Source organism: Apus apus, chromosome 25 (assembly GCF_020740795.1).
Source record: "Apus apus isolate bApuApu2 chromosome 25, bApuApu2.pri.cur, whole genome shotgun sequence".
Classification (NCBI taxonomy): Eukaryota; Metazoa; Chordata; class Aves; order Apodiformes; family Apodidae; genus Apus; species Apus apus.
Window position 1 is genome coordinate 5,087,528 of NC_067306.1, and position 64,488 is coordinate 5,152,015.

The window sequence follows — 64,488 nt, forward strand, 5'->3', positions numbered from 1 at the left end:
CGTGTCTCATCATCCAGACCGTTAAGGAAGATATTTTCTCTGCAGGAAACTCATGGAAGGGAAGGAGGAAAATGTCTGAGGTATGGGGGGTCAAGAAGAGGGTCCAGGGCTGCTGTGCTCCAGAAAAAGCCAGAAACATCTGAGTGTTATGAGTCTGAGCAGCCAGTGAATCCTGCAATATTCCCAACACAATTGGAGGATATTGGGTTGGGAACTGTTGAGTTGTGCTGGCAGGAGATGCAAGACAGTCCTGCCACAGTTGTCTGCTTCCAGTGTTCCCATCCCTGCCTTCTACTTGGGGACCTGTTCTTGTCCTGCAACCACATTCTGATCAGAGCAAAGTCACCCAGAGTGCTTAGGAACTGGAAACATTCCCAATACAAAATGCACTGTGAGAGTTTCTCCCCACATTTAGTTCCTTTGTCCAGCTCTGGAGTGATCTGCACAGGAAACACCTGTTGGAGCAGGTCCAGAGGTGGCCACAGAGATGATGGGAGGGCTGGAGCAGCTCTGCTCTGGAGCCAGGCTGGGAGAGTTGGGGTGTTGAGCCTGGAGAAGAGAAGGCTCCAGGGAGACTTAGAGCACCTTCCAGTACTTCAAGGGGCCTACAACAAATCTCAGGACAACTTTTCACCAAGGCTTGTACTGACGGGACAAGGAGCAACATTTGTAAACTCAAAAAGAGGAGACTGAGGCTGGATATGAGGAAGAAGAGTTTTACGCTGAGGGTGGTGAAACCCTGGCCCAGGTTGCCTGGTAGTTGTCCCTGGAACCACTCCAGGTCAGGTTGGATGGGGCTCTGAGCAACCTGGTCTGGTTGAAGAGGTCCCTGCTCACTGTAGGGGGTTGGGTGACCTGTACAGGTCCCTTCCAACCCGAACCATCCTGGGATTCTATTCTATGATTCTTCCCCCCAACTCCTCTGCCCTGGTCCCAGTCCAACCACTACCCACAGTGACCAGAAAAGGCCCAGACCCCTCCACTGCTCCCCAGCACCCTGGTCTCTCCTCTTGACGCTCCCTTCTCCCATATTCAGGGAGGCCAGGAGGACACACTGCATGGTTGGTGGCCTCCATCCTCACTACGAGTCAGGAGATGCTTCCACAGGTTCTTCCTCAGCCCCAGCTCTGCCATCCTGGTGCCTGCAGAGATGTGAATCCTGGACACCGGAACCTTTGAGGGAATAACACCCAGGAGTTCCACTGCTGAGCAGGTCCTGGCCTCACCCAGCTCCTCGGCCACCCCACCTGGGGTCCCACCGGCCTGAGGACAAGCACTAGATGGAGCCACTTCACTGGGAACCAGGGGCTGCTCCTGCCACCAGCCTCCCCAGCCCCGGGACACGGGGCAGCCGGGGACAGGCCCGGGTCAAGGGCACAGGGATGGGACGTGAACGAAGGGAAAGGGTTGGAGAGGATCAGATATGAGTTTGCAGAGCTCAGAAGTACAAATGAAGGGAGAGAGAGGAGAGGAGAGGAGAGGAGAGGAGAGGAGAGGAGAGGAGAGGAGAGGAGAGGAGAGGAGAGGAGAGGAGAGGAGAGGAGAGGAGAGGAGAGGAGAGGAGAGGACCATTTCAGTTGGAAGGGACTTACAATGATCATCTGTTCCAACTCTCTGACCACTTCAGGGCTGACCAAAATTTAAAGCACCTTATGAAGGGCATTGTCTGAATGTCTCTGCTCACTGCCAGGCTTGGGGCATCAACCACCTCCTCAGGAAGCCTCTTGCAGTGTTTGCCCACCCTCTGGGTAAAGAAATGCTTCCCAATGTCCAGTCTGAACCTCACCTGGTGCAGCTTTCAGCCACTGCCACATGTGCTGTCCCTGGAGCCCAGGGAGAAGAGCTCAGCACTCCCCTGTCCACATCCCTTCCTGGGGAAGCTGTAGAGGGCCATGAAGTCACCCCTCAGCCCCTGTTCTCCAAACAAGACAGACCCAACGCTCCTCACAGGACCTGACTTCCAGACTCTCACCAGCTTTTTTGCCCTCCTCTGGGCACATTGGAGGACCTTCACGTCCTTCTTAAATAATAAAATTGTGAAATCCTTCTGGTTGGAAAAGAACTTCAAGATCATGCAGTCCAACCCTTCCCCCAGCCCTGCCCAGGCCACCCCTGCCCCATGTCCCTCAGCACCATCTCCAGGGCTTGGAAACCCCTCCAGGGATGGGGACTCCCCCCCTGCCGTGGGCAGCCTGGGCCAGGCCCTGACAACCCTCTCAGTGAAGAATGGTGGAGCCCAGCACTGCTGACAGTTGCTGTGTGTAGGATGGGGACTTCTGGGTCAGTGTGATATAGGATGGGGAAACTGGGATCCAGAAGGTGGGATGAGGGACCACAGGCAGCCTGGGAACTGGTGTCAGCAGGTTGGGGAATCTGGAGCAGGAATGGGATCCCACATCCATAGTGCTCCCACAGCTCAGGAAAAGACTTGATCTCTGGCAGTTCCCGTGGGGGAACAGAAGTTGGACTGAGAAAAGGAAGATGCACGTCAGGGCCGTGGGTCAACTGGGGCACATGGAGACTGGGAACACAGCACGGAGCTGGAACAGGGCAGGTGATTAACTGTTGGTGCAACTCATTAGGGCAGGCTCAGTCCCTGACCAGCTGAAACAGAGTCACATCCTTTTCTAGAAAATGGTTTTCTTCAAACATGAGTTGATTCAGGGCTGTCCTGCATCGCCCAGGTGTCTTCTTCTGAGTCAGTCCTTCTGGGTTGAAATACTGGGTTCAGGTCTGGTCCTTGGTGTCATGGCAGAACGTGATGGTCCTGCAGGTGTGATGTCCTCTAGAGCTGACCTGGACAAACACAGTGCACAGGTCCTTGCTCCATCCCTGGGTGTAGGAGGCCTCTTCTGCTCTCACTTTGTCCCAATGTGTCTGCAGGCACATGAGATCCTCACCAAGGGACCACAGAGGCTTCCATGAGGTTTTCCCTCATGGTGTTCCTCCAGAGCTGCTGGAGCTGGTCCTGGTGCCATGGTGGTGACTCCTGGTCACTGCCACTCAGGCCTGGGTCAGACCCTGGATCAGATACCAGTCTCTGTCATGCTCTTTTCTGACTTTTGGCACCTGGCACCACACAGATGCTGTCTGCACACTGGTCATCATGTGGGACCATGTCCAACCAGGTGGGACTCCATGGATCTGGAAACAGTAGGAAACAGTAGGATCTTGGCTGGAAAGATGGGAGTGTCATGGAATCACAGAATGCCAGGTTGGAAGGGACATCAAGGATCACCTGGTCCAACCTCTCTAGGTACTACTATAATTTACCTGAGGTGGCTCAGCACCCTGTCAAGCTGAGACTTCAAACTGTCCAACGTGGGGGAATCCACCACTTGCCTTAGGAGATTATTCTAATGTCTGACTGTCCTCATGGAGAAAATTTTCCTCTGGAGTCCAATGGGAATCTCCCCAGAGCAACTTGTGCCCATCACCCCTTGTCTTCTCCATGGGACCCCTTATCAATAGGGAGTCTCCACCTTCCTGGTGGCCACCCTTTATGAACTGGAACACGGTGCTAAGGTCTCCCCTGAGCCTTCTCTTCTCCAGGATGAACACACCGAGTTCAAGACACTCTACCTGATGTTTCAGGAATGCAGGTCTTTGCTGCTCTGCCCCTGCCCGAGGTGTTTCCAGTGAACAGCTCCTCTGTGAGTGTGAAGACCCAAAGTGCCGCTCCTCAGGGAACTGCAGCTCCCCCTCCAGCAGCGGCTGGTGGTGCCAGGAGGCTGCACCTTGCCAAGTGTTTACAGGAATCCTTGGCGGGTGCCCAGGGTTTCAACAAAGACATCTGCTAATCCTCAGAAATGAGTTTTCAGGAAAGAGAAGCTGGAAAGTCTCAGCCTGGCTCTGCCAGTCTCAGACTTGCCTGTCCTGGCTGGAGGAGCCTACCTGAGCCTCCCGAGGCTGGGATTTGTCTCAGACAACAGTTCCCAGCAGGTTTCTCCACTTGGATTAGTTATTCTGCAGCATTTGTGGCCTCTGGCCTGGTTTCTGCAGCCTCCTCGCTCTGCAGGGATCAAATGAAGACCCTGGTGAGATGCCACGTGGGACCTGAGTTGGGCTCCACTAGTTCACGGAGCTGCTCTCCCACCCTCTGTGCTTCCCTCCCCTTCATCATGAGGCTGCAGGGAAACAGGACAGGGAATGGAGGTGCTGGAAAGGATCTGGGTGCAGAAGAAAGCCTCATCCGTAGGGCTTGGTGTCACTATCTGCCCCACATGGCCACAGGAGCCAGGTCTGTGTGGGGTCCAGCAAGCTGAGATGTCCTTGCCTTGACACACTGAACCAGGCAGGTGCACCCACCCTGCTCCTGTTCCAACCACCTCTTTTGGAAAAACACATCCATACTTTCATGCCTCTGAGAGAAATTCAGCTGATTTCCCAGGAAACAGGCTCAAAACCTAAAGACAGATCAGAAGTGTTGAGCAGTTTCCTTCTCCAAAGGCTGCAGCCTGTCATCCTGCATGGCCCTCAGAGGTCCCATCTCCTGGGGCAGGGATCCTGCTTGGACACAACCTCCCCTGAGAGCAGATAAAGCCTTTCCTCTGGAATCCCAGCTGGTTCCTGTGCAGCTCCTCACCTGGAGAGAGGATCCTTTCAATTTCTGGGCTGGGAACTCACCTGCTTGGTGGCTTCAACATGGTATCACTGGTTTTGGAAGAGTCCTGAGCTCCACTTGGGTTTCCTTGTGTTTCAGGCACACGTGGACTCTGGGAAGGGGCAGGTAATGTGACCATGACCATCACCATGACCAGCCTGGCCTCCCAGCCTGGCAGAAAACATGCAAATGCCAATTTTCAGCATGAATCATTCCTGCAGGGATGAAACCAGCCAGAGTGGCTGGTGCCTCTGGTGATGCTGGAGAACAGCTCCGTGAGGGTCACAGGGACCTTTTGGTCTCCTCCTCTGTGCTTGTCTCCCAAAGTGGGAGCTCCCATGGGAGCTGATAGAGACAACATTGAGTTCAGAAAGTCCAGAAGCTGCAGATGGCTGGAAACCAGGAGGGTTTGCTGGGAAGGGACCTGTCCTGGAGCTCCTTCCCCTGTTCCCTGGGAGCTGCTCAGGGTTTCCCCCTGACATGGCAGTACCAGACGTGTCACGTAGCACGGCCTGAGCCAACCCAGCCTTCAGCTCCACAGGCACAGCTGGAGAGTCCTCACTCCCACACCAGTAGGTGACAAGGTGCTTTGCCAGATGGATCTTTGATCCACCTCATCAGTGCAACCGTGTCCTGGGCTGCCACCAGCAACACAACCAGCAGGTCAAGGAAAGGGATTGTCCCCTCTACTCCACTCAGGTGAGACCCCACCTGGAGAACTGGGTCCAGTGTCTGGAGACACCAACATGAGAAGGACATGGAGCTCCTGGAGAGAGGCCAGAGGAGGCCACTGAGATGATCCAAGGGCTGGAGCAGCTCTGCTCTGGGGCAGGCTGGGAGAGTTGGGGTGTTCAGCCTGGAGAAGAGAAGGCTCCAGGGAGACCTTAGAGCACCTTCCAGGGCCTGAAGGGGCTCCAGGAAAGCTGGGGAGGGGCTTGGGACAAGGGCAGGGAGGGATGGGATGAGGGGGATGGATTGAAACTGGAAGAGGGAGATTGAGGTGAGACATGAGGAGGAAATTCTCCCCTGTGAGGCTGGTGAGACCCTGGCCCAGGCTGCCCAGAGAAGCTGTGGCTGCCCCATCCCTGGCAGTGTTGAAGGGCAGGTTGGATGGGGCTTGGAGCAGCCTGGGCTGGTGGGAGGTGTCCCTGCCCATGCAGGGGGTGGGACTGGATGAGCTTTAAGGTCCCTCCAACACAAACCAGTCTGGAGTTCTATGATTTTGTTTTTAATGGCCAAGAACATGAACTGGAGCTCAACCTCTTCCCCCATCTGCCCACAGCTCCCCAGGGGTATCACGCAGCTCTGGTCTCAGCTGCTCAAGGTGTGAAATGGCAGCAGAGGGCAGGGTGGCCTGACCAGCCATCTGCCATTGTTCAGCCCCTCTGTGGCCCAGCCTGGAGTCAGTGGAACATCCAGAAATTCAACATCCAGGCCACAAACCAAACCCTGAGCAGTTGAATTAGCTCTGCCTGCTCCGCCAGAGCTGACTTTGCAGCACCACCCTGCCCAACACTTCCTTACATTTACCCTGAAAGGTAAATCCTCTCAAGAAAAACTCAAGGCAACCTTGGAACAGGTTCTCATGCCATGTGTGTGCAGGCTGGGACAGAGCCCACGGGATTCCAGTGTCCAGCTCCTGGACCTGCTCCTGGTCTGAGCTCATCCTACCACATTCACTGTGCCTGGTGGGTTCTGTAGCCACCTGGTGTTGGGTTTGCACTCTGACCTGGAGAAACACAGAGCAGTTAAGAGCCACACGGTTCCCAAGGCCAAGGAGCAGAGGGACCAGGCCTAAAAATGGCAAAAGTGACCTTTGGATTTTTGAAAACAGCCTGTGCAGCCTTTTGGTGAGACAGGAAGAGAAACGCTGCTGTCTGCTGGGGTGGGGAGAAGGTGTGTGGGTCCAGGTGCTGCCACCCCTGACACTGGAACAGGCTGCCCAGGGAGGTGGTGGAGTCACCACCCCTGGAAATGTTGAAAAGAAATACAGATGTGGTGCTGAGGGACATGACTGAAACATTGAATGGGTAGATTAGGTTATGGTTGGTGGATGTAGGTTATGGTTGGACTTGATGATCTTCAAGGTCCCTTCCAACCAGGATGATTCTGTGAAAGAGATCCACCCCATCCTAGCATGTGCCAGGGGGAAAATGAGTGTCCTGTGGGTAGGAGGGGATGAAAGATGCTTTATATTCTCCTTTGTTCTGGTTTTCTCAAGAAGGACACTGCTTGCTGTTTTTCCAAGATGTGACTTTTTGAACTTGTGCATGTACGTTCAAACAGAAGAACCTGTTTCCTCACTGGGTAGAAGCCACTGTCTGTCTAATAGGAGAGTTGCTGCTCTTATCTAGAATAATTCTTTGATCACTGCAGACATGTCTAAGCCTGTGTATCTGGAGAACAGATCTAGGCTCCCGTCTAAACTTGGCAAGGGAACAGCTTTTCCCAGTCATGTCTGTTGCAAGAGCATCTTGGGATCCTGTGGATGAACTGGGCTCCTCTCACATCCGCTGGTACATGAGCCAGACTCAAGAGTTTGTCTCTGAGTCAAATCATTCTGTGTAACATGAGCCAAGGCAGGGAGGGCGTAGAATGATCAGTTCATCTTTTCTGCAAGTCCACGTTGTGGTGAGATCTGTTTAATTTCATGCAGGGGTTTCTGCAGCTCAGACAGACCTTTAGGTTTCAGGACTTCCCCGATGGCGAGATGTTCAAGTGGACCCAGCGAGCCTTTCCCACTCTTCCTGCTAGCCTGGATTTGCCTCCTTTCTCCTCCTGGCTGTTGGCACTTTTCATTCTTGTATTTGCTACAATAAATCCTAGAATCCCAAACTGGTTTGGGCTGGAAGAGACCTTAAAGATCATCCAGTTCCAACCCCCTGCATGGGCAGGGACACCTCCCACCAGCCCAGGTTGCCCCATCCAACCTGCCCTTCAACACTGCCAGGGATGGGGCAGCCACAGCTTCCCTGGGCAACCTGGGCCAGGCTCTCACCACCCTCACACTCAAGAATTTCCTCCTCATGTCTCACCTCAATCTCCCTCTTCCAGTTTTCATCCATCCTCCTCATCCCATCCCTCCCTGCCCTTGTCCCAAGCCCCTCCCCAGCCTTTCTGGAGCCCCTTCAGGCCCTGGAAGGTCCTATAAGGTCTCCCTGGAGCCTTCTCTTCTCCAGGCTGAACACCCCAACTCTCAGTTTGTGCCCATTGCCCCTTGTCCTGTCCCTGGGCACCACTGGGAAGAGTCTGGCCTCATCCTCCTGCCACCCCCTGGAGATATTGATCAGCACTGAGCAGATCCCCCCTCAGCCTCCTCCTCTCCAGGCTCAACAGCCCCAGCTCTCCCAGCCTTTCCTCACAGGCAGATGCTCCAGCCCCCTCAGCATCTCAGTGCCCTGGGCTGGACTCTCTCCAGCAGCTCCTTGTCCTTCTGGAACTGGGCAGCCCAGAACTGGGCCCAGTTCTCCAGCTGGGGCCTCCCCAGGGCAGAGCAGAGGGGCAGGAGAACCTCCCTGACCTGCTGGCCATGCTCTTCTTGATGCCCCCAGGATGGCATTGGCCTTCTTGGCCACCAGGGCACATTGTTGGCTCATGGTTGCCCTGTTGGCCATCAAGACCCCCAGTTCTTTTTCCTCAGAGCTGCTTTCCAGGAGGTCAACCCCCAACCTGCACTGGTGCATGGGGTTTGGGGTTCTCCAGATGGAGTGCTCTCCACCTGGGGAAGCTCCTGGTGGGGCTGGGAGGAGGTGTGAACCTGGAGCTGTGCTGACCTTCCTGGCGGGCATGGGGAGGGCGGCGCTGCAGATCCGGGGTGAGATGCAGCACAGCAGGGCAGCAGCTGCTGGGTTTTAACTCAGCCCATCTGAATGCCTGTAAGAGGAGAGAGCTTCTGGACAGCTCAGGATTTCTGAAGGTTCAAGTGGAGGACAGAGGCCTGAATGAAAGGGGACATTCCAGAAGGGAGGCTGCACAACAGCAGCACAACAGCTGAGCCTCCCCAGGGCTGCCTGTCGCGACGCTCCCGGGATTTCCTCTCTGCTCTCCCACCAGCCACTGGATCCCTTCCTCTCGCAGGAACCACAGCAACACTTCCCACCATTAGTAGGCGTGATGGCTCAGAACATCTCAGCCTTGCAGGAAGCTGAAGCAAGTCTTCCCAACATGGTCAGAGACTGATCAGAGGCAGGTGGGATCCTGACTGCCTTGCAGACACGGACCTGAGGATGTTTTGTAACCAGATTCCTAATTATGGTGCTCAGCAGGGAGAGCAGGATGGAAATGCCTGAAGCAGAAGTTTGGGGTCAGGCCCAAGCTATTTGTCCATCTGAGGGTTTGTTCCAAAGCCTACATCCCTAGTCTTGGGAGCAGAAGTGCTTCCTGGCCCCTGGACCCAGAATGAGCCCTTCTTCACCATGGCAAGACCTGGGGTGATGGCTGTGTTCAGCCTGCCAGGTAGAGAACCACCATGAGGAAGGGCCAGAGTGGTTTGGGTTGGAGGGACTTCAAAGATCATCTAGATCCAACCCCCTGCCATGACCAGGGACACCTCTCACCAGCTCAGGTTGCTCCAAGCCCCATCCACCCTGCCCTTCAACACTGCCAGGGATGGGGCAGCCACAGCTACCCTGGGCAACCTGGGCCAGGCTCTCACCACCCTCACAGCAAAGAATTTCCTCCTCATGTCTCACCTCAATCTCCCTCTTCCAGTTTTCATCCATTCCCCTCATCCCATCCCTCCTTGCCCTTGTCCCAAGTCCCTCCCCAGCTTTCCTGGAGCCCTTTCAGGCACTGGAAGGTGCTCTTAGGTCTCCCTGGAGCCTTCTCCTCTCCAGGCTAAACACCTCAACTCTCTCACCCAATTAAGCCCATCAATTTTGTCCTCATCCTATGGACTCCAACAACTGCTAACTAGATTATTTCTTGCAAATGAACACTCTCAAACCCAGCCTGCCCTGTGCCAACATCCATTCTGCCATGGAAAGAACAAACCAGCAGAAGTACTGGAATAAAACCAAGGCCTTCAGATGTGAGGAGCACCGCAAGGTGCTGCAGGGAAAGGTCAGCCTTAGTTGAGAGGTAAAGCCAAGTCCTTTTTCCCAGGCATCATCCTTGCAACAAACCTCCTGTTATTTTGCAATGACCTGCACCCCCCAGCTCAGAAACTCAGCAAGTCCATGTGGCTTCTGTACTGCCTGCAACTTCTGAGCTTGGGAGCCTGTAGCATTAATTGCCAGGGATCTAATCGTCATGATAACATTTATCAGCATGGTGTCACACTGTGAAACCCCAGTGGGACGTGAGAAGCCTGGCTGGCTAAGAACAAAGTCCTCTTTCTACACACAGCAAAACCTGAGCAGGACCATCCACCCTAGCTCCTCCTCCTGCTCACACTTTGAGCTCCTTTTGGCTTCGTCTCTGTTCACTTCTCTCCTCCTGATCTCTTCACAGCAGTGAAAACAGAGTCCCTCTGGAAGCCAGTCTGAAAATCCAGCCCTGTTTTTCCCCCCCAAAAGAAGTGGATATGAAGACCTAAGTACTAATGAATGAAAGTTGTATCTGGGATGTATTTTTTGACCCTTTGATGAAGCTGCTGCTCCTTTTGGGTTAAGGAGCTACTGGTCAAGACAAGGAGTATTTAATCCAAGTAGTGCTGTCAACCTCTCAGCTTCCTAAAATTCATTAGATTGGTCTCTCTAAAACTATATATAATCTCTTTTTACAAAGCAACATTTGAATATTTCATTTACTGCTTGGCTCTCAGAGCTGGGGGTTAAAGAAAAAACACCACCCCGTGAGTATTGTCCTATTCCAGCCAAGATTTTGTGCTTCTTTTCTATTATATTCTTAAATATCTGAAAGGCTTCCATGGGTGACATCTCTGCTTCTGACGCAATGTCATTCTCAGGAAAGTGATTTTTATGGAGCTGACTTTGGAAGCCCTTTGATCCCCTTACCTAAAAGAAGTCATCACTACAAGAGAAATCCTGTCATTTACATGAAAATAACCCTCAAATTTCCTTGACCTGGGCAGCCAAGAAGCTGCTTTTAATAATCTTGCCTTTATCTTTCCAGTTCTCATTTCCTCTTTTTTATAAACATGAGCTGGTGCCTCTTGCAGAAGCATCTGGTGAAGATTCAGCTCCACAAGTGTTGGTTGGTGAAGTGCTGAACCCCTCAGACAATCTCCACAGCAGAGAGGCAAAAATCAATGTTTACTTGATCCTCCTGACCATAAATGAGCAAACGAGAACGAGCTCCAGCCCTGCTCCCCCAGCTCTGCTCAAAAGCTCCTTCTGGACAGGACACACAGCTGCTAAAGCACTGACATGTGTTTCCTGATGATAGACCAGAGCCAAAAGCAGAACTCGTTCAGAAAGACAAGCAATTTGATCATATTTTGGCACAGAGAAGAGGAAGCTCAACAGAAGCATGTTCCCTGCAGGGGCCAAACTCCGATTAATTGCAACTGCTCTCTAATCGAAAGAGCTGCTGAAAAACTTTGCAAGTCATTGAGGCTGCTCCTTGTTTTTCCCTGACACAAGCCATGGACCTGCCACTCAGCTGAAAGGAATGACCTCAGCACTGTGGAACCGAGATCAGAATCAGAGCCGCTCCAGAAAGGCCTCAGTTCGTCTGGTTTCCCATCTCCCACCCCGGGGAGATAACAAACCCAGCTGATTTCTAGAGTTAGGATTAATTTCTGGGGACCTCTTCTGCATAGCCTTTTAGCAGTGGAGAAACAGCACAATACCAGTAGGGACTTTGAAAACCCAGGGCTCCCTTTCCCCCAGAGGCACCAGCTGCTTTGCTAACCCTGCTCCAGTTCCAGCCTGGCTATGATACCCGACTTGCTTGGAGTTGTGTTCTGCGAGAGGATGAGATAAGATAACCCATTAGTGTTTAAATCTACCAATCTCAGTGTTTTCATCTCTCAATAAGCACGGGATCTTGCCAACCTACTCTCACTGAAATATATGCATATGTAGAGACAGGGTATTTATCTCTTCATATAGGATATTTGTAAAACATCAGCACCTGAGCACCTCAGTGCACCCCCAAAGGGTGGTGCCTGCTGTTTAAATTTCTAGTATATGCACACACAACATGTAAAGAATGAGAGAAAAGCCACATCATCTGTTTTACACAGGACCGAAACTAAGGAGCTACAGAATTTGTCAAGGATCATCAATCAGTAGCAGAACTGGAAATAAAAGCAAACTACCTTAAGTACTTCTTTTGGTTTGGGCAGGAAAGTGCTCCGAGATCTGCTGATAAGGGTGTGTATAAAGCACTGTCATTCCTAAGGCAACATCTTCAGCTCCACGACACCCAAAGAGCTTGAAGAAGCTAGTTTTCCCCTCCTAAGTGCAATAATTTTGGGTGCAATTCTACTCCTGTTTACTCCAGAGCAACCTGATTCTGTCCCCCAGAAGAGGTGTGTTCCTTGCCTGGTGTTTACTCAAAGACTGCTCAAGGGTTAAGGGCCGGAGTATGCAAGTTACAAAGCATGCTGTGTCTCATGTGTGGGAGTAAATGTCATATCCCACTGCACAGGGTATTTATAGAACAGCACTAGTTGGGAAGTGAAACTTTTTAATGGTGAAGTTTTCAACCAGTTGCTTCAGGTTTAAGCTCTGAAGAATGAAACAGCCCAGAGCTGTTTTACACTTACAGCAAAACAGGCAGCGGCCGAGCCTGGTTACCTGGGGTTTGAAAGCTGGGATCCCTCCTACCCTGGAGGAGAGTCCCTGCAGCTGACACATCAATCCCATGTCCCTGCTGGAGGACAGAGCACTGCTGGTCACCCTTACCCACAGCACCTGGTCGAAGAGCTCGTCCCATGCACGCACCTCACTCCCCTCAGGCCTTCAGCTTCTGGGAATGTCACAGTCCCAGCAACCCGGCTGGCTGAGCACCCCAAACCCTCCAGTTACTCCACACAGATTCTCCAGGGCAGCCACCCATGGCCTCACACCAAACTTCCACAAAAAACTGAAGCAGGTGACCCTCTTTTCAAGGGAAGACCTTGAACCAAGAAGAGGGACCCTGGGAAAGCCAGGAGCAGCAACCTAAGGCACCAGGGATCCCTCCTGTTTCGTTCTCCAGAACTTAAACCCGAAGCATCTGGTTGAAAACTTCCTCCCACAGGGGCTGGAGTTGGGTTGGTGGGATGAGGCTGAAGACCAGCCGAGGTGGTGTGAGCTGTCCCCATCTCTAGGGTTGGACTCCCAACTGCCCAGAGCCCACCTGGGTCAAGTTCTTCACAACTCCCTGTTTGTAAAATGTTGCACCTGGCTCAGGCACCAGCAGTGAGCACCAAACGTGGAGTAACAGGACGAAAGCTCCAAGCTAAAAGGTTTTCTTGATCAATGCTCCCAGAGTAGATCACTGTAATCAAGCCAGGCAGGAACAAAAAGCCTTTTGTGAAGCTCACTGTGCTCTCTGAGCTGTAACTATAATCACATGCTGAGAAGTAGGTCTTGACATGACTGGGTCACCCCAAGGAAGGGCCGTGCATATTCTTCACCAACTCTTGCTGCGGCTCTGACTGCAGAGTTAACTCTCTCAGTCAGTACCTGAGAAGCCCGTGCAGCTCACACGCGTAGGAACACGGTTCCATTCGCACTCCCGGTGAGCGCCACTTGTGGCTTTTATTGCTGCAACAGAAACCGGAGCGGAGCTGCCCGGTCCCCGCCGGGCGGAGCTGGGGCAGCCGGTGTCCCCACCTTCTGCTGCGGGGGTGGGACACGCGGCGCTCCCACCCTCCTCCCAACAGGCTTTGTCTGCGGGAGGGGGCTCAGAACAGCTCCGACAGAACAGGACGTGCCCGACTTACTTCCAACTAATGGACGCTTCGCATTTTCCCCCTCTTTGCCGCCAACGCTGCTCGCTCAGCCGAGCGGGCGTTACCACGTTATTTACACTTTGTGCTCTCAAGACGTTCCTCACAGCTTCGAGAGTGACAAACTACTGGTAAGCTGACTTGAGACCATCCATTCCTTCCCATAACTGAGCCACAAAATAAACGCAGAATATTCTGGGTTTCAGTATTTAACCTGGGTTTGTAGCAGGTCCCACACGTGCTTCTCGGACCCTCAGTCCTGTAAACCTCCTCTCCACCCTCTTCAGTCATAGAACAGAACTGCAGTGGAACGTGTGGCTTGTTCGAACCCCACAAAGTTAGTATTAAGGTCTATTATATCTTGTTAAAAGCTTTGTTTGAACTTCTTTCCACTGCGATAAAAATATCACGGTCATAAATACCTCTAGATGTAACATTGTGATCAATTCAACCCCTCTGGCAAAAATAACCTAACAAAGAGTTTTAAAGGCATTTTCTGTTTCCACTTTAATGACTTCCAAAAGTATTGGAGCAGCCTATTGACACAGTGTCACTAGGTACAGCAGTGACACGCTGTGATGGGTTTGTTTAACTCTGGTTTTGTGCTACAGCTGGGTGTCACAAGGAATTATTTTGCAACACAATACAGCTCTATTATCTTAGCAAAGAGTTCTCAGGACTAAAAAGGTTCTCTCCAAGCTCCATGAAGAGCCTGAGCAGAAGAGGCACCTGCACAGAGTCAACCTCTATACTAAAGGTGAGAGATAAGGGATCTTGCTTCTGCAGATTTCAAGATTGCTCAGAGCACACCACGATGGTTATCACACACAGACTCTTTGAGTCATCCTCTTGCACAGGGCAAAGCATGTTTTATGTCACACAAGGAGCCCGAATCCAGAGGGAATAACAAGTGTATCAGAATCCATTCCTCAGAGCTCTCAAATAATTTCTTTCCCATGGCCACCACCTCTCTGAGGCAATGATCAGTAGTGACCCCCTCCTTTAGTGTTAAAGCAAAGAACAATGTTACTTGGTCAAACTAGAATCTGAGGAATAAACTGTCACTTACTGAGGAGCTTCACCCATGAAATGAGGGGGGAAACAATGGTATGGCAAGCTTACACTACTCAACAATATTTTCTCCACAGCAGGACTGAAACCCTTCAATCACCTCCAGAGTGCCTGAGGATGAAGGTTAATCCTCCTCATCTCTCCCACAGCTTTAGTACAGTTCCGACATGAGATGCAGACAGCTCTTCATGGAGCACTTCCCTTGGCATTTAACTGGTGATGGGTAAGAGAGTCTTAGAACAGGGAAAGAAAAAGTCAACAGAAAGTCTCAGCTTCTTGAGCCAGAAGCAGTTTGATTTGTAAGTTGGGATGGGCTCAAGAGCCAGCTCACAGACATAATGCCCTGGCCTCCTTGTTCAAAGCCACACACAGAACCAGAATAATGGAATCGTTTAGGTCGGAAGGGACCTTCAAGATCATCCAGTCCCATCCCCTGCATGGGCAGGGACACCTCCCACCAGCCCAGGCTGCTCCAAGCCCCATCCAACCTGCCCTTCAACACTGCCAGGGATGGGGCAGCCACAGCTTCCCTGGGCAACCTGGGCCAGGCTCTCACCACCCTCACAGCCAAGAATTCCCTCCTCACTAACTCCCCGTGTCTCCCATCTGGGCAACCCCCACTTACTCCATTTTCTTGGAAAAAAACCTGCGAGCAGCCGCTACAGCTTTCGCACCAGCTTTGACTTCAGGGCGGCTACCGCGGCAGCCGCGATCCGAGCCCCGGGGCCCGCTTCCCACCTCCCCTTCCTGAGGCGGCGGGGGCCGGGAAACCGGCTGTGGGGCGGACGGAGGGGCTGGGACGGCGGGGCGAGGGGCGAGCGTGAGGCGATCACCGTGAGGCGAGGGGCGAGCGTGAGGCGATCACCGTGAGGCGATCACCGCCCGCCCCGCCGCCGCCCTCAGCGCATGCGCACGGCGGCGGCGGCGGCCGCGGGGCGGGGGTGCCGGGCAGGAAGCCCCGCCCGCTTCTGGGAAACCCGCGGCCGCCCCCGGGGCCGCCGGGCCGGGCCGCGCCTCGAGGGGGCGGGGCGGGCGGGGGCGCGGGGCGGAGTCACGCGGCGCAGGGAGGGCGGCGATTGGCGGAGCGGCGGGGCGGGGGCGGGGCCAGCGCGGGCCACCGCCTGTCAGGGAGCGGGGCGGCCCGAGAGGCCGGAGGGGCCGCGGCGGGACGGGCCGGGCCGAGCCGAGCGGAGCGGAGCGGTGGGTGAGGCCGCCGAGGGGCCGCGGCGCGGGGCTCCTCCCGGTCAGAGCCCAGCGGGTGGGGCGGGGTTCGGTGCGGGAATCGCGGAGAGCGGCTGTCCGGTAGGGCCTGGCGGAGCCCGCCGGGGTGAGGTGCAGGGTGTGCGGGAACTCGCTGCTCGGTCCCGGCGGGAGGGCGGCCCGACCCGGCGCTGCTGCTGAGGAGGCTGCGAGGGAGCCCCTGCTCGCCTGCCCCGCGGCCGGTGCTGCCGCTGAGGGGCGGGGAGGGAGCTCCCTGCGTGCTGCCCGGCCCCCGTGGCGAGAAGGGCCCCGGGAGCGCCGGGGAGCTAAGACCGGTACCGACCACCGGGCTGGGCTGCAGCCGCTGCCTCCGCAAGGTCCCGGGAGCGCCGAGCCGCCCTTGTGCCGGGAGCCCCGCTGCTCCCGCGGCCCCTGCGCTCCCCGAGCCCCCCGGGAGAGCGGGACGAAGCCGCCGCCGGGGCCGCCATCGCTGGTGCTGCCGGCGCCGGTTCCCGGGGCGGTCCCGGCCTCGGAGCGGGCAGGAAGCGGCCCGGGAGCAGCGGGTCGGAGCGGGCGGAGCTGCCGGGGCTCCGCTCTGACGCCGCTGGCTTGCTTGCTTTTCTTTTTTTTCTTCTGGCAAAAGGTTAAAATGCTTCTTTGCTGATTAATAAGTTGCTGCTGTGGTTGATCTCAGATGCTTCCTGTCTGCTCGAACCGGTTACATTAGAAACATGTGTTGGGCGCTTTGCACATGTAAGAAGCAGCAATCTGAAACTGGCATCCATAAACAGCCTCTGAATTTCCTTTTCAACTGCCTTTCTGAACTCTCTTATGAGTAATAACTCGCACCTTCTTTGCTGTGACATTGGGCAATAAGAATAATCGAACTGGGCTTTGAAATATGTGTCTGTAGTGTGCTGCTTTATTGCATTTTAACGAAGTTAAAATCTGTTACTGGCACAGCCACGAGATTCCTTTGGAATGAGTCATTTGCTATTAACTATTAAATTTTAACTGCTATAAGAGAGTGAATCTTTGTATAGCATGCTGTGAAGGAGTATAACAAACAAACATGTAACAACCAAAAAACCTGAAGGGTCTGTGGGAGCTGATCCAACATTGCTGGAGTTAATGAACTTTGCTGTTGTCTGTCCTGAATCTTAGTTCAGTGTTAAACGTGAGAAGGTAGAGCTGAGCTGTTGCTGTGACAGTGATGTGGTGCCTAATTGTTACTCTGGCTGCTAAAGGGAAGGAGGCAAATGTGACCCTGCTGTCTGTTTAACTTTCTCTCTGTGACTTTTGAAGTTTACTGGCAAGTGTCAGTCAAATCTGTTGGTGAAGACAGAGATAAAGGTCTGGAAGACAGAAAAATCTACAGGTTTCCAAGAAGAGCAGCTGGTTCCGTGTAGAGACCTGAGTTGGGAAAGGTTCTGGAGATCAGTAAAATGCAAGTTGGGGCTAGAAGGAGGAGAGCTAGATATGTGGGAGTTTAGTCTGTAGGAAACTGGGCTTTGCTGGTCACAGTTTAGTGACATCAAGGCCCAGGACCCTGAAGAAAACAGATTTTGTCTGAAAGGAAGATCTCTTCTGCAGTAAATATGGGAGTTTGTCTCATGGGAATTTGCTGAGGATGGGCAGTTAGAAATCACTTCAGTCAGTTTGTATCTCTACTTTATAGTATGAAATACTCATAATTGAATTGGCAGCACCATCCATAATTTAGGATTCCTTAAAGATTCTTCTATTTATATTAAATTTAACTACACTTGCCCAGCAAGGTTGTGTCTGCCCCATCCCTGGCAGTGTTGAAGTGCAGGCTGGATGGGGCTTGGAGCAGCCTGGGCTGGTGGGAGGTGTCCCTGCCCATGCAGGGGGTTGGAACTAAATGATCCTTAAGGTCCCTTCCAACCCAAACCAGTCTGTGATTCTATGATGATAAACATCAGACTTTTCCCAGGATTTCAGCCTAGCTGCTTTCTTACAGCCTTTCATGGCATTATATAAATGTGATTGAAGATGTCAAGCTGCAAAGCAACCCATGGCAATAACTGCTGCAAACTCGGCCCTGCTCACTTGGGCAGAATGGAGTTAAGTGTTTGTGGTGATTGTTGGAAGTTGTCCATTTAGATGCTTTGTTATATCATCTTGTTATAATTTAGGAAATAGCTTCACTCCACAAGTGGGTCTTAAAACCCAGGGTGTTGCTAAGCAGTGTCCTTAGTGTGAGAACAGCTCAGTCAGGCTGGAGAGCAAAACCTTGTCAGGCTGAAGTTGGTTCTGATGCAGTTACAGTTGTTTGCAGAGCAGGTTGGAAAAATTAGCCAGGTCTCTGAATGAATGGGGCTGTGGTGATGTTTATAAACTCTGGGCAAATGGTGTTAATCCTATCTTTGTTCAACAAGATGAAAAGAATTGTTAAGGGGTGAGTTGTACTCCAGCTTGTACTTGAGGATATGAAGATAGGTGTGTTTAGATATTTTTAGAAAGTCTGCTGATGGTTAAACCCAGCAAATATTTTCCTACAGATTTTGTAACCAAACTATTGCAATATACTAAAGGCTGGCAACTAAAAAGACAGTTGAAGCTCATTATCCTGACGTTTACAGTAAGCAAGACAAATGGCTGAAACAGGATTTTGAAGTATTTACTGTCAAACCACTTTAAAGACTATGTTTACATACTTATTATCGTTTGTAACATAAGGCTGATAGTGAAATCCTTCAGACAGGCAGTTCTGTGATGGTTTAGGTAGAAGGTTGAGCTTTACCTGGTTATCTCCAGGTAAACCTGTGTGCAGCAGTGCTTGACATGGAACTCCTGGAGGGAGTCCAGAGGAGGCCACAGAGATGATCCAATGGCTGGAGCAGCTCTGCTCTGGAGCCAGGCTGGGAGAGTTGGGGTGTTCAGCCTGGAGAAGAGAAGGCTCCAGGGAGACCTGAGAGCAGCTTCCAGTGCCTGAAGGGGCTCCAGGAAAGCTGGGGAGGGACTTGGGACAAGGGCAGGGAGGGATGGGATGAGGGGGATGGATGAAAACTGGAAGAGGGAGATTGAGGTTGGACATGAGGAGGGAATTCTTTAGTGTGAGGGTGGTGAGAGCCTGGCCCAGGTTGCCCAGGGAAGCTGTGGCTGCCCCATCCCTGGCAGTGTTGAAGGGCAGGTTGGATGGGGCTTGGAGCAGCCTGGGCTGGTGGGAGGTGTCCCTGCCCATGCAAGGAGTGGGACTTGAGTGATCCTTAAGGTCTGTTCCAGCCCAAACCATTGCATGATGATTCTATGATTACACTATGTGAGAGGCCAAGAAGAACCAGATAGAATTGAACAGGATTGAACCCATGTGCAGACGAGTGGATGACACTGCTTGAAGAAGAGGAGGTGAAGGCTTTGAGCATCCTGGAATAGCAACTGGTGATCTGACTCACCAATATTTTAATCAGTCAGGCATTCTATTTATTTTTACTTTGAAACTCACCGATACACAAGGGAAGTCTTTTCTTTTTCCTCTTAAACACATTAACTTAAAATGGCATTAAGTGTGTTTAAGGTAGGGGGGTGTGTTGAGTGCTACACTATTTTTTTTTTTTAAGTCCCTCCTGACACAAACTGAAACTTCTCCCTTGCTCTCAGCACTGAGCTGGTTTAAATCACCACCCCAGGCCCATGCTACAATAATATGCTTTAAACTGACAGAGCTGAAAATGGAACTGTCTGAATTTCAGTCCCATGTGCAACGTGGGCAGGCAAGGAAGCTCATCCATAGCATCCCAGTGGAGAAAGACAAGGGCCAGGAGGCAGGGACAAAGGGAAGTGGGGCCTGGGGTTTGAAAGGGTTGTACATAAAATCATAGAATGGTTTGGGTTGAAAGGGACCTTAAAGATCATCCAGTCCCACCCCCTGCATGGGCAGGGACACCTCCCACCAGCCCAGGCTGCTCCAAGCCCCATCCAACCTGCCCTTCAACACTGCCAGGGATGGGGCAGCCACAGCTTCCCTGGGCAACCTGGGCCAGGGTCTCACCACCCTCACACTCAAGAATTTGCTCCTGATGTCTCACCTCAATCTCCCCTTTTCCAGCTTAAAACCATACCCCATTGTCCTCTTGCCAGAAGCCCCTCCCCAGCTTTCCTGGAGCCCCTTCAGGTACATACATCCCTATTCCTTGATCCCCAAGTCACATCATTAGTATGATTCTTTTTTTTTTTTTTAACTTTTTTTTTCCTGAGGGATGTGCTTTTTTACAAGATTTGATGTCTTCTTATGACTTTGTAGCTCATACTCCAGACAGATTATTTTGGCTGCAGCTTTGGCACTTTCTCAAATACCTGTGGACAGTTGTTAGGGCTGGAAGGTCCCCACAGGATCTATGTTCTCCTCTTGGTTTGACATCCCCTGCTTTAGTGATACATAAATTCCTGGCCCTTCCCAGCTGTTGCCTTGTTGTAGAGGTCAGCAAAGCAACATTGCTCAAGTGCTTCTCAGGTTGTTTGAATAAACCAGTAGCAGCTGCAAAAGGGAAGGCTAACCTAAGTTAATGCATTGTTCATAAAACTCTTCTCAATAAGGAAGTGGGAAACCTCACTGAGACAACATGATTTTTTTAATTATTATTTTTTTTCAAACTAAATGTCAATGTGAAACTGCTGCTGAGCATTCCACTCAGACTGGGAGAAGAAATCTGCATGCTCTGAAGCTGACTTACCAAGTCTTATGTCTATTTTAAAGCTCTTTCCCAAGTCTTTTTTTTTTTGTTGTTTTTTTTAAACCAAATCTCTGAGCTACTCCACAAAATATTAACTGAAATTTCTCCAAAAAAACTGTTGGTGAGGGAGGTTTGACCTGAGCAGGGTCCTGTGTTATGATGTGCTGCACTTTTGGTCCTAGAGGGGTGTTTGCTTTACTTTTTTCCAGCTATAAGTCTCTCTTTCTATGGACATAGTAACTTCATGGAACACAGAAATGTTCTTTTAAGGTCCTTGCTACAAATAGCTTCCAGTTGAGATGGAAGAGCTGCAGAGGCTGAACAGGGACTTGTTTAGAGAAGGGTGGAGGTTTTAAAGGAGCAGAAAGCTCACGGTTGTCTCCTATATGAAGAATGTTTGAGTGACTCCTTAATTCTGCCTCCCTGCCAGTCTGGGATGACCTTATCCAGTGTTTAGTTTCTGACAGGAGCTCAGGCATTGTTTGAGGGAGGAGTTGTGCTGCCATCAGACGCAACTGATACTGTGTTTGGCTTTCATGCTGTAAAAACACACTTTCTGTTTTACAGCAGTGAGAACTACCATTAGTTAAGCAGAGGTGAGTGTAAAGTCTTAGTGGAGATAAGGAGCAAGTCTTTAAGGCTGGTAGCAAAAGGCCCTGGAGGGTTAGGGGTGAAGTGTTCACTTTTATCTACTGGCTCTTACCTGACTTCCCCTTTCTGCCTGGGCAATAATGGCCCCATACACCCGCTGCGGAAGGAGGAAAGGCAGGGATCTTGAAAGCAAGAAGGCCAGGCCAATCTAAGGGGCTTGGCTGAGGAACTCGGAAAACCAGAGAAGTAGTTTAGGGTATGAAACAGCCATTTCCAGCTCAAGAACTTGAAGCTCCTCAGATGGAGCCGGTGTCTGCAGAGGAAGCTCTGCTCATTCTGAGCCATGTGAGGAAACCGCAGCTCCAGCGTGGCCCTTGTGAGTGAATCCTGCTCGTAGTGGTCGTGCTGAGGAACCTCAGGTTCCCAGTTACTGCTCCCGAGGCTTCCTTTGGCTTAGAGCCTGAGAAGGGCTGCTCACAGGGCCTGAGAGACCAAAGTGCCTGCAGCCAAATGAATGGGGCTTATTAATGCTTTGGGCCTCTCTGGATTCCCACCTCTCCAAGTGCCCAGAGATCACAGAATCATCCTGGTTGGAAGGGACCTTGAAGATCATCAAGTCCAACCATAACCTAAATCCCTCTACCATGACCTAATTTACCCGTTCAGTCCTTAAATCATGTCCCTCAGCACCACATCTATATTTCTTTTAAATACTTCCAGGGATGGTGACTCCACCACCTCCCTGGGCAATGATGAGTCTGGCCTCTTCAGTTCTGAACATGCAACTGCAAGAGAAGATAAACTTCAACCATTATGTATAAGTTCTGATTGTTGTGGGGTTTTTTCCTAATCTGCCAACTACGCTTGGTTGTACGTCCAGTAAAAAGAGTTGGAGTTTTTGATTCTTACAAGGACCTGAGAATTGTGTGAGCAACAGTTAAAGAGGGCTGGGCTCGTGGCTCCTGTGCCTACACAGCCTTGTAGACCTGAGTCACACATTAAGCTGTCTGGGTGCTGGAGGTTGCTGTGTTAGAAGACATTGCTTACCATAGCTACCTCTGAGTTTTCTTCAGTCAGCAAGTGAGGTATGTGCTTTGTTGACTTTAATCTGAGTAATGTTTCTTTGTTATTCTTTTCCATTTCAGAGGGTGACCAGGACTTGCAGTTTTGCTTCTCCACTCCCTCTGTTGTCTTTTGACTAAGCTGAAGAGTGGCTTGTAGAATTATGTATTTTTTTGGTGGGTGGGTTTGCCCTGCACACCTTGAAGGTCCTTGAAGGTGAGGGGAGGGCAAGGAGAGACAGAGTTAGTGCAAATCAGGAGAGAGTGAGTATAAAAATAGCTCTGAACTTGTCAGTTTGGTCACTGGTGGCTTGGGTTAGTCATCTGGCAGGCTCTCTTTCTGCTGCTCCCAGGGATTATTTTACAGCACTGAGATTTGACATAATTTCTGTGGAGGAGAGGGAGCGGGATGGGTGTAATGAGTGGGATACTGTCATCAGCACTTCTTTTGCACAGCAGCTGCTCTCTGTTTAGCCGCTGAATGTGGTCATTGTTGACTTTCCTTGTATACCTGCCAGGTTGTTAGGTGACTCATTAACACATCACACCAAGGTTCATGCACTTGGCTCCCAAACAGCTCCTGTCTCCTTTCCTTGCTGGCCCTTCAGGCACTGAGCACCCAGTTTTGTCGGTTTCCTGCTTGGTCTCTGTCTTGCCAGGAGCCTGTTGGAGTAAATGTTCTGTTGCCCCAGGCAGCTGTTCAGGGGGGGTGAAGAAAAAAGGAAAATGAAATCCCTAGTGCAGATTTAAACTGGTGAGCCCCAAAGATGTTCTCCTGCAGTAGTTCTCAGATGTTGGGTTTGCTGGCCTCTGTTCAGATGGTCCCTCTTCCACATCTTATATTGGGTTTGTGGGACTTAACACCTTGATGTGTTTGCTGAAGTTTCTGAATTCTCATGGGTTGCTTCATGGTGGAAATGTTCATTTTAAGATTTTGTACTTGACCTGTGAGAAGACTGGCATGAGGAGGTGACACCTCTTTGCTCAAGGGACAATACAGCATAATTCTGCTTTAAAAGAAAGCACCTGTGTTTTAACTCTCCGAGAGCCCAAGGTGAGGGGATCAGGGCTAAACCAAAGCCACTCTTTGCTGTGGGCTCCTGTTCAGCGTGGCTGTAGGAGCTTCTAACTCCATGTTCCTGACTTTCAGCCCACAACATATCCCTGTCCTGTCCCACAGTGCCTGCCTTCCATGCTTCTTTATGCTTCTGCCCTCCCACCCCTGGCTCCTTTCCACCTTCCTCCACGCTGTCAATTGGCCAAGATTTGGCATGTGCTGGGACTTGTTTGGAGCTACATTGACTCTAACTGGTCAGCCCTGCTGATTGACTTGCCAGCTGCTGCCCAGCACAGGGAATCATCTTTTCCAGCACCATCCCAGTCCTCTACCCAACACCAACTTCCATTATCCCATACACCCCAAGAACTCTGCTTTGGTTGGGCTTGACCAAGGATTTCAAAAGTTACTGGTGATGAAGGGGAGCATGGGAGGGGTGATTTATGGGCAGGCTGATTGCCAAGCCTTGTTTCTTTGGAAAGAAAACTGAGAAATGGATTTGAGGGTGACTGAGTACAAGGAAGAAAGTCATTAGCAGGTTTTGATGGCCATTTTATGTGGTGAGAGAGCACAATGGAGCAGTCCTAGGTGCAGTCCAGGAGAAAGTCTTTCATATCTTCTCTTTTCCTTTTTTTTTTTTTTGGTGAATATTCTTCCTGTTCAGTGATACAAGAGTTCCCTCTTCTCTGTGGTTTCACTGTTTGCATTTAAGTTAAAGGGAATATACCAAGAAGTAAATTTCCCTTTGAAACTTGTGTAGTCTCATATTTTTAGTACTGAGAATAACGTTGATTATTCAGCTCTTCAGTGGTACAAGTCAGGGATGGAGAGCTAACAGCCTTGGGTTCTTTTCCAACTCCATGCTCAGAGATTGGGTAGGACCTTGATTTGGTTTAAATTATTTGGAAATCTGATACCTTCAGCAGCCACCTGTTTCTCCTGAATTTGAAGCTGCTTCTGCCTGTGAAGTTAAGTGTTTTGCTTTGTTTTTTTGTTCTTCCTCAGTGGCTCTCTGAACCTGGGAAATGGCAGTGATGGGAATTACAAGCCAAGGAGCTCCTGATCCAGCTGTCAAGCACAAGAAGGAGCTCACAGCTACCAAGGGGCTGAATGAGACAGTGAGTGAAAAGCAGAGCAGTGTTTGCAAAGTAGAAGATTCAAAGAAGGTCATCTTTCACAGCCAGTGGAAAATCCTGAATGATGTCATCACCAAAGGAACAGCAAAAGAAGAAACAGAAGGAGGCTGTGCATCCATTTCTATTATTGCCCAAGCAGAATGTAAGTAGCAGGGCAGTCTGCTCTTCATTGAGAAAAAGGAATGTGTAATGCAAGATGAGATTTCACTCACTTTGCACTCCTGGAGAGCTGAGCTGAAATCTATTTGTAATCCCAGTGGGGTGGAGCTGGTGACACATCCCAGTCTCTATTTAGGAAGCTCATGAAACCTCCTAATAATGTGGCAGCATCCACTGAATAAAGCATAAATAACAGAGCAGCCTGTGGCCAGTGCACCTTGCTGCTGGGACTGTAAATCTGTGTCCTGCTGGGTTGTCTGTTCTTGGCTGACTCCTGAAAGGTGTTTAAAAGAGGGGAGGAAAGAGAAGAATAAAAGAAATAAAGCTGTCAGGTGAGAGAGAGCTGGGAGATCAGGAGATCACAGTGCTGGGAAGTGACTGAGTGCTGGGGGAGGAGGAAGGCAGCGTGGGTGACGTGGCAGGGCTGTGTGGTGCTTTGTCTGGAGCACTGCTTGGTTTAGCAAGTTGGTAGAGTTGTTTCTTAGTCTAGTTATTACCTAGGGGAGTCTTTCCCTGATATTGCACACATGTGATGATCCTGTTTTCTTTCACACAGGTGAGAACAGCCAGGAGTTCAGCCCCACCTTACCAGAGAGATCCTTTATTGCTCACAGTAAGCGCTACAGGTGAGAGAGCTCTTACCATCAACACCCACCTTCCCTGACTTGCCCCAAATCACCCTGGCTCTGTGTGCTGACAGGATTTTTTCCAGAAGCACTCCTGTTTGGATTAGCTTTTCTCTCTGAGGCTTGGGAAGAGTGTGTCTTTCCCCAAACATCTCCCTCAAATCCTTTTTGTGTTAGGAGAAAACAGATGTTTAAGCAAAAACCACACAAAACACCTTGTATTATCTTATTTAAATCTTATTGTCTTATTCAAATTTATTTCAATCTGCTGATTCACTGGCCCTTCTAGTTTTCTGCCCCTGTTTCTGGGTTGTCAGATTTGTTTTGAAATGCCTGAGTGTTTGTTTTGGTTTTTTTTGAGGTTCATGGGCTTGAACTGGAAGGCTCCAAGGGAAAATTTTCAATCTTATTTTTTTAACTGGTCTGTTCTGGTGCCTTTGAAACCTTGTTCCACTGTCCCCTGAAAATGCTGTGGGAAACAACTGCTGCTAAAAGTAGTCCTGAGAAACAGGAACTGCTCTGTTTCTGGGGAGGATAAATAAAAGGGGATCAGAGGAGAACCTTTGCTCAGTGGCAGCAGCAGCAACAGAAACTGGGTTATGATGAGAAGCTGAAAGGGATAAAGGGGGAGCAAAGGTTGTGGCAGAAAAATGGAAGCCTGGGACTTGCTTCCTGAAGTCATCTGGGCATGAGCCTCTTCTTCATAAGGAGTATGTGTCCTACTAGGGCACACACTGGGACTTTATAATAGAATCATCGATTATAGAATGGTTTGGGTTGGAGGGACCTTAAAGACCATCCAGTTCCAATTCCCTGCATGGGCAGGGACACCTCCCACCAGCCCAGGTTGCTCCAAGCCCCATCCAACCTGCCCTTCAACACTGCCAGGGATGGGGCAGCCACAGCTTCCCTGGGCAGCCTGGGCCAGGCTCTCACCACCCTCACAGCAAAGAATTTCCTCCTCATGTCTCACCTCAATCTCCCTCTTCCAGTTTTCATCCATCCCCCTCATCCCATCCCTCCCTGCCCTTGTCCCAAGCCCCTCCCCAGCTTTCCTGGAGCCCCTTCAGGCACTGGAAGGTGCTCTAAGGTCTCCCTGGAGCCTTCTCTTCTCCAGGCTGAACACCCCAACTCTCCCAGCCTGGCTCCAGAGCAGAGCTGCTCCAGCCCTCCGATCATCTCTGTGTCCTCCTCTGGCCTCTCTCCAGCAGCTCCATGTCTTTCCTGTGCTGAGGACTCCAGAGCTGGACACAGTACTTCCATCCCTGGCAGTGTTGAAGGGCAGGTTGGATGGGGCTTGGAGCAGCCTGGGCTGGTGGGGGGTGTCCCTGCCCATGGTAGTGGGTTGGAACCTGATGACCTTGAAGGTCCCTTCCAACCCAAACCAGCCTGGAATTCTATGATTCCCCATGCTGAACAGACCTGGACACTGGTTAACTGGAGGTGTGCTTTCACTGGCACATCTAAGAGCCTTCCTGCCCTTTGGTTCCCCAGCCGCTCCGACAGCCTCGATCAGATCCCCAACAATGTGGCCCACGCCACGGAGGGGAGGATGGCCCCCACCTGCTGGAGAGCCCGGCGCCGGGGGAAGGCCAGGAAGAAACGTCACAAGAAGAGATCCAAGTTGAAAGTACCAGTGGTGGCTGCTGGCAGGAGAGGTCCCAGAACTCCAGAACAAGAGAGCTGCACCCCAATTCCTGTCCAGGTGAGAACTTCAGACCTCCTTTTGTGCTGTTGGGACCCCTGCAAACTCCCAGCGATTCTTGGTTGTGTTTTGGGTGGTTGGACTGAGGTTCCTGCTCAGCTGTTTTGTTTTGTTCTGTCTTCTAGGAGGATGAATCACACCAAAATTCTCTTTACGGAAACCATTTTTGGGTTTCAGAACTTAACAAGGACTTGGTCTATGATTCTCTGCCATTTGAGAGACCTGAGAAAGTTCAGTCCACGGGCAAAGTCCCTTCCCCAGGGAGCCAATACAGAACAGAACTGCACAAGTTGATAAGCCCCATTCAGTGCCTTAATCATGTTTGGAAACTACACTATCAGAGGAACAGTGTTCCACAGCCTGAAACTCTCCATCCTTTTCCCTACAACATAATGTCCCCTCATTTCCCACATCTGGACACTCCTTTCCATGCCATGAAACATCATGCTCTGGAGACGTACTTCCATGGTGACCTCAACTATCAAGACAGTGATCATCACTTATCTGACCTCAACTTTGAATATAGCTTCCCCAAATGTGCCAACCAGTCCATGAAAACCAGCTCAGACAAGGTTTCTGTGGAAGAGTATTTGGTGGATGCCTTGAAGGGGAGCGTGAGTCTTGGTGAACCACAAAATTTAGCCAGCCTAGCCAAGACGTGGAGAGGAGGTGGTTTGGACCTGAAGGAGCAGTTGCATGAAGCAGATGAAAATGAAGGCGTGCTACTGAATGAGGTGATCTTCTGACCCTGCACACTAGTGCCATGGAAGGCAGAGTGTCTCCTGGGCTTCAGAGGGGAGATAATCTGCATCTGTGTGCTGGCTTCTGTAACCAGGCTGCATGTTCTGAACGGTTCTTGGCATGGTTGAAGATCACCATTCAAAGTTTCAGTTTTTGTTTTGGAGGGATATGAAGTCCTGTCTTAGATTGGTGGCTCTAATTTATTCTCTCATTCACCAGATATTCCTGCTGGTCTGTGAGAAGTGTTTCTGTGCTCAGTTTTCAAACATTCTTCTCTGTCTGTGAAAGAGCCCAGTCCATTCAGCTGGACAACCTGCCAGATTTGATTGGCTGGAGATGACCTGGGCTGTGACACAGACAGAAACCAGGGCCATGTAGCTCATGAGGGGGCAAAAAGTGTGTCTGCTGCTTCTGGTGGGACACCAGCAACTTTCCCATTGTCTCCTGCCAGTGCAGGGCTTGGGCACAGCAGTTGCATGGAAATCTAGAGGCACGATTCATTTCTTCTGGATTCAGTTCTCTTGCTACCTTAAACTCCTCGTAGTGGACTTTCCTCTGGAATCAGAGGGTTCAGGGTGTCATTTACCTGCCCAAATGTTTCCACCACTGAGGCACCATCTCAGTCTACTGACTAGAAGAGGTTTAGCTCGTGCAGAGATGTCCACCTGTATTATAGAATCCTTCTGGTTGGAAAAGACCTTTAGCTCACCCAGCCCAACCCTTCCCCCAGCACTGCCCAGGCCACCCCTGCCCCATGTCCCTCAGCACCATCTCCAGGGCTTGGAAACCCCTCCAGGGATGGGGACTCCCCCCTGCCCTGGGCAGCCTGGGCCTGACAACCCTTTCCAGGAAGAACTTCTTCCCAAGATCCAAACTAAACCTCCTCTGGAACAACTTGGGGCTGTTTTCTCTGGCTCTTATGAATTTTGTTTTATATGTAGGATTTAGTTTCATAGTTTTGTCCTGCATGTGAAGGGACTAGTTTGGAGCTCCAAAGTTATCCCCATTCTGGTGGCCTTTCTTTCCAACAATGGGATGCTCTCCTTGATATCAAACAGAAACCAAGGAGTTCCTGCTGTGTTGTTTCATCTCAAGTCCCATGAGAAGTAATTTTGTCCAGGGATTTTTAGAGGGATGCAGTGGTATCTGTCATGGTGCTTTTGCTGAAAATGTTGCTCTGTCTGTGCAGCTCAACAGTGAAATGCTTCTTCCCTTCATCTTCTTTTCTGATTTTTCACTCCCAGAAACTGAAGCCAGTGGATTATGAGTACAGAGAAGAGGTTCATTGGACCAAGTGTCACGGTTCTTTGGGCATTGGCTCTTTTGGAGAAGTATACAAAATAGAGGACAAACAGACAGGATTCCAGTGTGCTGCCAAGAAGGTAATTCTGTGTGAGAAAGGAGGGGTTTCCTGACACGAGAAGGCATCTTGTGGGGATGAGGGGGGTGACCTACTGGAGAGCAGCCCTGGGGAAAAAGAACTGGGGGTCTTGATGGCCAACAGGGCAACCATGAGCCAACAATGTGCCCTGGTGGCCAAGAAAGCCAATGCCATCCTGGGGGCATCAAGAAGAGCATGGCCAGCAGGTCAGGGAGGTTCTCCTGCCCCTCTGCTCTGCCCTGGGGAGGCCCCAGCTGGAGAACTGGGCCCAGTTCTGGGCTGCCCAGTTCCAGAAGGACAAGGAGCTGCTGGAGAGAGTCCAGCCCAGGGCACTGAGATGCTGAGGGGGCTGGAGCATCTGCCTGTGAGGAAAGGCTGGGAGAGCTGGGGCTGTTGAGCCTGGAGAGGAGGAGGCTGAGGGGGGATCTGCTCAGTGCTGATCAATATCTCCAGGGGGTGGCAGGAGGATGGGGCCAGACTCTTGCCAGTGGTGCCCAGTGACAGGACAAGGGGCACTGGGCACAACCTGGAGCCCAGGAGGGTCAAGCTGAACATGAGGACAAACTTCTTTGCTGTGAGGGTGGCAGAGCCCTGGGACAGGCTGCCCAGGGAGCTGGTGGAGTCTCCATCCCTGGAGACATTCCCACCCTCCCGGACATGTTCCTGTGGGATCTGCTCTAGGGGATCCTGCTCTGGCAGGAGGTTGGATGGGTGATCTCCAGGGGTCCCTTCCAACCCCACCACTCCGTGACTCTGTGTAATCTGGAAAAAATGTCTTCTTCCATCTGCAGTAGACTTGTAGGTACCTTTATTGTACAGTCACAGTGAAATGTTCTGTGTGTCCAAGGAAAAACTTCAAGATGACACGGGGAGAAGCAGCAGACACAGAACCTGGGAATACAGGGTATCACACTTAAGAGCCAGAAATAGGTTCCTCTGACCTTCTAAGTATGTTATGAAGCATCTTGGGCTTTGTGCTGAGACAGGCCAAGAGGGCAGAGATTTCAGAAGGTTTCAAAGTGTGTTCCTAGTGACTGTGGGGTAGCAATGCCTGCGTGAAGTGTCTGCTTATCCAACTGTTCTCATCATAAAACACATCTTGTGTGAATGGGGACATGGCAGGTGTTTCTCTATTGAAAAAGGAATGAAGCAGGAAAAAAAAAGCAATCTGGAGGCACTTCAAATGGGGCTTCTTTCTGCTCAATGAGTGTCACGTGCAGTACTGGCACACTGGGAGGAGATGATGCTGTTCCAGATGCAGCAAAGGATCTGTGTGTATCCAGAAATGGGCATAAAAAAGCTGGTGTACACCAGGATATCCATGGTCATACAATGTATGAAGCCTGTGGAATAGAATTGCATCAGGGTATTGATTTGTAGGCAGCCCTGGGGGGGCCTCCGGGGGGAGGGCAGAGTGATAATGCAAGTAGATGATGAGAACGTGAACTATTTTGTTTGAACTTAACACTTGAGTAGTTTTATCACCTTTGTGAGTTGCTGTTTCTCACATCACTTCCATAGAAAACTTCAGCAAGTGCGTGGGGAGCGTTTGGCCTGACTCCAAAAAATATGCTATGCAAAAAAAATAAGAAAAAAAACAAAGAAGAGTTGGAACTTGTGATTTTCGATGTAGAATGTTTCCTTTTTCTTCTTGACATTGGTCTTGAACTTGATGTGTTGTTGCCTGTTGAAAGAGCTGAGTGGCAAGGCTAAGCCAACCTGTCCAGTTTTTCAGTTGTTCATATAGTTCATCCATTCATTTCTAAAGAAGCAAACAGATTTGAAGCAGGGAGAAAATTCTTTCCTCCCTCTGCACCCTCACTTTTTAGAGGTGGGATTTGGTGGCAACACCAGCAGCTTGTTTGCTGACAGGGTGGAAATTGAAATGTATTATCCAGGTTGCAACTGGGAGAAAGAGCTGTTACCAGTGGGGTGTATTTTTCAGGAGGCAGGAGTAAAGCTTAAAAAGGGAGATATGAGAGTAGGAGAAGCTGAAGTCTTGCAAAATGCCACTTTTATGGGTTTTTTCCTAATTTGAATGATGAAGGGACTAGAACACCTGCCTTGTGAGGAAAGGCTGAGAGAACTGGGGCTTTTCAGTCTAGAGAAGAGAAGACTGAGGGGGGATCTAATGAATGTCTATAAATACATGAGGGCATCAAGAAGGCAGGACAAGCTCTTGTCACTTGTGCCCTGTGATAGGTCAAGGGGCAATGGATTCCAACTGGAGCCCAGGAAGTTCCACCTCAACATGAGGAAGAACTTCTTTCCTGTGAGGGTGACAGAGCCCTGGGCCAGGCTGCCCAGAGAGGTTGTGGAGTCTCCTTCCCTGGAGACTTTCCAGACCTGTCTGGATGCCTTTCTGAGTGCCCTGCCCTAGTTTGGGTCCTGCTCTGGCAGGGGGGTTGGACTGGATGATCTTTGGAGGTCCCTTCCAACCCCTGACATCCTGTGATCCTGTGATTACTAGAGGATTTTAAAGAATACTTCTATGGATCAGAAATTCATCTTCTCAGACCAAACTCTTAAACCAGTGAGTTCTAACATGCAAGTTGAACACTAAACTAGGAAACATTTCCTTTTCCATCAGTAACTGTCTGGAATTGTTGCTGTCTCCCCTGTTAGAAGGGAACCACCTGACCTTCTTTCACCTTATGTGATGCTGTGAGCACTTGCTCTCCAAATTCTGGAGACTTCAGCAAAGTAGCCATCCCTGGGTTGCTGACAGTGAAGAAGCACAATACATCCTTTTCCCACCAGAATCTTAATGAGTCATGTTTTCTTTCTGGTCTTTAGCAAATTCTTTCTTTGTTTTGTTTGGCTGAACTAAGTGAGGAGAGTTTTTCTTTAACATTTTTTCTGTGCAGGCTGAGAACCACCGAAGAAGGTGATAGTGTTGGTCACTGCTTGTGGTCATAGTTCATGTTCCCTCCTGTTTTGGGGCAGTTTGGTTTTTGCCAAGTACCATCCTTAGACATTTTTGTTCCTCTTTCATAAAAGCAGAATTATTGAGTTGTCAGTATCCTCCTTTTAACTGAGACACAAATTACCTTCCCCCTGAAGATGACCAGTCTTCAGCCATAAGCTGGAAATGTTGCAACCTGGCATCTTTTGTTGACAGATCTTCACTTCACACAGACATTTAGGGTCTGTCATCTGCTTGTCCAGAGTTGTTCTGAAAGGTTCCATGTGTTGCTGCACCCTCTGATTTCTGTTAGTGAATTGTTGTCACCGTTTGACTCGGGTTCAACAACGATCATAAAAACACACACTAGTTTGGGTTGGAAGGGATCTAGAAGATCATCTAGATCCAACCCCCCTGCAAGGGCAGGGACACCTCCCACCAGCCCAGGTTGCTCCAAGCCCCATCCAACCTGCCCTTCAACACCTCCAGGGAGGGGGCAAAGGACCAGGTTGCACAAAGCCCTGTCCAACCTGCCCTTGAACACCTCCAGGGAGGGGGCTGAAGCAAAGGTTGTCCTTGTGCCTCTGCTCTTCACCAGTGTGGGACACTCTGACCCAAGCACTAGGGAGGGATGATTCTGTCAGGATTCATCACAAAATTGGTCAGTGCTGCTTCTTTGTGCCTGCAGGTGCAAGTTGAGCACTTCCGTGCAGAGGAGTTAACAACGTGTGCTGCAATAACAAGCCCTAAAGTCGTCCCCTTGTACGGAGCCGTGAAGGAAGGACCTTGGGTGACCATCTTCATGAAGCTGATGGAGGGTGAGAAAGGACCAATGGCCAGGGAGTCACCTCTGCAGCTGCTGGTTGCAGTGAACCTTGACCTCCTCCTGCCCCCTCTTTAAATCTGTTCATGCTTTGATGTCTCCAGAGTGTTCCTAGCATTAACTCCTGAGTGGGCTGGGATAGCTAAGTGGAAGCCCTGCTGGTGGGTCACACTGGTCTTTCCTGGGGGGAATGGTCTCCAGTCCTGCCTCACTCCAGCTCAAGGTCTCTCAAGCAGCAAATTCTCACAGAAACACACAAATGGTGTTGGTTGTTGGTTTTTTTTTTGCTTTTATGGTGATGTGCATGGCACTGTGTGAAGCACACTGTGCTGGAACAGGAGATGCTCTGTCAGCAAACCTAGATGCTTCTTCCACTGCCTGATGTTCCTTTTTCCAACCAGGAAAAAAAACAGCTTGTGAATAATCAAACTGGTGATCAGCAGCACCTAGAAGTGTCTGATAAGATCACAGAGCAGTTGCTTTAGATACAAAGCAACACCTTTTAACTGACACAAAGCCAAAGGCTTCATGAAAAAAAAACAGTTTCTGTGGGCAGAAGGACCTCTGGGAATACCAGGAGCAGACCAAGGTGTGGAAGATAAGGGCTTTCAGACCTGACAGTTTTCATTTCTTCATCAGAAACACCAAGGAACGCTGGTGATGCTGGGAAGAGTTTCAAGATAAGCTAACATGGACTTTCTGGATTCCTTTCTAGGTGGCTCATTAGGTCAGCTAATTAAACAGAGTGGCTGCCTGCCAGAGGACAGAGCCCTCAGCTATTTGGGCCAAGCATTAGAGGGCTTGGAGTATCTTCATGCTCAAAACATTCTCCATGGAGATGTAAAAGGTAAGATGATGCTTAAGGTACCAAGTTCTTCACTCCTCCTTAGAAGAGGCAAACTGCTTGGAGATGGAGTTACTGAGTGGCAAAAGCTTATGTACTAGATTTTCAGCTCTGCATTTGAGATTAGAGCTAACTTGGTTCTAAACATCTGGGCATGTCATAGTTGTCATCTCTTTCTGTCATCCAGTGGCTCTGATAGTCTGTTTGCCCAGGCTGCCCCCCCACTGGGGTAGAGGAATCTCCAGGATAGATAACTGGGAGCTTGTCATAGAGCCATGGAATGGTTTGGGTTGGAGGGACCTTGCTCTGGCAGGGGTATTGGACTAGATGATCTTTCGAGGTCCCTTCCAACCCCTATGATTCTATGACCTATTCTATGATCATCTAGATCCAACCCCCTGCATGGGCAGGGACACCTCCCACCAGCCCAGGCTGCTCCAAGCCCCATTCAACCTGCCCTTCAACACTGCCAGGGATGGGGCAGCCACAGCTTCCCTGGGCAACCTGGGCCAGGGTCTCACCACCCTCACACTCAAGAATTTCCTCCTCATGTCCAACCTCAATCTCCCTCTTCCAGTTTGAATCCATTCCCCTCATCCCATCCCTCCCTGCCCTTGTCCCAGGTCCCTCCCCAGCTTTCCTGGAGCCCCTTCAGGCACTGGAAGGTGCTCTAAGGTCTCCCTGGAGCCTTCTCTTCTCCAGGCTCAACACCCCAACTCTCCCAGCCTGTCTTCAGCAGAGATGATTCTAGTTGTGCACTTGTTTAAGCCAGTGACACTCCACAGGAGTAACAGACCTTGGTTTGGGCTCAAATCCCTCTAGTCCTGTGGGCCTCTGACTGTTTTTTCTACCTCAGTGACCACAATACAAAGGAGACTGACTCATTCCAACCTTCTCGTTGCCAGCGGAAAACGTGCTCTTGTCTGACGATGGAAGCAGGGCTCTTCTGTGTGACTTTGGTCACTCTGCTCACCTTCACCCCGATGGCCTGGGAAAGTGCTTGGTCACAGGTGAGGATTTTCTGCTTCAATTCTTAAGAATTGCCCTACTGACTCATCTGTTCTTCTTGATCATTTGCATATGGCTAATTAGCAAGCAACCGTATTTTCCAGCCTCAACGTTGCTCATCGTGTCTCATGCGTTGGTCTTACTGTGATGTGCCCCACTGAGAGCTGAAAGGAACTGCAGGTTGGAGGCTGGTCCTTATCTCCCAGTCTAGGTGTATTTTTTGGTCAGATAGATGATGCCAGCAAAAAAAACCATTCAGTGTTTTGTCCCTACAATAAACCACACTGAAACTTCAAAATCTAACTCTGACTTGTCATGTCCCCTCTCTGAAAGGCTGGGGGAAGAGTCCTGACCTCCCCAAAGCAGAATTCCTCACTGACTTTTGGGCTGTTAAACTTCACAGAGCTACTCAATGCAGCTGTTGAAATAGCAGGATATGTTTTCTAATACTAAACTCACCAGTGAAACATTGTGTTTTGCCTCCCAAATTTGCTCTGAAGGGGCATTTGACACCTATTCTGTGGATGGGGCTTGGAGCAACCTGATCTAGAGCACCTGAAGGGGCTCCAGGAAAGCTGGGGAGGGACTTGGGACAAGGGCAGGGAGAGATGGGATGTGGGGGATGGATGAAAACTGGAAGAGGGAGGTTGAAGTGAGACATGAGGAGGGAATTCTTCCCTGTGAGGGTGGTGAGAGCCTGGCCCAGGTTGCCCAGGGAAGCTGTGGCTGCCCCATCCCTGGCAGTGTTGAAGGGCAGGTTGGATGGGGCTTGGAGCAGCCTGGGCTGGTTGGAGGTGTCCCTGCCCATGCAGGGGGTTGGATCTAGATGATCTTGAAGGTTCCTCCAACCCAAACCAGCCTATGATTCTCTGAGGGGTGGGACTGCTATGGAGATGCAGCCTTTGAACAGCCTACAGGAGCACTCCACCTGGTGTTTTTTGGATTAAGGGGACTTGTTTCTCACCAAAAAGACAAGGCTGCCTTAGGCTTCCCAGCAGTTGGGTGGAAACAATTCCCTGGTTTACATGGAGTGAGGTTTCATTTGAATGGCTTTAGGGAACTATGTGCCTGGCACGGAGACCCACATGGCCCCGGAGGTGGTGATGGGCAAGCGCTGTGACTCCAAAGTGGATGTCTGGAGCAGCTGCTGCATGATGCTGCACATGCTGAATGGGTGCCACCCTTGGACCCAGTACTACAACCACCCTCTCTGTCTGAAGGTAAGTGAGCCCAGTTCTCTCCAGTGACAGGTACTTAAGCCTGTAAAATCTCCTTACAACTGGCTAGAGAGCAGTCATTTCAGGAGGGTTGGCTGAGAGCCAGCTGGGCTTCTGGGGTGCTCTGGAGACAGGCTGAGGGTGTTGGGGGTGTTCAGCCTGGAGAAGAGAAGGCTCCAGAGAGACCTTAGAGCAGCTTCCAGTGTCTGAAGGGGCTCCAGGAAAGCTGGGGAGGGGCTTTTCACCAGAGAGGGCAGTGATAGAACAAGGGGTGATGGTTTTAAACTAAAGGGGGGAAATGTAGATTAGATATTAGGAAAAAATTCTGTGCTTTGAGGGCAGGAAGGCACTGGAACAGGTTGCCCAGAGAAGCTGTGGCTGCCCCATCCCTGGCAGTGTTGAAGGGCAGGTTGGATGGGGCTTGGAGCAGCCTGGGCTGGTGGGAGGTGTCCCTGCCCATGGCAGAGGGGTTGGAGCCTGGTCATCTTTAAGGTCCCTTCCAACCTTCACCATTCTATGATTCCATCATTCCAACCTTCCTTTGGAAGTGGATTATTTCTTACACCTCTTAGGCTGCAGGTTTTTACACATCCTGGGCCTGTTTCTCTCCTGCCCTGCTCATGACTTGTGTGTAACTTTGCAGCCATTCAGCTGTAATAAAATTATTGCTCAGGCCTCTCATTTAAAGCTGTAATTTCACTTGGAAACGCTCTGAGGGTGGGAAGAACCTTTCTGAAATCAAATTAAGCCTCTCTGGTCTAACCTCTTTCACTTCCTGTTTGTTACACAGATAGCTAAAGAGCCACCTCCTCTGAGGGAAATTCCACCTTCCTGCAACCCTCTCACTGCTGAGATTATTAAAATGGGTCTGGAGAAGGAGCCTGTTCAGAGAGCATCTGCATCTGAACTGAAAACTAAGACCAGTGTGGCACTTGAAGAAGGTAGAAATGGGCTGAATCTCAAGTTTCTTCCCCTCACTGGCACAGTGGCCACTTGCTGGTGATGTCAGAGTGCTCCTGTAGGGAACCTCAGGATGTTTTAGTGGGTTTTTTTGCACAGGCTTTAGCCTTGAGGTACATTTTTGGGTTGATAGCTTTTACCCACAGCTGGGTGTTTCTCACCCAAAGAAATTCAACTGGCCTGGGTGCTGTCACGTGCCCTTTCTTCCTTCTCAGCTTGAAGTTGATGCTGTTGTGCTTTTTGGGGGTTTGTTGAGGTGTGTGCTGTGGTTGGGCTCATGTGCAGCTCAACTACCAACAGCATCTAGTGAACTGGAGCCTGATGTGCAGCAGACCTGAGAGCAGAGGTGCCTGTGGCCCAGTCTTGCCTCTAAGGCTCCATAATTTATTTCAGTTGTTTTCTTGATATATTTAATCATGCTGAAAGGTTCTGTAACACAGCAAGACTTTGTAGAGGTGATCTCCTGGTGTCTTTTGAGGAAGCTGGGCATTTCACAGCAAGATGCAGTGCAGAAACTCTTATTGTGAAAGAAGCTTTTACCTCTTTTCTTTTTTTCTTTTTTTTTTTTAATTTATTTTGTAATGTTTGTATGGTTGTTGTTTTTGTAGTGGGAGGTGTGACAAGCCCCTGGAAAGGTGAATACAGAGAGCCTAGACATTTATCCTGGAACAAGGAAAACAATCCACAGACCTTCCTGTCCCCCACAGTGAGCCCAGTTTCTGAGACGGGTTCTGACCCAAAATTGGCAGACAAAGTTTCTTGTGCAAGCCCAGTCCCACCACCACCACCATCTCTGGAGCAAACAGAGGAGGTTGAGGGAACCCCTTGGAACGTGTGCAAGGAATTACCTGAGACCTGGGATCCTCCACCTCTCTCCTCCACTCCTCTCCCCCTGAAGAGTTGCAGCCACGTGGAGAAAGCAACAACCATTTCAGAGCAAGAGCTCCAGCAGCTGGAGATAGGTAACCCTGTGCTGTGCTGGGAATTCAGCTTGGGGATCAAAACACAGCTGCTTGGTTTGGCCTCTTGACAGTTATTGCTGGGGTGTGAGCTTGGATGTCGTTTTGTTCATAGTTCCTCTCTCATTACACAAATTGCTCAGCCTTCCTTGGAATCACCAAAACCAGTAGTTTTTAACCAATTCTTAACCAATTCAATACGCCACAAATGTAGTGATCAGGATTTACTTCTGCTCACTCTAACAGTGGAGTGAGTATCTGTGGGAGGTGCAGGAACCTCTGAGGAAACCTCTGCTCTGGAGACAGGCTGGGAGAGCTGGGGTGTTCAGCCTGGAGAAGAGAAGGCTCCAGGGAGACCTGAGAGCACCTTCCAGTGCCTGAAGGGGCTCCAGGAAAGCTGGGGAGGGGCTTGGGACAAGGGCAGAGAGGGATGGGATGAGGGGGATGGATGGAAACTGGCAGAGGGAGCTTGAGGTGAGACATGAGGAGGAAATTCTTCCCTGTGAGGGTGGTGAGAGCCTGGCCCAGGTTGCCCAGGGAAGCTGTGGCTGCCCCATCCCTGGCAGTGTTGAAGGGCAGGTTGGATGGGGCTTGGAGCAGCCTGGGCTGGTGGGAGGTGTCCCTGCCCATGCAGGGGGTTGGATCTAGATGATCTTTAAGGTCTCTTCCAACCCAAACCAATCTGGGCTTCTGTGAAGTTCAGTGTGAAAAGCAGTGATTCCATTGCCCCAGGGTAGCTCAACCTTTCCTTTTTTTTATCCCATATTTTCTAGTCTTTGTAAATTACTTGAAAACTTGAAGCTAGGAAAGAAGTGTCTGGAAATGTAACTGTGGTCACAGAGGTGAGGAAGGGTATCTTAGGGGTTGCTGAGGACCAGCTCTCTTTTCAAATGCCTTTGGATCTTCAGCAGCCCTGTGAAGTCTGGATATTATCAGTCAAGGGTTGACTCCACAAGTTTGACCTTTCCCTGGGTGTGATGTGGATGGATTAAGAATGAAGGCTGATGGGTGACATTAATAGGCAAGAACTGGGAAATTCTGGGGGCTGGTCTTGTCCCTGACATTTGCATGTCATTGCAGAACTCCTCTGTCCTCTCAGGCTCAGGTTCCCTATTTTCACTGGTGGCCTGAACCTCGCTGAGCAGAGGAGCCGCGTGTCCCGTGCTTTGGGGACACTAATACCAGTGGTCATTAGGTGATGGTGAAGTAGCTTTGGGTATTAATGGCAGTAGCTGTGGTTGGGACAGGGAAGCATGAAAGGGATCCCTGGAAATGCCTTCCTTCTCCTTCCTCTCTTGCAGAGCTGTTTCTGAACAGCCTTTCCCAGCCCTACTCGCTGGAAGAGCAGGAACAGATGCTGTCCTGTCTCAGCATCGACAGCCCCTTTGTGTCAGATGCCAGTGAGAAGGTGAGTCCCAGGCTGTGTCACTGGGGCTGGGGGGAGGCAGGGGAGCCACCTCGGGGTTCTGGGACCAGTGGGCATCTGGAGTTTCTCACCTTGGCTGCTGCTTTTTGACCCCCAGTTTGTTGTGGGGTACAAATCTGTGCCCGTGGACAGTGGGGGATTTTAGGATGGGGGTTGTTCTTTCCCTCCAGCATGGATCTCTTTCCTCCAGTTGCTCTCCTGGGCTCTGTGCTCACTCAGGTGTGTGGAGATGAAAAATCTCCATGTGGCCTTGACCCTCTTTCTGCAGGAGAAAGGAACTGGAGAGCCAGGGATGAGCACAGGAGCTGAGCCACCTTGGGCCTCATGCTGCACAGCCCAGGACCTTCAGCCTGGCCGTGGCCACTCTAGGGATGTTTGGGGGAAAACCAGAAGGATTAGGGCAGACCAGATCCCCTTATCTTGGATATTATTCCTAGCCTATGGATCTGTTCTCCATGGACTTCTTTTAACCCATTCATACTAAAGTCATATATAGTCTAAGTTTAAATACTAAGTTTAATCAATTTTTGCTTTATCTTTGGTGTTCATAAGGTAGGGAGTAGGAATGAGAAACACTGACTGAGCCTTGTGGGGAAGACATCAGCCCTTCAGTCATTGTTTCCAGAGTCCAACAGCCTGCCACCTCCAAGAATCCTTCCTGCCTGGGAACACCTTGGTTTCCTAATCCTGTTCCTCTTCTCAGCCTTCTTATGCTCTTTGAGGAGCACTGAGCAGAGTTCTGTACAGAAGTTCAGCTGCTGACACAGCACTGTCTGGGGGTGACTCTGCTTTCCCCCCTGCTCCTAATATCTGCCCTAACATTTAATTTGACTTTTGGCTGATGTTGTCAGATTGACCTTCTTCAACTCGAAGCTAGTCCAGCCTTTTCCACCCTGTGCAGCAGGGCAGGGTCTGTTGTTGTGGATGCAGTGAACTGGTTTTCTGGGTGTTACTTTTCCTGACATTACACTTTGATCTGATCCTTTATTCTCTCCCACTCAGTACCATGAAACCCTCTTTTCTCATCCAGCTCTTCAGCTGATTATTGGTTTGAGTCTTGAGAACATCTTATGATGGCTGCAAATGGTTGCATTGCTGTTCATCCACCTTCTGGATGGCAGATGAATGTTGAGTAACTCAACTTAGATCCCTGGGGATTTCTCCTTTTTTCTCCCTCAGGTTATTTGAACATTTACCTCATGCAAGCTCATTGTATTTAGGAGCCTTTTACAAACTTTGTGCTTGTTTTTGCAGAATTCCATGAAGGCTTCTCATAGCTTGAGGGACACTATGAGCTCTGGGATTCACTCCTGGAACAGCCAGGCAGATGGACAGAGCTTCAGCTGGAACAACCTGCTGAGCCGCAGCCGGCACACGGACACTCCCAGCTGCTTCAATGGTGAGTCTGGGGTTCCAAACTTTGGAAGAACAGTCACATAGAATGTTCTCAGTGTCTAGAAGGTCTGGGAAATGGAGTCTTTGAGCTCTTCTTATCCTTCAGCTGCTGTGTGAGCACAGACTCTCCTAAAAGCACATGGATTGTCAGGAAGCTGCGTGTGCCCCAGTTGTCGGTGGGAGGCACCAACAGAGTCACAGATGGTGAGGTTGGAAGGGACCCCTGGAGATCATCCATCCAACCCCTGCCAGAGCAGGATCCCCTAGAGCAGATCCCACAGCAACACGTCCAGGGGGTTTGGAATGTCTCCAGGGATGGAGACTCCACCACCTCCCTGGGCAGCCTGTCCCAGGGCTCTGCCACCCTCACAGCAAAGAAGTATTTCCTTATATTTAGGTCCTGTGCTCCAGTTTGTGCCCAGTGCCCCTTGTCCTGTCACTGGGCACCACTGGCAAGAGTCTGGCCCCATCCTCCTGCCACCCCCTGGAGATATTGATCAGCACTGAGCAGATCCCCCCTCAGCCTCCTCCTCTCCAGGCTCAACAGCCCCAGCTCTCCCAGCCTTTCCTCACAGGCAGATGCTCCAGCCCCCTCAGCATCTCAGTGCCCTGGGCTGGACTCTCTCCAGCAGCTCCTTGTCCTTCTGGAACTGGGCAGCCCAGAACTGGGCCCAGTTCTCCAGCTGGGGCCTCCCCAGGGCAGAGCAGAGGGGCAGGAGAACCTCCCTGACCTGCTGGCCACGCTCTTCTTGATGCCCCCAGGATGGCATTGACCTCCTTGGCCACCAGGGCACATTGTTGGCTCCTGGTCAGCTTGTTGGCCGCCAGGACCCCCAGGTCTTTTTCCCCAGAGCTGCTCTCCAGCAGGTCACTCCTTAATTTGTACTGGTACCTGGGGCTGTTCCTCCCTAGATGCAGTACTCTACACTTGACCTTGTTGAACTTCATTAGTTTTCTCCTTTTCCAACTCTCCTCAAGTCTGTAAAGTCTAGGAAAAGGCAGAGAAGTTCCTGAAAACCCAGTTTGGTTCAGCTTTGTGTGCCTTGTGCAACTGCCACGTGCAGAGTGTGCTTGATAACCATAAATGTCTGCAAAGTGATTTTAAGGGCATGGTGTGCAAATCAATACATCCCTCCAGCTGCTTGCCTGCTAAATCCTGCTCTGCTCTGTGAGTCATTGCTGTCTTGAAGCCTCCATAAATTAAATGCTTAGTGACAAAAAAAGGAAGAGTTCTGATGTATCTGCTTTGCTAGCTGATTTCTCTGTGTTGGGTGGGGAAGTCCCTGTGCCTACAGCAGAAGTGAATGACTTCTCTTGTCTATTTCAGGAGTGAAAATCCAGATCCAGTTGCTAAGTGGAGAAAATTTGCACATCAGGGATTTCCACAGGACCAAGGTGGGAGACATTGCCACTGGGATAAGCAGCCAGGTGAGACACGAAGCTGGGGGTGAAGCACAGCAATGTCATCCATGGTGCAGCCCCATGGCTTAAACCCTGTGACCCACAATCATGGAATGGTTTGGATTGGAGGGACCTTAAAGATCACCCAGTCCCACCCCTGCATGGGCAGGGACACCTCCCACCAGCCCAGGCTGCTCCAAGCCCCATCCAACCTGCCCTTCAACACTGCCAGGGATGGGGCAGCCACAGCTTCTCTGGGCAACCTGGGCCAGGCTCTCACCACCCTCACAGGGAAGAATTTCCTCCTCATGTCTCACCTCAATCTCCCTCTTCCAGTTTTCATCCATTGCCTCATCAAGGATCCTAGTTTAGTGACACAACTTCAGTGCTGCTGTTATCAGTGTGATACCAGGAGGTGTTTTCTGAATTACAAACCAGTGCTGATTGTCACTGGGATCTCCATCTTAGAAAGTACCTGTGCTGCACCTTAAAACTCCTCCTTCTCAGCTCTAAAGATAAAATCTTTCCTCTCTTCCCCAAGAACAATTACTTTACAATTAATTAGTTTTTCACCAATGGTGTCAGCTAGGAAACAGCTTCTGTTTGCCTGCTTGATGTTTAACTCCTGAGGTTGGAGGAGATACTGGCAGACTCCAGAGCATCCCTGTGGGCCTCTTAGGCAGTCCCTGAAAGAAACTCCTGAGTGTCTGAGACTCATCTGAGTGTCAAATGTGGTGATCATCTCTAAACCAAGAGGTTGCAGGAATCCAGACAGTGTTTTACTGTTGTTGGTTGCCTTTGGTGTCCTGGGACATCACAAAGCAAACTGTCAGTAGCCTAGAGAGGAGTTCACAGGGCCCAAACCTGAGCACTTCAGGAACCACCAACTTGGGTGGGGGACTTCAGCAGGCAGATGGATGCTGCCTGCTCCAGTTTCTGCTCATGAGAGAAGGTTGGGATGTTCCTGCCCAACACAGGCCTCTCTCCTGGAGCTCAACATGGCCCAGCACCGTGTGCTGGAGTCCAGAACCCACCTGTGTCCTGGGCTGTGTCACCAGCAGCGTGACCAGCAGGGCCAGGGAGGGGATTGTCCCCTCTGCTCTGCTCTGCTGAGACTCCCCTGCAGGGCTGGGAGCAGCTCTGGAGCCCCCAACAGAAGAAGGACACAGAGCTGTTGGAGCAAGTCCACAGGAGGCCATGGAGATGATGGGAGGGCTGGAGCAGCTCTGCTCTGGAGCCAGGCTGGGAGAGTTGGGGTGTTCAGCCTGGAGAAGAGAAGGCTCCAGGGAGACCTTAGAGCAGCTTCCAGTGCCTGAAGGGGCTCCAGGAAAGCTGGGGAGGGACTTGGGACAAGGGCAGGGAGGGATGGGATGAGGGGGATGGATGAAAACTGGAAGAGGGAGATTGAGGTGAGACATGAGGAGGGAATTCTTGAGTGTGTGGGTGGTGAGAGCCTGGCCCAGGTTGCCCAGGGAAGCTGTGGCTGCCCCATCCCTGGCAGTGTTGAAGGGCAGGTTGGATGGGGCTTGGAGCAGCCTGGGCTGGTGGGAGGTGTCCCTGCCTATGCTGGGGGGTTGGATCTAGATAATTTTTAAGGTCTCTTCCAATGCAAAGTGTTCCATGCTTCAATGATTTTCTCGGGTTTGGGAGCTATTTGCTGTGTTTGACAGGGATAACACGTTCTTCGAGAGGCTTTCAGTGCCACTCAGGTGTGTCTGCTCTGCTCCCCAGATCCCAGTCCCTGCTTTCAGCCTGGTGACCAAGGAAGGCCACCCAGTTCACTATGACATGGAGGTCCCTGACTCTGGCATCGAGCTGCAGTGCACCCTGGCCCCCGACTGCAGCGTCAGCTGGACGTGGCGGGTCAAACACGGGCAGCTGGAGAACAGGCCCTGAAGCTCTTCCTGCTCTGGAGGTTTTTACCTTGTTGAAAGAAGGAATTGCAAAAGCTTCCAACCACCCCTGCCATGGAGCACCACGTGCAGTTGCTGGTGTTTTGTGCTGAAGTAGGATAGTGGTGCAGCAGCTCACCGCTCCCGGGCCTCACTGCTGCTGTCTGTTCTGATCCAGTTCCAAGACACGTCCTGAGCTTAGATGTTCCCCAGAACAGTGGGAGTTACTTGTTCTGGATGTGAGTGTTAGGTTGAGCTTGAGTATGGTGGGTGGAAATTCCTGCTTTGCAGAGGAAATGTGATTGTGCTTTTCAGGAGAGGAAGGGGGTTGGAGGAGAGCTCCTGTTCCTGCGCCTCGGCGGGGAGGCCGGTCGGTCGCTGCCGGGCTCGCCCAGAGGAGAAGGTTGGGAACCTTCAGTGCAGCTGTGGTTGGTGGTGCTGAGGGGAGCTGGCTGACTTCCTTCTAGCTGGAGGGAAAACTCAACGTTTCTGTTGGCTTTGGGTAGCAGCATCTCTACCTCAAGCCTTTTGCAGGGGGAAAATCAACAGCAGTAACTAGCTGGGTTCTTGGTTTCACCTCCCACCCTTCCCCGCAGACACTTCCTTCTTGAATCAGAAAAGAACTTTGTTCCCAGAAAGAGCTTTGCTTGCAGCTCTCATCTTCTGGTCTCCTCCCCAGCCTGGGAGCTGGTGCTCTCTCTCTGCTGTGGCTTCAGGTAGGGCAGGAGGAGGGTTTGGTGTTCCTTGGTGGGGCAGGTTGGGGGGTTATGTTCCTCCAGCCTGTTTCCACCACTGACTTGGGACTTCACTGGGATTGTCCCATCCAGGCAGCTTCCTCTGAAGGGGGAAGAGAGGATGGTTCAGTCAGCTTGGACAAGGTTTGGATTTTGCTGCAGTATTTCTAAAAGTCTGGCTTCAGGCTGGCAGGCTGCCTGCTCAGCCCCTCCGCTGGAGATCAGTGCCCCAGTTCTGTGCCATGTGTTGGCTCAGCCTGTCCCCACCAGCACCCACAGACTGGCACGAGGCTTCCTACCACTCCCCTTGTGTCCCAGGGTGTGAAAGGAGTGGGATGGCAGCAGGGCCCAGGATGCCTCAAGCTCTGAAGTTGTTTTTTTTATGGACTTGTGAATTGTTTGGCATCTACTGAAACTGCCTGGGTCCCATTCAATGGGCTGGTGCTGCTCATCCTTCCGTAACCCAGAACAAAACCAGAGGGAGGGGGAAGCTCTGGGTGTTCCTGTTCAGGGCTGCTCCAAGTCCTTGCAACCCCTGGAGATCACCATCACTTGATGGTGTGCTGGGCTCTTCCAGTGTGCTGCTTCCACAAGTGACCTCTGAGCAGGACCTGTCTGCATCCAAGCTGGGTAGAGGAGCAGCTCCCAAAAAGCAAGGTAGGCCCTGCTGGATGGATCCATGCTGGTTCTGGGGGACAGGAGAGGACAGGAACCTTGGCAGTTTGCCCAAGTGAAGTTCACTTAGAAAAATAGCTAGGAAAAGTTGGGCTCTGGACCTCTCTTTTTGAGGACCTTGAAGCAACTGATCCTCCTTCCCTTTGGTCTCCCAGAACATGGGCTGCTTTTGGTACACGAGGCAGTGACATCCCCAATCACTAAACTCAAGTTGTGATGCAGTTAAAAAAACCCAACATCTCGAATTAAAATTAAACCTGTCACAGCTCTGGGTAGAGTTTTCTAGCACTTTTTGTTCTAAAGCACTTCCGTCCAAAAGAGACACCTCATTCTAGTTGAAATGCCACATAAAGAGGCTTTTTAGTAAACAATTAACACATGATGATGCACTTCTCTTCCAGGAAGGAGGGGGAGGAATGGGTTGGTTGGCTCCATTTTTGGCTTTTTCAGCTGCCATAAACTCCTAAGAATTGTAGGCTCTGGAGCAGGAGGGATCAAAATTCCTTCCCAGGAGCTCCCAAGCACATGTTCAGTGCACCAACCAATCTCCCCAGGCCTGGCCCCCTTCCTGGGCTTCCTCTGAGTTGGGGGAGGAGAAAAACCTGTTGGTTGTTTCTAAGAAGAGTCTGTGGATGAGGTGGCAGTGTCACACCTCCTGGGTGAGGTGGCAGTGTCACCTCCCTGGTGAGGTGACAGTACCAAGGCCTGCTCTGTGTCCATCCCAGAGCCTGTGCCTCGTGGCTCTGTGCTCTCCCAGTGCTTCCAGGTGCAGCTCCGTGGCTCTGTGCGTGGTGCTGGGCTCAGGTGGTGCTCAGCAGCAGGGCAGGATGCAACCCTCTGCTCCCAGGACTTGGAGCTTCCCACTTCATCCACAGCATTAACCTTCCTCAGGCCACGTGTGTGAGCGGGAGGCAGCGAGTCCTGCCAGCCCCCCTGGCCTTGCTGGGGAGGTGGAGGTGACCACCTTCTCCTGGACCCTCACCAGCATTAGCCATCACCTCCATCCTGCTCATTTTGTCCAAAACCTTCAGTCCTATTTTGCTGCCACCTCAAGTGAGGAAGTGAGGCTGCAGATTTCCACCTAAGGAATCTTTTCCATGACAACCAGCTGGGGCTCAGCAGTCCCTCCTGGGTGGGAAGACCCTTGGGCTAATACCACAAACCTGGTGCTTCCTGACTGGCCTGAAATGTTCTCCAATCAGGAACATCTCCAGGCTTTTCATGTGTTTGCTACCTGTCCATTTGGGATCTCCTCAACTCTCTTCTGCTGCCAGAACAATTTCTTCTTCAGTTGGCTGGTCATTGTTGCTGTGACAGGCCTAAAAAGGTCCCAGCTTCCAGATCCAGGCTGACTGGAGAGAAAGCCAGGAAAGCTTTTTGTGATCCACATTAAAATTGGGTTGAAACTGTGTCATAACACAACTGGCTTGAGGACAGAACCTCAGCTCAGGGTAGGGAGGACAAATAGCAGTAGGAGTGATAAACACAGATGGTTCTTGTCATGGAGCTGCTTCTGGAAGGCTGGAAAAATCACTTGGCAGAGCAAGATGAAGCTGATCATCTGGGATGGGCAGGACGAGTGTGGGTGAAGGTGATGGAGGGGCTTGGAATGAACCAATGACACTTTATAAAACTGTGATTTCTTGAAATTAACTTTTTTTTTGACCTGCATTTTCACAGGGAAAAAAAAAAAAATAAAGTTGGAAAAAAAGAGAAAAAAGATTCTTCCTTCTCATTGGTGGTGGTTTGATACCTTGTCCCAGAGAACAAGGAACTGGAGCTAAATGTGGCATTTTTCAGGGGAAGCCTGGTCTGGGTACAAACTCTGCTGCTGTGTTGCCCTGGTTTTTGGGAGATGCAGCAGCACTTTTCAGAATCCCAGAATCACAGAGTGTTTGGGGTTGGAAGGGACCTTTGGAGATGCCTGCCAGAGTGGGGTCACCTACAGTAGATCCTACAGGAACGCGTCCAGGAGGGTTGGAATGTCTCCAGGGCTGGAGACTCCACCAGCTCCCTGGGCAGCCTGTCCCAGGGCTCTGCCACCCTCACAGCAAAGAAGTTTGTCCTCATGTTTAGGTTGACCCTCCTGGGCTCCAGTTTGTGCCCATTGACCCTTACCCACTTTTGTTACATCTGAGCTAAATAAGCTGGTGTCTGTCTGTTATCACAGAATCATGGAATCCCAGACTGGTTTGGGTTGGAAAGGACCTTAAAGATCACCTAGATCCAACCCCCCTGCATGGGCAGGGACACCTCCCACCAGCCCAGGCTGCTCCAAGCCCCATCCAACCTGCCCTTCAACACTGCCAGGGATGGGGCAGCCACAGCTTCCCTGGGCAGCCTGGGCCAGGCTCTCACCACCCTGACATTAAAGAATTTCCTCCTGATGTCCAACCTCAATCTCCCTCTTCCAATTTTCATCCATCCCCCTCATCCCATCCCTCCCTGCCCTTGTCCCAAGTCCCTCCCCAGCTCCCTCCTCCATCTCCCCCCTGCAAATCCTCACCCCTTCTCCCACACAGGCGCTTTATCCTCAGAGTCATTTTATTACCAGTTCTGCTTTAGATTAAACAGGCCTTCAGTATAGAAAAATAATGTATACAAATTAGCAGTTAATGTTTTACATTTCTGGCTTAAAAGGCATTTATAAGTTACACATTCATTTCCCCTCCCTCCCTCCGATCCCGGGGGATCTGGAGTTGGTGCTTGGCCTCTTCATTCCAGCAGGAAGCAGCAGCTGCTCTGGCTTGTGGTGGGGACCTACCCGGATCTGAAGCTGAGGCTAGCAAAGATGTACACATGGTGGCCACCAGCCCTGGCAGCAGGGGCCAATTAATGAAGTAAATACATCAAGAGGTTAATTGTGGTTGGGGTTGAGGCAGCAGCAGGGCAGGGATGGAGGCCGGGGTGTTATTTGGAGGTTCCTGTGGCTGCTCCGGCCTCTCTCCTGCAGCATTCCTGCTTCAGCAGGGAGGTTGGACGAGGTGATCCCCACAAGTCTCTTTCCACCCTGACAATTCTGTGATTCAGCTCTTTTTTTGGGGGGGGCTCCTGGTGGTCGCTGCAGGGGCTGGAGGCTGCAGCTGCTGGAGCAGCCTCCTGCGGGTCCCGGGAGGCTCCAGGAGGCTCCAGCCCCGCAGAGGAGGCGGAGGCAGGAGGACAGAGGTGCCACCTCGCAGACTCGAGGACAGTAAATCCTTCTGCCTGCTGCTGTTGGTGGTAGCTGTGGAGCCTCCCTTGCGAGGAACGGCCTCACCTGAGCCGTAGGTGAGAGCCTGTACCTGGCTGGTCCAGTCCCTGCTCCGGTAGCGCAGAGAAACGTTAAGGAAGACGTCGAAAACCACTTGGGAATAGCAGCCCTGCCAGCTCCTGGGGAGCGCCCAGGGTGGGACTTTGCAGCAGGTTCCTCCCGGGGGCGGAGGCGCAGCCCGTGCCTCGGAAGGAGCACACGGGGCGGGCAGGGGGTCCCTGGCTCAGCGCCCTCCCCCCCTGCCGCGGGGAACCGGAGGCACCAGCACGAGCCGGGGGGCCGGCAGAGCGCGGGGCTGCCCCGGGAGCGGCGGGCGCTGCAGCAGCGCTGGGCGGGGATGGGGCAGCCCCGCTTCTCCTGCCAGGACGAGCTGGGGCGCGTTCTGCGCTCCCCCCCCCCTCCCCCTGCCCATACCCAGGAGGGTCCCCCAGCCCCGCCAGCGGGAGGAGAGGAGCTCGGGGGGCATCGCTAAGCAAGCGCCGGGGGGTCCCTGTGCGGGAGCCCCGCGGGGTGGGAGCTGGAAGGCGAAGCGGCTGCAGCAGCCGGGAGCGGGCACCGGCCCCGCTGCCCCGCGTCGTCCCGGGCCGGCGGGTCGGCGTCCTGCGGTCCCACCTGCTCCGGGAGGCCGGTCCTGCCCGGCAGAGCGGGGACGGCGCCGGTCACAGCGCCAGGTCCGGCGTCGCCTGCAGGGTCTGTCCCCCCGCCCGCTTCTTGGCGCTGCCGCGGCCGGTGTCGGCGCGGCGGAACGGCTTGTTCCGCAGGTCTGCGGGGAGAGCGCGCTCAGCCCGCCCCGCCGGGACCCCGGACCCGCCGCCCCCCCGGGTACCCGGGTGCTCGGGAGGAGCGCGACCCGCGGAAGGAGCAGCAGCTCCGGAACAACCAGCCCGGGGAAGCGAGTCCCGCGGCTCCCGCGCTGCCCAGCGCCGCGCCCGGGGCTGCTGCGTCCAGCCCGGCCCGTCTGCCCCGCAACCGGGGCTCTGGGGCAGGAAACCCGCGGGGTTCGAGTCGCCCCCAGCCCGGGGCCCCCACGTTACCTACAGAGGACACTCCTCGGGGAAGCTGACATCGCAGAAGAGCCGGGACGAGCGCTTACCCGTCCGGGCCGTGAAAGGAACAGTTTTCAGAGCTGAGAAGTGCAATCCAGAGACAGCGAGGAGGAGGAGGAGGAAGGAGGAGTAGAAGGATGAGGATGAGGAGGAAGGAGGAGGAGGAGGAGAAGGAAGAAGCAGAAGAGGAGGAAGAGCCATGAGACAGGGCAGAGAGTGCTCGGCAGCTTGGCTGCATGGGATGGGCAGGTGCTACAGGTGGGTTTGGTCCCCATGACGGGGCTCAGTGACCCTCTGGCTCCAGGCTGTCACAGCCCCCCAGGGCTCCCCCATCACCGAGGGTCTCCCCGCTGTCCCCGGGCACTGTCTCTTCTCACCTGAACTGATCTCTCACCTGAAATAATGTCCTCGATGGCCCCATCTTTCCCCTCGTAGATCAGCGGCTCCTTCACCATCTGCTTCCTCTTCAGCTCGGCGATCATGTCCATCTGCTGCCGCTTGGCCCGCTGGGTGGGCTGGGCGTGGGGACAGCATGGGGTGAATGGCCCGACCCCCCAGCACACCCCTGAGGTGCCCCCACCTCCACCCCCCACCCAGCTCTCCCCCCCCCACCAGGACCTGCTTCGCCCTCCCCCACAACCTGACCCAGGACAGAGGGACTCGTGGGGCACCTTCACCTCGGGCTGCTCCTCGCTGCCAGGGGGGCTGGATTCTGCCTCTTTGGCTGCAGCCTCTTGTTTTTTCCACAGCTCAATGTCCTGCTCTGCTTTCTTGGGAGGGGCACAAGGAGGGTGTGCTGAGCTGGAGTGGGGGGGGGGGGTCCTGCCATGGGACCACAGCCCCCCCCTTCCTCCCCTCAGCAGCCCCCAACCCAGCTCCAGCACCTCCCACCTCCCCAAAAGGCAGCACCAAGCCCCAGGGTCTTTCACCCAGCCCCACAACCCCCCAGTTCACATGTGGCTTTTGCTGGTTACCCCAAAGTGGAACCAGGTCCCCTCCCAACCTCAGACTCCCTCCCTATAAACCCTCCCATCCCCCCCCCCCGTCCCCTCCTACCTTGTAGGCTCTGATGAAGCGCATGAACACAGGGAAGAAGGTGGTGGGGGGGCTGGTCTTGGGGTTCTCCCCAAAGTACTCCACGGCCGACTCGTAGGCCTCCTGGGGACAGGGACACCCCTCGGGGGCTGGGACAGGGCCGTGGTGCCCACCGCCTGCCCCCTCCCTCCACCCCCTCCCACCTTCCCACCACTCCCCCAGCTCTCCTGCTGAATCCACATCCCACCCCCTCCCCCGGAGCCTCTTCCACGAGGCCGAGGGCACCTCAGGGTGTCCCCAGGGACAAACCAGGGGTTGCCCATTCCAACCCCCGGCGCCCACCTTGGCGGTTTTGCTGTCAGCCTGCAGCTTCTCCATCACCTCCAAGTTGACCTTCAGGAAGTCCTTGAGCACCAGGCTGTCGTCCTGCCGCATGAACTCCTTGCGGGTCAGCTCCATCCCCTGCTGCAGGCTCCGCACGTCCTGCAGGACGCTGTCCAGGGACACTGTGGGGGGGGGGACAGTGGCAGGGGCAGGGCAGGTTCAGGGGGACCCCAGACCAGGTCCCAGGCTGCCGTGACCCCCAGCCCAGAGCCCACGGGCACTACCTGAACCCGCCTTGTCCAGGAAGTGCAGCTCGGTGTGGAAGCCGCTCAGCTCCGGGTACTTCTCGGTGATCACCCGCACCAGGTAGTGCAGCAGCGTCTGCTTGCGGTCCGTGGACTTCATCTCCAGGAGCTGGGGGGAGCAGGGGCAGAGCAGGGTCAGCCCCACCCGTGGCCCATCACCCACCTCACCCTGCTCAGGGTGGGTTCTGGGGACCTCCATCCCCAGGGATGTTCCCGCATCCCTGCATCCCCACAGCTCTTCCTGCATCTCCAGGGATGTCCCTGCATCCCTCCATCCCCATGGCTGTTCCCACATCACTCCATCCCAGTGGCTGGTCCCTCCATCCCTATGGCTCTTCCCAAATCCCTGCACCCCTACTGTTTCCCTCTCTCCCAAGGCTGGTCCCCAGGCAGTGGCAGTGTCCCCATGTCCCCCACGCCATCCCTACCGCGTCCAGGCTCTGCAGCCGGAACCCGTAGGCAGCCCCACGCTTGCTGCTGTTCATGTAGTTCCCAAAGGCCAGGACGATCTGTGGGGACACGAGGGCTTGGGGACAGGGCACTCAGGGGAACACAGTGCAGCACCCAGCATCACACACCCCAGCCCCACCTCCCCCCAAGCTCCTCACCTCCAGGATGTTGCGCAGTTTGCTGGAGGACTTGAGGGACATGGAGGCGGCGATGATGGCATTGAGTTGCTGTGGGTGGGGGGAGAAGGGCCTGAATATCATGGCAGGATGTCACCCCTGGTAGGGGGGGGACAACCCTCCACTTCCAAGTCTGCTGGGACCTCTCTGCACCAGGATGTCTCTACACCAGGACAACTCCCTGTGGATCATCACTTCTCCTATTGATCCACAGAGAGTTGTCCTGGTGCAGAGATACCCTGGTGGAGAACTGGTGGTGGCAAGTTGTCCTAGACCCACCCGCTCCCCCCTGGACACCCTATGTACCCCCAGCACCCACTGGCATGAGCAGCTGGGCTGTGTCACTGAAGTTGCCCAGGAAGATCATGACGTTCATGCGCTCGGCCAGGCGGGGGATCCTGCTGAAGCGGATCATGAACTGATCCTCGTCCGACAGCTCCTCCAGCGGCTGCTGCTCCCGCTCCAGCTTCCCGATCAGCGTCCGCTCGTACTCGGTGGGCAGGAAGCGCAGCAGCAGCTCCAGGAAGTCGAGGCTCAGGGCTTGCTGGTCATACCTGGGGGTGGGGAGAGACCCCAGCATTGTCAGCAGGTCCCTCAACCCCTACCATGCCCATGGCTGGTCCCTGCATCGCTCCATCCTCATGGCTTATTCCCATCTTCCTCTGTCCCATGGCTGGTCCCTACATCCCTCCACCCCCACGGCTGGTCCCTGCATCCCAGTATCCCCACGGCTGGTCCCTGCATCCCATCCCAGCATCCCCACAGCTGGTTCCCATCTTCCTCCATCCCCAGGGCTGGTCCCTACATCCCAGTATCCCCACAGCTGGTCCCTGCATCCCAGCATCCCCACGGCTGGTCCCTGCATCCCAGTATCCCCACGGCTGGTCCCTGCATCCCAGTATCCCCACGGCTGGTCCCTGCATCCCAGCATCCCCACAGCTGGTTCCCATCTTCCTCCATCCCCAGGGCTGGTCCCCACATCCCTCCGTCTCTCATCTGGTCCCTGCATCTCTCCATCCCCGTGGCTGGTGGCATCACTCCTCCAGCCCCAGCACACCCCACACCATCCCATGCCCACAGCCTAGCTGGGCTCACCCCCAACCTTCTCCCACCCAGGAGGGGACACTCACTTCTCGATGGCCGCACAGATGTCCTGGACGCTGCGCCCGCCCTTGCGGAGGGTGATGGCCAAGTTCTTGGCTCGGTTGGACTCCATGAGGGTGACCTTGCTGGGAGCCTTCTGCGTGGCCTTCACCTTGAGGGCACTGATGTCCAAGGCAGGGCCCTGCGCCTTGGTCTTGAACTGCTCCTCAAAGTCACTCATGTCCAGCTCCTGTGGGGAGATGGGGCTGAGGGCACGGCAGGGAGGTGACATGGGACATCAGGGATGAGGAGGGGGCCAGAGGACCAGGGCAAGGGGAGAGGAGTAAGAGGATAAAGATGGAGCAAGGGGATGAGGTCAAGTTGAAGGGATGAGGATGGAGCAAGGGGACAAGGGGAGACAGAGGGGTAAGGAGGAGATGAGGGCACCAGGGGATGAAGATGCAAATAATGACATGGATGGGATGCAGGGATGAGGACAGAGCAAGGGGACAAAGACAGGTTGAGGGGACAAGGAATGACAGGAGAAGCATGGCACACCCCACATTGTCCCTCTCCATGACACCGAGGAGCTGCTCCAACCTACAGCAGCCACATAGCACCACAGATGGGTGCAAGGTGAGCACGGGGGAAACCTCAGCATGGGTGTGGGGCCGCTTGGGGTGCTGGCCCAGCCAAGCACCCTGTGCCCACCCCCCCGGGACCCCCCCATGTCCTCACCTGCAGCACCTTCTCGTCATTGAGCTCGGTGAAGACTGTGCCATCGATCTGGTTGGGCTTCAGAGCCACCCAGTTGAAGACTGGCATGCGGAACTTGGTCTGGATGGGCTTCTTCACCTTCACTGCAGGGTGACAGGGAGGGGGAGACACATCACGGGGTGGGGGGAGGTCGCAAACCCATCCCCAGGTGCCCCCAGCCCTCAGCTGGGTGATGTCCCCACTATCCCTGGGCCACACTCACCTGAACCATTGGTGGTGGGGGGGGGCACTCGGCCCAGCTGGGAGCTGCCCCCCCAGGGGGGGTGGGGGAGGAGGAGGGGGGGGGATGGGGCCCTCCAGCCCCCCTGGGGGTGGTGGTGGGGGTGGTGGCACTTGAGCTCCTGGGAGCGGAGGAGCTGGGGGCACAGTGGGGCCTGGGGGCAGGGGGGGTGCGGGAGGCACCAGGGGGTCCTGCTCAGCCCCTGGCAGAGGCGGGGGCAAGGGGGGGGCAGGGGGTGGGGGTGGAGCTGGAGCTGGAACATCTGCAACGAGAAGAAGAGCTGGGTGAGATGGTGGCACCGCCATGTCCCCTTGGCCACTGAGTGACTTGGTGTCCCTGGGCACGTCCCCTCGCCCCTGCCTGGGTTTCTCTGCCCAGAGACACATTGTCACCCCCCCCCCCCCGCCCCGTGCCAGCTGTCCCCATGGGGAGGGGACATCAAGGGTGGCTGCCACCCCCCCCCCCCCACACACACACACACACCCGGGGTACCTGGGGCGGTGTCGGTGCCGGTGGTGCCGGTGGTGCCGGTGGTGGCCTCCCCGGTAACCACGGGGGCTGCTGGGGTTTCTATGACAACGGGGACAATTTCGATGGCGACGTCTCCATCAGGCCCCCGCAGGATCTGCACCAGCCCCTTCTCCTCCAGCTCTGCCAGGCGCTGCTCCAGTGCCCGCCGGTAGCTCTCCTGGGGCTGCGGGGCCGGGGGGCTGGGCGGGCGCGGGGGGCTCAGCTGCTCCTGCAGGGGTGACAAACCCCGGGGGCATCAGGGGTGGGTCCCACCCCTCCCCGGTCACCCCTCAGCACCCCAACCCCGCAGCACCCAGGGGTGCTCACCCGCAGAGCCTCCAGCTCCTGCCGCGCCTGGCTCAGCTGCTTCTCCAGCTCTGCTATCTTGGCCATGGAGTCGTTCTCCGCATCCTGCAGCTTCTCGGTCAGCTGGGAGGACGAGGAGACGTCGCTCAGCCCCATCCCTGCTCCCTCCCGCGGGGCTCACGTCAGCAGCTCCTGCCCACGCGCCCACGGCCCACCTGGCTGACGTGCTCCTGCAGCTCCTCCATGTGCTCCAGCACGGCCGTCTTGGTCTCCGAGTCCTCCAGCATGGCCCCCACGTCGAAGACGTTGTCCAGGTAGGCTTGGATCTGCACCTGCAGCTTGTCGCTCTCGGTCAGGCGAAGGCTCTGCCGGGGGACAGTTGGTGGCACCGTCACGGTGGTACCTCCTGCCCAGCACCCACCCAGCCCTGGGGACCCGCAGGGCCACCCACCTCCAGGTACTGGTCCAGCCCCAGGTGGGTGAACTCGTACTGCAGGAAGACTCGGAAGTTCATGTTCTCCACCGAGTGCACCACGATGTTGATGAACTGCATGCAGGCCACCTGGGGGAGGCCACCAGCTCAGCCAGGTCACCACCGCACACGGTGGCCCAGTAGTCCTTGGGGACGTGGTGTCCCCAGGGACTGCGCAGTGAGTCGGTGGCCCCTGGGGACACGGTGACCCTGGGGAATGTGTGGTGGTCTCACAGCCCTGGGGACATGGGGAGCTGGGGAAGGACCAGTGGCTCAACAGCCCTTGGGGATATGATGATTTGGGCACAGCCTGGTGGCTCAGCACCCCTTGGGGACACAAGGGTTTGGGTACAGCCTGGTGGCTCAGCACCCCTTGGGGACACACAGTGCCCTGGGGACAGCCCAGTGGCTTGACAGCCTTTGGGACGCAGCACCCTGGGATGTCCCAGCAGCTCCTGGGGACACGATGCCCTGGGGACAGGGCAGCTCACCATGAAGTCGATGTTGGTGTCCTCGTTGCGGAAATAATCCATCAGCTTCTCAAAGCGGTTCTTCTCCCCACAGACCTGAGGTGGGAACAGGGGCCTGAGGGACACGGCCAGGGTGGCACCCAGGGGGGTGGCAGGGCTGGAGGCACCCATGGGTGACACCCTCCCAGCTCTGCAGGTGCTGCCTGGCACCTGGTCCAGGATATGGCCCTGGGGACATGTGCTGGCATAGGGACACTGAGCCCAGTGGCTGGAGCACCCCATGGGATGGACATTTTCAGGATGGGAGATGCCCTCATGATGCAGGGGGAAACTGAGGCGAGAACCCAGATGGGTGTCAGTGTGGGGAGCTTGTGTCCCAGCTGGGGACTCACCTCCTTGAAGTTGTCAAAGGCAGCCAGGATGATGTCGTGGCCACCTCGGACCAGGCAGACAGCAGCCAACAGCTCCAGCACCAGCGCCTTGGTTCTGTGGAGACACGGGGTGTGAGGGGGTCAGGGCCACAGGGCGGGTGAGGGGACATGGGGACAGGTGACAGGGATGGGTCCTACCTGGCGTTCCTGTTGTTGAGGCTCAGGGTGATCTCGTTGACACAGGCTGGGTGGTTCATCACCAGGCTGAAGCCAGACTTGGGGGGGAAAAAGGAGCATTAACAGGGTCATGTGTCCTTCTGTCCCCACCCCAGGGATGCTGCAGGACCTGGGGACACCCCCGTGCCACGTCCCCACCAGCCGTGAGGTTGGGTGAGGACCTCTCAGAGCAAGGAGGTGGAGAACGGGTCCCACCCCAAACCCCTGACCCCCAGGATGGTTTCATGGGGGGGGTTGGTGACATTTGGGGCACCCCAGGTGGGTGGGACACTGCCCCCCCATCCCCACCTGGTAGTTCATGATGGCCCGGAGACACATGATGCAGAGGTGGACATCGTCCTTCTGGCTGACCAGGCGGGAGCTCCTCAGCGCCTTCCTGCTGTGCGAGGGGTTCAGCCTGGGGGGGAGAGGGGCTGAGCAGGGGCTGGGGGGGCCGGGGGGGGGGGGGCACAGCACAAGCAGGGAGGGGACAGCGCACGCTGGGTGGCAGCGAGGAGGGGACACCAGGGGACCCAGGTGGTTACATGGACCCATGGAGGAGACCCCCGTGTCCATCTACAAGCCCTTTCATTCTGGGGGGGGTGGGGGGGGGGTGGCCGGTGCCCCCGGGTGCGCAGGGCTGGTCTGGGAGGCTCACCGGGCTGGGCAGGAGCTGCCGGGTGACCCGGGGTTATTGTCCCCATCGCTGGAGGGGACGCTGGGGTGGAGGTGGCGGAGGAGGGTTTGGAGGTGCTGGTTCGAGAGGCAGCAGCTGGAGAAGCGTTAGAGCCTGCGGGACAGGAGGGAGAGACGCGGCTCCCGCGTGGCCCCCGGGACCCCCGGCTTTGGGGACACCCTCCCCCCCCCCCAAGCCCAGCCACGGGTGCCACGTCCCTCCTGACCTGTCCTTGGGGCTGGCGGGGGGGGACACATCCTGCTGGGACACCCCCAAAGTGCCACGTCACAGCTTCTGTGGCGGGGTGTCCTCTAGGACCACCCAGGACCCCCCCTCTGCAGGTCCCCCAAGGAGTGGGGTCCCACTGGGGTGTCCCCATGTCCCCACCAGGGCCCTGAGCCTGTCACCTACCGTCAGCGCGTCCCGGCAGCGTGCAAGAGAAGAGCAGGGTTAGGGGGGATGCGGGGGGTTAGGGGGGGGGCTGTGGGGTTAGCGGGGACTTCTGGGGATTATGGGGGGGCTCCGGGGGGCTCAGGCCTGTTCCTCCCCCCCCAACATCTCCAGTATCTCCAGTTTTTTGACCTATTTCTGGGTCTCGCTCAGAGCAGCCTCTGCTGGGACGGGGGGACACTGGGGGACAGACCCAGCCCAGCCCCCCCAGGCAGGACTGATCCCTCGTGCACAGATTGTCACCTCGTGTCCCCAGGGCAGAGCTGGGGACACGTTGGTAGGTCCAGGCCTGGGTCTCCCTGCCGAGCCCCTCAGCGAGCGCGGGGGGGGCAGCGAGGCAGAGAGCAGGGGGGCCGCAGGGAGGGGACAGGGGTTACCTGACGGTGAGGTGCCGGGCTTTGTGGGGAGCCTGGGGGGGTGACGAGGAGCTGCTCTTGCTCAGGTCCTCCAGCGACCGCTCGGGCCCCCTGCCCTTGTCAGAGCCTGGGCTGCCGTTCTCAGCGCTCTCCATGTCATACCTGGTGGCCCATGGGGAACACGGGGGGGGGGGGGGGGTGAGATGTGACCCCCCCATGGGCACAGCCCGGGGGACCCCAGGCCTGGGGACATGGGGGTGCTGCGGGGCAGCCTGAGCCCCAGCACTTGGATGAGGTGGGGGGAGCAGAACGGGGACACCCCCCCCCCGCCCACCCCCCAAGTCCCGGGGGGGCTGATGCCAGCCTTGGGGAAGGGGTCACGGTGGGGACGTACGTGACAGAGCACTGGGCAAAGGCCAGGTAGTCCAGCAGCACGTCCAGGCCCCGGTTCTCCTCGTTGAGGAACTCCTGGACCCAGCTGGGGAAGGGGGGGGGTCAGAGGGGTCAGGGGGCTCCACCACCAACCCAGTGCCCCCCGCTCGGCACCCTGCCCCAAGACCCCCCGCGGTGCCTCCTCCTGCTCCCCAGAGAGGGCAGGACACGTTAGGGACACAAGGTGGCACTGAGAGCTGGCCCCTCTCTGAGGGAGGTGGGTGCTGTGACCCCCACCCTAATGCACGGGGGACAAAGCTCCAGGGGTCCGTGGCACCAGTGACACCACTGCAAGCACTGCCACCAGTGCCACCAGAGCCATCCCTGCCACCAGTGACACCAGTGCCACCACTTTGATGACGGCAGGACAGCTTGGCCCTGGCTGGTGGGACCCCATGGCTCAGAACCCACCACACCACAAGGGGTGGGGACACCCAAGGTGGGGGTTCCAGGGTCCATCCCAGCACAGCCAGTGGCTCCAGCAGCCCCGTCCTCCCCTCAGAGCCATCCCAGAGGGGCAGGATGAGGCCACCAGCCTCCATGTCCTGCTGTCACCCCCACCCCCAGACACCAAGGCACACACTGGGGACAGCAGCAGTGACCAGGTGACAAGGCCACCCCCAGCCCTACCCGATGTAGTTGGTCCTCAAGGAAATCTCCAGCTCCCGGAGCACCTGTGTCGACTCCTGCACTCGCCTCTTGAACTGGGGGACAGGGACAGCTGTTGGCTTTGTCCCCACGCCCCACCCAGGATGGGGGCAAGGGGGACAAGGGGTGGCCCTCACCTTCCTGCTCACGCCACCCGTGTCCAAGCAGCTCTTCAGCTTCTGGATGTAGGCGGACGGGGGGTTCTTCACCTGGAAACGCTCCTGGGAGCCCCAGAGAGAGGCTGAAACGGGGACAGGTGGCACGGGGAGGGGACACTGTCCCTGCAGCAGCCACCGCAGTCCTGTCCCCACCCCCCACCCCTCCCTTCGGTGCTTAATCAGGTTAATGAGGCGCCGACTCGCTAACGAGGATGGATGTCACGGGCTCGGGTTGATGCCCGTGGCACGTGGGGACAGGGATGGCACGGGGGACATGGCAAGGCCCAGACCTCACCTGGTCACAGATGAGCTCCCACTTCTTCTCGTTGTCATACTGGTTGAGCAGCTCCATCTTGTCCGGCGGCAGGTTCATGGAGTCCTGGGGAGTGATGGGTGTCAGGGCCGGGGGTCACCCCAAAAACACACCCCAGGGCTGTGGCACCCACTGCTTGCCCAGCACCAGGTGTTCTCGCCCAGTGGTGGGACAATGGGGACACCAGTGGGAGGATGGGGACACCAGTGGAAGGCCAGGGGCACCCATGGGATGATGGAGACACAGGTGGGAGGATGAGGACACTGGTGGGAGGATGAGGACACTGGTGGGACAATGGGGACACCAGTGGGAGGATGGGGACACCAGTGGAACAATGGGGACAGGATGCTGACATCCCACCAACCATGGAGCCACCAGCAAGGTCCCCACCTGGGGTCCCCGCATGGCGGGCAGGGCTGTAAGTGGGGGGCGGGGGGAGGGGAGAGGAGGCAAAACTGGAGCCCTCCATCCGTGTGATGAGTGCTCAGTGCTCCCGGCCTCAGCCAGCCCAGTCCTGACAGAGCCACCTGGGGATGGGGACACAGGCTGGCGACACAGCTGAAGAACCCGGGAGTGCAGGTCCCGCCGGGGGGGACGGTCACCCCCGAGTCCCCCGCACGGGCACGTGACGAGCCCAGCTGGTGAAATCAGTGTTTTTTAGAGACACAGCGTCAGGGCCTGGCGTGTCACCACATCCCTCCGTGCCACCGTTGCACAACCCCGTCCCCGCCACCCCCCCGGGGCCGCCCCGGCAGGACGTGACGTGGTTTCCTCTCTCCCAACGGCACCAGGAGCTGCTGAAACCACCACAGCTCCGGCCCCAGGGACACAGCAGGTCCCTGAGGGACCCTGTGGGGTGACATGCTGGGAGCTCAGGTTGGGTCACGGCCCAAAAGACTCAGGTCTTTGTGATCTGGTCCCTGAAGGAAACCCAGGAGCTGGGGCTGCTGCTGGCCTGGAGAACCTGGGCATGATGGCACGATGGCCACAGCCCCAAGCCACCCCTAACCACCAGTTTTGAGATCCCTTGATGTTGAGGGTGGGGACATGGGGTGCACACACCCTGGGGACACCCACAACTCTAGGGAGAAGGTATCTCCCGCGGGTTTGGTTGCCCACAGAGGAGCAGGTCCATGAGGAGAGGTGCCAGGGCAGCAGGCAGGACCTGTCGAGCCGCCTTCACAAGAAGCCAAAGCCAGGGGAGGTGGGTGGAGGGGAGCGTGGGGCAGAGCTGGGCAGGGAGGGGACAATCCAGCTGTGGGGCCAGAAATAGCCTCCTTGAGAAGCTGCTGGGGCTGCACCCAGCAGCCGGGTGGGTCCCAGGGTGGGCGACTGCACCCAGATGTCCCCTTTGCTGGGGAGGCCCCTCCTCATGGTCCCCAAGGTGCCATGTTGGGGATGGATGAGACCTTCCAGAGAGGTGGCACCAAGGGACAGGGCTGTGCTGAGAGGGACCACACACCCCAACACCCCACCCAGGGCTCTGGCAGCACCTGTGGCACCCGCAGTGGGACACTGTTGGGTGCCCTCAGCAGAGAGGGGATGCTGGCACCCACCGCGTGGGCCACCTCGCACGGTGACCATGTGTGGGACCTGAAAAGTCCAGGAGATCAAGTGTCACCAGTGGGAGAAGACCTCCCATGGGGTCCCTGCTGTGAGGACACCGGGCAGGGAGGGGGAGGCTGGGGAGGTCCTTAAGGAGGTGGCTCTGCCACCCACCCCACAGTCCCTTCCTCACCAGCAGGGCTGGGCCAGGTGGCAGGATGTGGCCCAGTCTGGGTACAAACTGGGTGGTGGCTGCGTCCCACCAGGGCCCGGCAGGCACGTGGGGCCAGGGGCAGGAAGTGGCTCCGTTGTGGTCCCAACATCTCCACCAAGAAACCGGTTCTTGCTTCCTGCTGGGGAGGGGGAACCAGCAGCACGGGAGGTGTGGGGCAGGCAGGAGGTGTGGGGCTTCCCTCCCCTCCCCCAGCCGACCAGCAGTGACACAGCCCGCCGTGTCACTGAGCAGATGCCACCAAACGTGTCCCCCCCAACCCTCCTGGGACACAGGGCACCACAGAACCCACAGTGCCACCCCACCCGTGCCTGGCACCATCCCACCAGAACCAGGTCCCATCCCACCAGAACCAGGTCCCGTCCCACCAGAACCAGGTCCCGTCCCACCAGAACCAGGTGGGATCCCAGCCATCCCAGCAGCAGGATGTGACCATCTGTGTCCCCCCAGCTCAGCAACCCCCGGGGGCCAGGGGGCTTCCCCCCCCCCCCAGCCCAGGCTGACACGGCTCCCACGTCACTTTCCGGCACGAGAAGGTTTGTGAGTCGCGGCGCCCACGGGGGGGACGGGCTGGGGGGCTGGAGCTGCTCTGGGTGTCAGGCACCTGCACCCAGCATGGACACTGAGTGACCCCAGGGCTGGACACGGGGAGTGACCCCGGGAGTGACCCTGGGGTTGGATATGGGGAGCGTTGCCCCTTGGGGCCATGAAGCCACGAAGCAGGGATGGAACTGGCACGTGGCACCAGAGCATCCCAGTCCCCAGGTGGGGACCAGCCCCGTCTGGTGGGGAAGGGGCCAGAGCAGCCCCAAGATGGGGGTTCAGGGGCTTCCACCCACCAAATGTCACAGGGGCTGGTGGCCAATGACCACAGGTCCTGGGATGCTCCAGCCTTCCTGGCCACAGAGCCCATGCTCCCACCCAAGGGGAGCCCTGCAGTGCCACCTGTCCCCTGGTGTCCCCTCCAGTGACCACAGCCACCATGAGACCAGTTCCCCTGCCCCTCGAGGCTCAGCACCAGTGCCCAGCAGGATCGGGCCCACCCAGGGCTCGCCCAACCACAGCACACTGGGCTGGGTGACACTCCTGGGACCAGCTCATCCCACCAGGGAGTCCCTGGATCCGATGGGATCCCAAACCCATCACGTGCCGGGCAGGGCTGAGGAGCAGCCCAGCCCTGACCAGGCCCCAGCCCAGCAGGAAGCCAAGCACCCGTTTGCTTTCCCGGTTGAGCCGAGGCCACCGCAGCAGCCAGGGCTCGTCCCATCACTGGGGCCAGCAGCACATCTGCACACATCTGCACACATCTGCAGCTGTGACGTTTGCTGCCCTCTTCCCCCCCCCCCCCCCGCTCCCAGCAGAAGCAGCAGCAAAACCTCCACCAGCCAAACCTCCTGGTTGGAGCAGCCTCCAGCTCCATCCACCACCATCCTCATCCATCACTGTCCCCATCTGTCCCCGTCCCCACCCACCCCTGTCCCCAGCCCTCCAGCTGAACCCTCCCAGCTATTTTCCACCTTCACCTCCACCCCTCCCTGGCCTCACTATTTCATGTCTATATTCTCCTTTTCTACCTCTAAACAGGGACCAAAAAAAACACAACCAACCTACCCCAGCTGCTTCAAGTGGGAACATCCCCATCCTGGTGGGAAAGACATTCCCCTTCCTCTGCTCCATCCCAAGAAGCCACCTCTGCACATCCCAAGCCACTTGGCACAGGGACAACCCTCCCGTGGCTCTGCCAAAGCAGCATCTGCCAGGCTGCCCTAGCTGGGAAGGAGCCAACTTTTGGGGAATAAACCAAAATTCCCCATTTCTTGCCAATGCCAGGGGTGCATCTATCCCCTTCCTAGTGGTACTTCTGGATCCCACGGGCTCCGCCGTTGGCTTTTCTGCCAGGCTTCCCCCCACCAGCTCTCCCAGTTTGCCAGGTCCAGCTCAAAACTGGTTTGCATCCCTGTGCTCTCCCAGCATCACCGTAACCACGGCAACGGGCTGGCTCTGGACCACGTCCCACCAGAAGAATCCCAACCCATTCCTGATCTCACAAGCTCAGGAGGCGGAAAACTTGAATCCCAAGTTGAGGAACGGGGTTTGGGGTGGGTGAGGGTGGAGGGACACGCTGTCCCTCCTGGGGGTCCTGCTGCCCCTCCGGCAGGGGGAGGGGGAAGGGAACCTGCCGAAGGCGGAAGCGAGACCGGGACGACCCATTTCACGAAACAACCCGTTCCCTCCCGCCAACCCCCAATCCCCTGGGTCCCCCTGGCTCCCGGGAAAGGCTTTTCCCTTGGGATAGACGCAGCCTGGGGTGGGAGCCGGGGGGGGGGGGGCGTGACAAAGACCTGGAGCATCATTGTCCCCTTTTCTTCTCACTTTTTGGCCTCAGCTTTCCAAGCTGCCACCCCCCCCAGGGCGGAAGGCGCCGTTTCCTGAGGCCTCGTGGCGGAAGCGCCCCAAGGTCCCCGAGGTCCCCGTCACCCCCCGGGGCCTGCACCAGCCCCCCCACCATGAGTATCCCACCACAAACCCCCCCCCATCCTCCTTGTGCATTTCGGGGGTCCTCTGCAGCCCCCCCAGCCAAGCCCATCGCCATCACCCCCCGCGGAGCTGCCGGCCCCGGGGCAGCGGCTGCGATGCCCATTCCCAGATAATCCTCCTTTATCCACAGGATCAAATAATAATAATAATAATAATAAAGCAGCTTCCAAATAAATCCCACCCGGAGCTGGGATGCTTGGATCCCACCCAGCACATCCCAGCACCGGCAGGAGCTTCTGCCCAGCACAGGGTGGGCAACCCGGGCTCCATCTCCTGGCGGGGGGATCAAGGGATTAAAGCAGGAATTGACGGGGTTGGGGTGGGGTTTGGTTTTTTTTTTTCCCCAATCCCATCCCGACCTTCCAGCAAGGAACATTTTTTTGGGAAGGGCAGGGAGGGAGGATGGTGGGACCGCGGCGCCAAGGTCACGGGCAGCCAGCCCCGCTCAAGGACGGGGGGAAGGAGCGGGAAGGAGCAGCTGAGGAGCTGCCATCCCATGGGATGGAGCTTCCAGCATCAGAGGAGCCGGAGAGGCCGGGAAAAGATGCCGGGTGGTTTTCCCGGGAGAGGAGGAGGAGGAGGAGGTGAAAGCCGCAGCACCGGCTGCCTGCGGCATGAGGCCGCCATGGGCGGGCACCGGGAACCGGGCACCGGGCACCGGGAACCGGGCACCGGGAACCGGGCACCGGGGTCACCCCGGGAGTCTGGAGAGGGATCCCCACCCCCCCATCCTCCCCCGTGAGAGCGGCGGGGGGGGGCAGCAGCGGGGGGGTCGGGGGGGGTCGGGGGACACGCACGACATCCCCGGCATCCCCGGCAGTTAAAGAAATTAATTGCAATTAAGAAGATGAGAAAGACTAATCATGAGAGCGAGAATGAACTGGTAAGAGAGAAACGAACGAGGGGCTAATGAAACCATTTGAACAGGCAAAAGATGATGATGAGGATGATGATGATGATGAGGATGATGATGATGATAAAAAGTCCGGGCAGGATTTAGGGGCCCCCTCCTTAACG

General features: G+C 54.6%; 2 protein-coding genes across 3 annotated transcripts; one reads left to right on the top strand and one right to left on the bottom strand.

Annotated features, from left to right (window-relative positions):
- The first annotated feature begins 15,705 nt into the window (after positions 1 to 15,705).
- MAP3K14 (mitogen-activated protein kinase kinase kinase 14) lies at positions 15,706 to 46,810 on the top strand. Of its 2 annotated transcripts, none has more exons than XM_051640311.1 (16): positions 15,706 to 15,719; positions 24,131 to 24,403; positions 24,977 to 25,046; positions 26,541 to 26,751; positions 26,877 to 27,485; positions 28,737 to 28,874; positions 32,467 to 32,596; positions 33,317 to 33,448; positions 34,351 to 34,455; positions 35,510 to 35,673; positions 36,461 to 36,611; positions 37,239 to 37,592; positions 38,891 to 38,997; positions 40,270 to 40,414; positions 41,738 to 41,838; positions 43,543 to 46,810. In XM_051640311.1, exons 2-16 carry the CDS (start codon positions 24,151 to 24,153, stop codon positions 43,705 to 43,707), a joined length of 2,835 nt encoding a protein of 944 aa, XP_051496271.1. In that variant the 5' UTR covers positions 15,706 to 15,719; positions 24,131 to 24,150; the 3' UTR covers positions 43,708 to 46,810. The 2 variants fall into 2 exon arrangements, with proteins under 2 accessions (XP_051496271.1, XP_051496270.1); XM_051640310.1 differs by lacking the exon at positions 15,706 to 15,719 and adding an exon at positions 15,731 to 15,821.
- A 1,999-nt stretch (positions 46,811 to 48,809) lies between these two features.
- On the bottom strand, positions 48,810 to 59,217 carry FMNL1 (formin like 1). Its single transcript, XM_051640507.1, is given in 26 exon segments — positions 48,810 to 49,125; positions 49,803 to 49,923; positions 50,080 to 50,178; positions 50,465 to 50,566; positions 50,786 to 50,949; positions 51,052 to 51,181; positions 51,501 to 51,581; positions 51,681 to 51,749; positions 52,018 to 52,252; positions 52,829 to 53,031; positions 53,520 to 53,641; positions 53,761 to 53,782; positions 53,784 to 54,040; positions 54,262 to 54,517; positions 54,616 to 54,717; positions 54,810 to 54,959; positions 55,046 to 55,156; positions 55,558 to 55,632; positions 55,929 to 56,022; positions 56,106 to 56,182; positions 56,433 to 56,541; positions 57,627 to 57,767; positions 58,000 to 58,083; positions 58,668 to 58,741; positions 58,823 to 58,906; positions 59,139 to 59,217. Coding segments are annotated over 26 exon segments (3,144 nt in total). The 5' UTR covers position 59,217; the 3' UTR covers positions 48,810 to 49,021.
- Positions 59,218 to 64,488: the final 5,271 nt, after the last annotated feature.

What these genes read in the sequence shown, in the direction of transcription:
- MAP3K14 (XM_051640311.1), top strand. Translation starts at nt 24,151, where the DNA reads ATGGCAGTGATGGGAATTACAAGCCAAGGAGCTCCTGATCCAGCTGTC. An exon ending in TCCAGTGTGCTGCCAAGAAG is followed by an intron (nt 28,875 to 32,466) that starts GTAATTCTGTGT and finishes TTGTGCCTGCAG; the next exon opens with GTGCAAGTTGAGCACTTCCG. An exon ending in TCTCCATGGAGATGTAAAAG is followed by an intron (nt 33,449 to 34,350) that starts GTAAGATGATGC and finishes TCTCGTTGCCAG; the next exon opens with CGGAAAACGTGCTCTTGTCT.